The 67703-nt window shown below is 55.6% G+C and overlaps 6 protein-coding genes across 7 annotated transcripts in view; 2 read left to right on the top strand and 4 right to left on the bottom strand.

The window, feature by feature from the left end:
* Positions 1–3898, bottom strand: part of FDXR (ferredoxin reductase) — a 10853-nt gene extending 6955 nt beyond the window's left edge. The window contains exons 1-2 of the mRNA XM_004374165.1: positions 3798–3898; positions 2727–2824 (exon numbers count right to left, since the gene is read on the bottom strand). Coding sequence (XP_004374222.1) covers positions 2727–2824; positions 3798–3870 — 171 coding nt within the window. The 5' untranslated portion in view covers positions 3871–3898. The remainder of the gene's footprint in view (positions 1–2726; positions 2825–3797) is intronic.
* A 4470-nt stretch (positions 3899–8368) lies between these two features.
* On the bottom strand, positions 8369–34411 carry FADS6 (fatty acid desaturase 6). Its single transcript, XM_004374164.2, has 9 exons — positions 34285–34411; positions 31397–31539; positions 30524–30564; positions 20394–20752; positions 19534–19700; positions 11221–11401; positions 10235–10422; positions 9022–9201; positions 8369–8518 (listed from the first exon to the last, which is right to left on the bottom strand). The coding sequence occupies exons 1-9, from the start codon at positions 34409–34411 to the stop codon at positions 8369–8371; spliced, it is 1536 nt and encodes a 511-aa protein (XP_004374221.2).
* Positions 34412–38092: 3681 nt separating this feature from the next.
* USH1G (USH1 protein network component sans) lies at positions 38093–41815 on the bottom strand. 2 transcript variants are annotated; one of them, XM_012554968.1, is made up of 2 exons: positions 41486–41815; positions 38093–39261 (listed from the first exon to the last, which is right to left on the bottom strand). In XM_012554968.1, the coding sequence occupies exon 2, from the start codon at positions 39167–39169 to the stop codon at positions 38093–38095; it is 1077 nt and encodes a 358-aa protein (XP_012410422.1). In that variant the 5' UTR covers positions 39170–39261; positions 41486–41815. The 2 variants fall into 2 exon arrangements, with proteins under 2 accessions (XP_012410422.1, XP_004374220.1); XM_004374163.1 differs by having other exon boundaries at positions 38093–39314; positions 41486–41809.
* A 1371-nt stretch (positions 41816–43186) lies between these two features.
* On the top strand, positions 43187–50622 carry OTOP2 (otopetrin 2). Its single transcript, XM_004374162.2, has 6 exons — positions 43187–43499; positions 44121–44257; positions 45383–45441; positions 45889–46022; positions 47677–48572; positions 50452–50622. The coding sequence occupies exons 1-6, from the start codon at positions 43187–43189 to the stop codon at positions 50620–50622; spliced, it is 1710 nt and encodes a 569-aa protein (XP_004374219.1).
* Positions 50623–52581: 1959 nt separating this feature from the next.
* Positions 52582–62736, top strand: OTOP3 (otopetrin 3). Its single transcript, XM_004374161.1, has 7 exons — positions 52582–52624; positions 56881–57282; positions 57371–57507; positions 58109–58167; positions 58440–58558; positions 60549–61354; positions 62522–62736. The coding sequence occupies exons 1-7, from the start codon at positions 52606–52608 to the stop codon at positions 62690–62692; spliced, it is 1713 nt and encodes a 570-aa protein (XP_004374218.1). The 5' UTR covers positions 52582–52605; the 3' UTR covers positions 62693–62736.
* A 1889-nt stretch (positions 62737–64625) lies between these two features.
* The window catches only part of HID1 (HID1 domain containing), an 18266-nt gene continuing 15188 nt past the window's right edge, over positions 64626–67703 (bottom strand). Inside the window, exons 14-19 of the mRNA XM_004374160.2 lie at positions 67046–67273; positions 66567–66673; positions 66001–66081; positions 65313–65404; positions 64986–65144; positions 64626–64759 (exon numbers count right to left, since the gene is read on the bottom strand). Coding sequence (XP_004374217.1) covers positions 64696–64759; positions 64986–65144; positions 65313–65404; positions 66001–66081; positions 66567–66673; positions 67046–67273 — 731 coding nt within the window. The 3' untranslated portion in view covers positions 64626–64695. The remainder of the gene's footprint in view (positions 64760–64985; positions 65145–65312; positions 65405–66000; positions 66082–66566; positions 66674–67045; positions 67274–67703) is intronic.

Here is a 67703-nt window from a genome sequence, read left to right as displayed (position 1 = left end):
TCCCCTCCCCCTAAACTTCTCTGATGCTTCTAGGTTCCCTTCCACCTGAGTATCCACCAGGAGCCCAAGCCAGAACCCGGGGCTCCTTCCTGACTCCCCTCGACCTCATCCCATCAATCCCACATCCTTCCCTTCCTCCTCCCCCACTGCCACCCCAGCAGCTCTCCCGGACACTAGCCCCACCCTGCCAAACCAAAACCCCATTGCCGTCAAGTCAATTCCAACTCACAGTGACCCTACAGGACAGAGTAGAACTGCCCCGTAGGGTTTCCAAGGAGGGCTGGTGGATTCCCATCCCGCCAGTGTCCAGGACTGAATGAATGGCCCAGCGGGGTACTCAGGTGACGGCTCTGCAGTCAGACCACCTGCGCTGAGATCCTAGCGCCCTCCCTGCTCAGCGGTGGGACCGCGGACAACCTCGCTCAGCCTAAGTGTCCTTATCCGTGAAACGGGAGCCACACACCTGCTTCACAGGCTGTGGCGAGGGCATAATGGGAGACTGTGGACAGTGTCTGACTCACAGTTAAGTGCCACTGTCCCAAACCTGCCTCGCACATTCCCACCTCGGAAGGGCGGACAGTAGCTCGGGTGCTCCCAGTGGCAAGGACCAGCTCGTATCTGACCGCTGTGGCCACCCCCAGGACCACCCCCCTCCGAGGAAAGAACACGCAGGTGTCTGCCAGCCGAGGGCAGGCCGGCGCCTCTGCTCACACGGGGCCACTGCGAACCCTGCCTGGAGGGCCGAGTCTCCCCGCTCCCGGAACGTGAGGCTCAGCTAACACAGTGCCCCTTACATGAAGCCCTCCTGGGTATCCCAGCCCGAGTCAGTTGCTGGTCTTGGTTCGGGCCCAGGCTCTCCTCCCATGTGGCAGTGTGCCCGTGGCCTTGCATTCCCAGGATGCCTCCCCACACGTGGGAGGCCGTCTCACGGCCTTCTCCTGTGCAGCACAAATGCGTCTTCTCCAGGAAGCAGTTTCTGACTGGCCCCCTGGACCTGGCTCGCTCGGCAGACATCACATAATTAGCTCTCTCATCTGTTGCTTAAAGAGCCCTTGTGGTGCAACAGTTAAGCGCTCCACTGTTAACCGAAAGGTTGGCGGTTTGAGCCCACGCAGCGGCTCTGTGGGAGAAACACCTGGCGGTGGTATAGCTTCCAGCATCACAGCAACACTCAAGCCCTCACAGTACCACAAACTGACAGACACATCGGGGCTGTAAAGATTAGAGCCTAGGAAACCCTATGGGGCAGTTCTACTCTGTCACATGGGGTCACTATATGAGTTGAAATCCACTCGACAGCACCCAACAACAACATCTGTTGCTTAGAGTGTGCTTAGGTCACTTTTCAGCACAGTGACCAACCCATCCTATTCTCCCGGGACTCTCTTGTGTTAGCACGGAAAGTCTCGTGTCCTGGGAAACCCCAGGGTCCTGGGCAAACCGAGCCGATTGGTCACTCTACCTTTTTTTTTTTTTTTTTTAACATTTTATTTGTATTGTTGTGCTTTAAGTGAAAGTTTACAATTCAAGTTAGTCTCTCCTAGAAAAATTTATACATACATTGTTATGTGACCCTAGTTGCTCTCCCTATACTGTGACAGCACACTCTTCCTTTCCACCTCTGATTTCCCATGTCCATTCAGCCAGCTCCTGACCCTCTCTGCCTTCTCATCTCGCCTCTGGACAGGAGCTGCCCATTTAGTCTCATGTATCTACTTGAGCTAAGAAGCACACTCTTCACAAGTATCATTTTATGTCCCATAGTCCAGTCTACTCTTTGTCTGAAGAGTTGGCCTCAGGAATGGTTTTAGTGCTGGGTTGAGAGAGAGTCCGGGGGCTGTGCTTTCTGGGGTTCCTCCAGTCTCAGTCAGACCATTAAGTCTGGTCTTTTTACTACAGTTTGAGTCCTGCACCCCACTTTTCTCCAGCTCCATCTGGGACTCTCTGTTGTGTTCCCTGTCAGGGCAGTCACTGGCGGTCACCCTACCTTTCCAGTGTCTGTGTGTACATGAACCATCCTTTCTCCTGTCTCTCTACAGACACTCTGAGTCCCTCCAAAGCAGGGCCACTTTCTCCCATCTCGGTCAGCCTGGGTCTCCCCTGCCTCCGCCCACCAACCCTGAGGCCTGACGTGGAGTCTCAAGGGCAACCAGTAGCCTTGGGCCCTGCCTGCCAAGGCCAATACTGCAAGCCTTGAAGCCTTGGCCTTCATGTTATGTGTGGTGTGTGGGGGCAGGGTGAGGAGAGCAGGCTGAAAGAAAAAAATGGTGCAGTGAGGGCTGGGGCTATTGGTGAGGGGACCACAGAGAGGTGGCTAAAATGACAGAAAGCCCTGGGAAGAGGGGGCAGCCCGAGATGCAGGATGTTGGGGACAGATAGAGACAGATGAGGAAGAAGGGAAGATGAGGGGCAGAACAAAGTCACTCTGCAGGTCTGCATTAGCTCCCTGGAGCGCTTGCCGAAGAAGCCGACCATCCACTACCAGCCACTGACCACTGGCCCCCACCCATGAGGAAGACACACTCTCCCACAGTGGAGAATCTAGGGTGGGGAGCCCCAGATGTAGACAAGGAAGCGGGTAAGATGAGTCGAGCCTAGATCGGCTGGGAGCCCCTTCCCCATCTGGGATTCAGGAGTGCTCTGAAAACCCAGAGGGGGTGGGGCTTACCCTGAGGTTTGGAGCAGCAGGTGAACCATGGGGGAGGGACCAGGAGGAAGCAGATTACCTTTAGCAGGTGTTGGGCCGTGTAGAAGCCAGCTGGGCCACTGCCTACCACACAGATCTGGGGGATGTGCTCTTGTGTGAAGAACTGCCTGCGAGAGCCTGCGGAGGGGGGCAAAGGTCAGACCAACACTCCCTCCCCAATCCCAAACCGACTTCCATGTCCACCAGAAGTTGGAGCTTCCCAAGCTTCACCCTCACCAGCACCCTCCTCCTCCTGCCCCTCCAGGCGTTGGCCTCTGCAAGGTCCCTTACTTCATCAGAGCCCCCAAAGGCTATGTCTTTATTCAGGGCCCCACACCTCACCCATGAGTTTACTATGCCACTGACTATGGCCTACCCGACAACCCCCGCCACCCCTGAAGCTGCCCTGGACAATGCTTCATCACTTATCTTATGGGGTTCCCGACCTACTCAGCGAACGTGCCTTGGTGGCACAGTGGTTAAAGTGCTCAGCTGCTAACCAAAAGGTCTGTTGTTCAAACCCACCAGCAACTCCATGGGAGAAAGAGGTGGCAGTCTGCTCCCGTAAAGATTACAGCCTAGGAAACCCTATGGGGCAGTTCTACTCTGTCCTGTAGGGTCACTGTGAGTTGGAATCGACTCGACGGCACAATGCCACCTGCTCAGCTAGAATCCCACGTTCTCCCAATGGACTCCAAATCACCCCAACCTCACCCTCATGGATCTCCCCACACTGCCCCATCTTACCTCTCCTAACCCATCTCCCCACAAAACTCTATCTTGCCAATATAGACACGTGTCTTATTCCTATTAACCCCTGCCTCCCCTCAGACTTCCCTCTCGTCTCTCAGACCTCCATGTCGCCCCCCTTCGTCCCCGTCTTCCACCTGTGGGCCTCATGGTCCCCTTCTTATCTAAAGGCCTCACATCTCACTGCACAGATCCCATTGCCCCCGCACGCCTCCCCCAACTCGCCCTCATGAGCAGACCCCTCCAGTCTCTCCCCTGGTCCCCTTTCTCCAGCCCTGCCCCTGCTCTGCTTTGATCCCCACATTTAGCGGTCGCAGGCCACCCCGCGCTCCCATTCACCCCAGAGGTGCCCTGGTCCTACTCAGGGGGCTCCTGGCGAGAGGCGGTCGGGTCCGAAGCCACGCGGGCCAGTGCCACCAGCAGCGCGTAGCCATGGCTAGTAACAGACCCGGCAAGAGGATCTGATCCCGGGGACCTCCCCGCGCTTCTCGCCGGCTTGGACTCCAGCCCCGCCCCTGTCCTGCCTCTGGTCCCGCCCACCAGCGCGGCCCCGCCCCAATTCCCGCCTCCCAAGCTCTGCGAAAGCGCGGCGTTTCGGCTCCACCCCCATCCCCGAAAGAATCCCGCCCCCAAAGAGAAACCCGCCCTCGGAAGCTCCGCCTCTCAAGACTTCCGGGCGGTACAGGACTTAATAAATTTCTCCCCGGAATCTTCGTCCTCCCTCCAATTACCGGGAGAGTTGAAGGAAAGCGAATCCCCATCGCTGTTTCAGTCTCCCCCCGACAGAGCGAACCAATTAGAAAGGAGCTTATTTTACTTAGTCTCTCCCTTTTGGGGAAGCTCTCGTCGCTCGCTGATGACGCAAGCGCCCTTCTGTTTTGATAGCGTATCCTGACGCTGGGGCCGGATTTCGTCCTAGCCAATCAAGAGTCCGGTTCCGGTAGTAACCAGTGTCAGGTAGTCTGGGAAAATTGGGCTCCCCGCGCCTCACTCGTCGCCCCTTACCGGGCAGGAATCCGCCCAGACCGGGCTAGGGAGAATATTAACCTTTGGAGATTGTCTTATCCTCCCCCCCGCATTGTATAGGTGAGGGAACAGAGGGGGGAGATGGCTTGCCCAAGGTACTGACGACAGAGCCAGACCCCTCGACCTGGAGCCAGCAGGGCCAGCACTAGGATGACACTAGACACTCGCCTTGGGTTTGAAACGTTAGGGGACCCCAAAAAAGTAATCAAGATAAATAATATTTTAGTGCAATGTTTCGAAAAATAAAGTTAATGCAAAAAATCCACAATGAATAAAATAGCAATTTTTTAATAAAAACAGATCCGTGGTTACGTCTGACCCAATAAGCCTAGTGCCTCTTCCTTTTCCCCAAGCGCCTTCTTGTCAGACATTACTGCCTTGGAGAAGCCTTCTCGGTCCCCTCCCCACTCAAGCTGGGCTAGGGGCTCTTCTTGTCCCCACAGCACCCCTGTCTTACCCCATCATTACTTATTACACTGTCTTGTCTTTTTTTTTTATGATCGTTTTTATTGAAGTGTTACATACATACAGAAAAGTGCACAAATCGTAAGTGTACAGCTTGATGAATTATCACAAGTTATAACCTCGTAACCACCACCCGGATCAAGAAATAGAACATGGCCAGCATCCCAGGACCCTTTGCGCCCCCTTCTTGTCACTTCCCCTCCCTCCTTCTGAGAAGTAAGTACTATTCTGATTTCTAACAAGTCATTGTGTTTTATGCCTGTCCCACTAGGCAAACTATAGCCTGCATTTCAAATGCTGCCCGTCTCCTGCTTTTGTACAGCCTGTGACCTAAGAATGGTTTTTATATTTTTAAACGGTTAAACAAAATTTTAATATTTTGTGACACACGAAACATACATGAAATTCAAATTTCAGTGTCTATAAATAAAGTTTTATTGGAACACAGCCATGCTCTTTTTTTATACATTGTCACGGCTGCTTTCACACTATGATGGTGGAGTTGAGTAGTTATAACAGAGACCATATGGTTCACAACAGCCAAAATATTCACTGTCTGGCTCTTCACAGAAAAGGTCTGCCCACCCCTGCACTAGACTGTAAGCTCCACGAGGGTGGGGGCCTAATCTTATTCACTCTTGTATCCCCAGAGCTTCGCACAGTGCCTGGCATGTAATGGATGCTCAAAAAGAGTGTTTTAATGATCAAGTGATTGATTATCCTTTCACATGGGAGGAAGACATGGAGATTCAGGATCAGATACCCCAGAAAACCCTGCAGGGCTCCCCATTTAGAGGCAGTATGTCTGGTGGTTAAGAGCGTGGATTTTGGAGACAGACACACTGGGTTGGAATCCCTTTTCTGTCATTTTCTACCTATATGACACTGAGAAATTGAATCTCTCCAAGCCTTATCTTCACTATCTGTAACTTGGGAGAAAAAAATACTACCAAGCTGTAAAGATTCAAATGAGATGATGTAGGTAAAAAACATCTGCCCTAAGTGCTGAACACATGTTAGCTGTCATCATCCTCGTCATTATTTTCACCTCCCATATGCCTCTATAACTTAGACCTTAGGTCTCCCCAGAATCCTAGAAGGGCCTCATGAACTCTTGTCTCCTCCCCTTACCTCTCAAGCCCTGTGCCTTCCCAGCCCCCATTCTCAGAGTAACAGAAAAATCAAGCCTCAAAACAATCAAGTGACCTGTTCCCAGTGCCTGTGGGATAGCCAAGTCTGGTACCGGGGCCTCCAGCTGCTGCCCACTCCCCATCAGGCCCGATCAATAACAATGAGTCATTGGTTATATATTAGGATGGTTTTAATCACAGCCAGCACTGTGCAACTAGGGCCTTTTTCTGACAGTGCGTTTTTCATATCGAGAACTAGCAGTTTGATGAATTGCTCTCCCAGACCTAAGGGCCATTTCTGAGCTGCTAATGCATTTCAAAAGAGCAGCGCTAACATATAGCAAAGCAAGAGGCTGGGGAGGCTGCCAGGCCCTCCTGTTCCAACAGGGCTGCTTGGATCCCAAACTCTGCTCCAGGAAACAGATGGCGCACCCAAAGGGGGCAACTGAAGAGAGTTTAATGAGGGGATTTTTTACAGAAGTGTGAGCAGGGTCAAGGGAAACCAGTAACGGATGGTGAAGCACCCTTGGACTAGCAGCAGCTGAAAGCCCTGACCACTCCAGGCCCTGAAGGAGCAAAAGGAGGGAGCAGATCAGGAACATGTGAGAGCTGGAGCTGTAGGAGAGGAAGGCAGGGTGGAGTGGGTGGGGAGTGGGTGTGGGGGCAGCAGATGGCGAGTTCCCAGCAGAGCCACCCAAGACCACCCTGGAGATTGGCTCTCCAACAGGACTGGGCTTAGAGAGTCCCTTCACCTCCCATCTGACTTCTCTGCCCATCCCAAGGGCTCCCATTTGCTGGCGTTCAGCCTCTCCATCCTCATGGTCAGCCCATCCAAGGACTTCACTGAAAAACAAGGCAATTAGACGCGGAACGTGAATTGTATGTTTTAAACCAATGGTTCTCCACTGGGGGCGATTTTGCCCCTCGGGACATTTGGCAATGTCTGAAGACATTTTTGATGATCACGACTTCGGCTCCTGGCATCTAGTGGGTAGAGACCAGGGATGCTACTAAACATCCTATAATGCACAAGATAGTTCCCCAACAACAAAGACTTGTCCAGTCCAGGATGTTACTAGTGCCGAGGCAAGAAACCCTGCATTAAGGGAACTGCTCTGCCTCCTGTCTTAGCCCTGGCCTCCGTCTCGGCCCCTCCCTCAGCTTCCAGCTGGACGCTTCCTTGCACCCCCCTCATCCCAGCCTCCCAGCCTGCTCTTGGGTCTGCCCGCTCTGGGCTGAATCTTAATGGCGTCCCTCAGTTTCTTGGCCTCTCCTCTGGGCAGCATCAGTCGTTCTGGTCATATTCCTGCCTCACTCCCAGGCTTATCACTTTCTGTTGCAGACCACCCCTTCACAGCCAAGCCAGCCCTGGGCTTCAAGCCCTTCTCTTTGCACCTCACCCTCCTCTGCCTTCCTCTCTTCTCTAAGGCCATCTCTCCTCCAGACCCTGTCCCCACAGCCCTTTTCCAGCCTCAGCTATGCTCCCAGTAATTCTCTCTCCCAATTGATAGTTCTTCTAAACATAATGGAACAAAGCAGAGTTTTTTCTAGAGCTAGCCAAGGTTATACTCAAAGATATTTACACTCTTTTCCCAGCTCTGTCCCTGAGAGAATCTTTCCCCTTACTTCCCCTGGATGCTTTCCCACAAAACCCCCACACTTGTGTCTCATTGATAGTGTTGGCCTTGAGAACGGCTGAGCCAGTGTCTTGCCCCGGCTTCTCTGACTGAGAAGCTAGGATGGTCTGCCAAAAAGGTAACCTTTCCCGGGAGACTCCTTGGGGGACAGAGCCACAAAGGGTACAGGAAGAGGCAGGGGCCAACCACACCTGGGGCTCTCCTGGCCCTGGGGAGCCCTAGCCAAGGGGGCTGACCCTCTTCTCTCGGTACCCCCTCCCTCCTCCTAGCTAGCCCCGTGCACAAGGCCTCTCCTCACCCCATCACCCCCCCACCCCCATAACCCTACCAAGCTCAGATAGAGCACTGGGCATGGATTCAGCTGTTTAGTCCTGAGATGAAGCTGGCTGAGGTCCAGGCTGACCAGAACGCCCAGCTCCCTTTATTCATTCCCCCAGGCACCCCTTGAAACCCAGAAAAGCAAGCAGGGCAGGTGACCCCCAGGGCCCCGGGTATGAGCTTCCCTGTCTCATTGCCCACTCAATGCCTCCACGCTCCAGATCCACCACCAGCAGCCAGGCCACCCCCATGGGGAAAGAGCCCAGCCCTCCCGGCCCTAGGGACGTCCAGCAAAAGAAAGAGAGCTATGGTCAGGCCAGGGACGGGGCACAGGGGTGACCGTGCCCGGCCCACCCTCATTGCAGCCCCACAAGCTCAGTGATTGGAGGGGCCTGCACCATCAACTCCTCGTAGCAACTCAGAAACAGCCGGAAGCGAGCCAAGTAAGAGTCCTCGTTGTATGGCAGCTGCTTCTCCTGGAGGAACTGGGATACCACAGGTTTCACCTGGCCAAAGACAGACCCGAGGAGAGGTGCTGAGCCGGGCCTGCGGGCGGACCCTTGCCCATACGGCCCCTCCTCCTCCCGGCCCCAGCTCCTATTTTCCTGGTTCCATGATGCTCTGCAGGAGCCCAGGTGCTAAGTGTTGGAGGATTCCAGCCTCCACCTTCCCGAGGGCAAGAGAAGAAGAAGCCTCTCCTCAACATTCTCTCAGGGCTCGCAGACTGCCAGCCTCCTTAGCACAGGATATACGCCACAGCTCCCTTTTACCAAGCACCAGCTGTGTGCCTGACGCTCCAGATACATTTCTTCAGCTCACCCCCAAAACTGTCAAAAGAAGCACTGCTTACTCCCATTTTACAGATGAGAAAGCTTTCTGATTGGAGACTCGCACTGCTGCTTGACCATGCCAGTGGGGGGCCTTGGAGTTCAGGTGAGCCCTGGAGGTTACCCCCACCACCCTTGGACAGTCCCTTCATCCCAGCCCCTCCGGCCCGTCTGCCCTCTACCTTCAGGCACATGTTGTCGGAGAGCCTGGGGAAGAAGTGGTGCTCCACATGGCAGCTGATGAGTGAGTGGCCGAACGCCCAGTCCAGCAACGGCGACCGGGGCAGGTTTAGCACGCCGAGGCTCATCATGTGAATCCGTCGGGGCTTCTTGTCCAGGGAGAACATGGGCAGTCCGATGTGCTGTGAGACACACGGGGCACATCCTGGGGTTGGGCCGGGCAGCCCTGCCCCCCAACAGGCACTGACCCTGCCCTAGGCATCCTCACCTAGCACTCAGGGACCCTCTGGAGCAGGGTCAAGAACCCAGCCTCCACACACCTCCGCCACGTCCCACTGCGTGTGGGGCGATGGAGCTGCCCCTGTCTGTGCCCAGCACTGAGCCTCGCCCATCTCTGGGCCTTGCTCACCCCATCTCTACAATGAGGGCCTTGGCCCCGACACCCCTCTGATCCCGGGGTACCCTAGTGCCCAGGACTTCCCATCGCCTACTCTCAGGTCACTACAGTGTTGCTATGAATCAGGATCAACTCCAGGGCAACCGGTTTGGTTTATTGGTTTCCACATAGTAAGCAGGGGGCAGTGGTGGTTCAGTGGTAGACGTCTCGCCTTCCATGTGGGAGACCTGGGTTCAATTCCCGGCCAATGCATCTCATGCTCAGCCACCACCCATCTGTCAGTGGAGGCTTGCATGTTGCTATGATGCTGAACAGGTTGCAGTGGAGCTTCTAGACTAAGACAGACTAGGAAGAAAGGCCCGGCTATCTACTTCTGTAAATCAGCCAGTGGAACCCTATGGATCACAATGGTCTGATCTGTAAACTGATCATGGAAATGTTCAGAATCGGGCAGTGTTTGTTCCCTTGTGCATGGGGTTGCCGTGAGTCAGGGGCAGACCTGACAGCAGGTAACAACACATAGCGAGTGGGTCCTTAACAGATTTTTACTCCACGCATGAATGGTGGCCAGTGTAGAAGAGAAGTAAATTCCTTACCTGAGACCAAAGGTCTCTGTGATGGCCCACAGAGGGAAGAGTGAGTGAGTCAGTGTGTGTGTGTGTGTGTGCGCGCGCGCGCGCGCGCGCGCGCGCATGCAATGATTCCTCACGTGACCTCTTTCCCCCAACCTTGAGTCCAGTTTGCAGTTCGGCACCCTGGAGAGTGCTCCCCCTTGTCCTCCCCCATCCCCACCCCAGTGCAGGTAGGGGAGGCCTCACCTGGAAGATATTGACATGGAGGTAAGGGTGGGCCAGTAGGGATCTGGTGGCAAACATGCAGGCCAGGGCCGAGCTGGGGCTCTTAAACCCTGACACGTTCAGGAGCAGCCAGTAGTGAGAATAAAGGCCCAGGGAGATCAGGCCCAGCGTCCGCAGAGCGGTCCAGAGCTCCACCTCCCTCAGCCGCTCTGCAGAGGGGTCAGAAAGAGAGTGAGGACACCAAAGGTTATCAGTGGTTCCCAGGGGCTGGGGCGGGGGCAACGGGAGTCACTGCAGAAGGGGTACTGGGTTTCTGTTTGGGGTGATGAAAAGTTTGGAAAAGAGATAGTGGCGACTGTTGTACAACATGGTGAGCGTAACGAGTGCCATTGAATCATACACTGAAGAATGGTTAAAATAGCAATTTTTTTGTTATATATATTTTACCACAATAAAAATTAAAAAAAGAAAAAAAGTAAGCGTGAGGGGGCAGGCTGAGTTTGAGTCCATGGTAAGCTGGCTCCCTGGTGATCTAGTGTTCTAGGGGAGCCCAGTTAACCTACAGGACAACCGGAAAGCAGATTAGCCCATTTTACACATGAGGGAACACTGAGCTATGTAATGCTGTTAGCACATGGGGGCCTGGGATTTGAGCCCAGGTCTGGCTGCCCCATAGCCCTGCTGCTTCCACACTGTGATTCTGTCCCTGTGATATAGGGCGAGGTGTTTACAAAGCGCTTTTACGTCTCTGACCTCATTTCTGCTTTTGCACCGCCTTGAAGAGCAGTATGTAAGAACCTGAGGTTAAGGTACCTGCTCGTGGCCACCAGCCAGTTAAGTGGCCAAGCCAGACTTGGCCCTGGCTCTGGGGTTCTTTCCACCCTCTCTGGCTGCCTTGGAAAGTCCTTGTCCAGTCTTAGCTCGGGGCTCCAGCCTCCTCCACAGAGGGCTCCAGGAAGCCAGGAGGGGAGGGAAGGAGAGGGGGAGCCGGCTCTGGAAGTACTCACGGAGAGCCACCAGCGGGGTAATGACGGGGATTGAGAAAGGAGCGAGAAACATATAGACGTAGCGGTTGAGCCCAGGCAGCTTCCAGGTGCTGGAGTCACCCATGCCGATCACGTTGGTGTAGCCGTGGTGCATCTTGACATGGCCGTAGCTGGCATACTCTGCGGTGAAGCCTGTGCAGACCTAGAGGACAGGGCCAGAAAGGGGGCCAGGAGCCAGGGCAGGCCCAGCCAAGCAAAGCAGGACCTGGGGAGTCTCGAGAACACCCTTACCCTCCTTAGACCCTGCATTTCCAAGGCCTCCCAGCCTTATACCCCAGCTAATCAGCCTTGGCCATAGTCTCTCAGGGACCCGTGACCAGAGTGGCGGGCAGTAAAAACTCCCGCGTCTACTTGACAAAGCTTTGCAAAGCCTTTGGGGGCAGAAGGCCACGCCCCAGGTTAGCACTGTGTCCCTGACCACCCAGGCCTCTCTGTTGAGCCGGAGAGGGCTGTCACGAGGTTAGACGCACTGCAGGTACGGCTGCTGGCATTTGGCTACAATTATTTTGTGTGTTTAACTTGGAAACATCTGCACCTTCACAACTCCACTTTGCGTTCTGAGCCCACAGCAGTGAGGGAGCGTCATGGGAGGAGTCTGGGGACTAAGGAAGGCCGGCTCCTGGACAGTTGGCAAGGGCGGCACACGGGTGAGGGTACCACACGTGGGGGCTGAGAGCTAACTTCTCCCTGGGGGTGGGTGACTCTTCTCGGGCAGGGCAACTCACAAGCAGCAGCTGAGCTCTCTGACTCCAGGAGAGCAGTCATTGGGAATGCAAAAGAGGCGCTAAGGTGTTCCTTATGCAGATATATGCAAATGAAATGCAGATGTAAACGTCTTGCAATATTTTATCCAGGCCAGTTGATTTTTTTAATTGTATTGAAGATACTTCTGCCTGTTCCCAGGGGGCCGTGAAGGGCTTCCCAATGCCAGGCACTATGAACTTCTTAAGGACCGCAGAGCTACCCTTCCCCGAGTGCTTACTACCCACCAGGCTCAGTGCTCTGCACTTTACATAGGTTTCCCAAACCTAGGGGGCCATTGAAGAACCCTGGGTGGTGCAAACAGTTTGCACTTATCTACTAACTTAAAGGCTGGCAGTTTGAACCCACTCAGCAGTGCTGTGGAAGAAAGGCCTGGCAATCTGCTTCCAGAAAGATTACAGCCAAGAAAACCTTATGGAGCAGTTCTACTCTGTAACACATGTGGTTGCCATGAGTCGGAATCAACTCAATGGCAATGGGGCTTTTTTAGGGGGTCAGTGGTCTTATTCAAAATTTACAGAAGAGGAAATTGAGCGAAAGCAAGACCATGTGATCTCCCCAGGCCACACAGCTAGTAAGTGGTAGAGTAAGGATTTGAACCTAAGGCCCAGATTCCATCCAGAAGGCACGGAGTTGAGCCACTTACTACAATGAAGCACAAACCCAGGCTCTGGGTCCAGGCAGCAGGGTCAAAACCAGAAGAAGAAGAAAGATAAGGAAGACATTGTTTTCATCATCCATCTGAGGAGATATTCTCTCTTGGAACCCAATTCAAACAGAAGTGTAGCCAGAAGCGCCATCTAAAGGATGTGTAGAGCCCCATTGGGATCATCTACACTGCAGCTGTAAAATGGACACAGGAAGATATGTGTGACGGATTGAACTGTGTCCCCCAAAAATGTCTGTCAACTTGGCTAGGTCATGATTCCCAGTATTGTATGATTGTCTACCATTTTGTCACCTGTGATTTCCCTATGCACTGTAAATCCTATCGCTATGATGTAATAAGATGGACTAGCGGCAGTAATATGGATGAGGTCTACAAGATTAGACAGCGTCTTAAGCCAATCTCTTTTGAGATATAAGACAGAGAAGCAAGCAGAGAGACATGGGGACCTCATACCACCAAGAAAGCAGCATCGGGAGCAGAGCACATCCTTTGGACCTGAGGTTCCTGTGCTGAGATGCTCCCAGACCAAGGGAAGATTGATGACAAGGACCTTCCTCCAGAGCCGACAGAGAGAGAAAGCCTTCCCTGGAGCCAGCGCCCTGAATTCGGACTTCTAGCCTACTGGACTGTAAGAGAATAAACTTCTCTTTGTTAAAACCATCCACTTGTGGTATTTCTGTTATAGCAGCACTAGATAACCAAGACAATATGTCAAACAAGCAATAGTGTCCCGGCCCCTCTGGAGGTAGGGGATGTGCAGGCAAATTCTAATCTAACAGCAGCCTTTCTGTCGAGTTGGAGAAAACAGAGACAGGCCCTGTGCTCTCTGATGGGGTCATGCTGTCTACCTCTGTAACCTGGAAGGGGGACAGAATGTGGGGCAGGTTACAGAGGGTAGGTAGCTAATATGATATTGCTTCCAGCCCTGCCCGATCTGTGGGGGACTTTCCACTCGTGAGCAAGAGCCCACTGGGCCCAGGCTGCGGAGGACACGAGGTTGGTTCACATCAGCACCAGCAGCTTTGGCGACAGGCACAGGGGGACTGTAGCTGGGGTCTGTTGGGACTGTTCTCAGAGCTCAGCTGGTGTCCTCACTCACCTCCTGTTCTGTACCCATCTCAGGAGTGACCCCACCATGCCTCAGCCCCGAGCTAGAGACCTGGCGGTTGTCCTTGACTCTCCCTACTCCTCATCCTGCCCGCAGACCCTGCCCAGGTAGCCCCCAGCTGTCTCCTCTCCGGCCTCCATCCATGCAGGTCCCTACCCTCACCATCTCCCAGCTGGTCTAAACCAGCCGCCTCCTGGCCCCGAGGTCCCTGCCTAGTCTTGCCCCTCCTCCTCCAACCCAGTAGAGTGACCACTTTAAAACTCAGTTTTGACTCTGTCCCTCCCTGGCTTATAATCCTGCAAATCACTGTTTAAAAACCAAAATAAAAGAGGAAAATATTATAGGACATGTAAGAGACTAATAACTTCCATCACCTGCCAGAAGGAAAACAGGGCAGCTGTGGATGGGGGTAGGGAGACTTGTCACTGCATACACTTTGAATTTTAAATCATGTAAAGGCATTGCCTATTCAAAAAATAAATTACATTATTTCTAAACTACTGATTTTGGCCACATGACAAAGTCTTCGCTCCTCTGCTTGACTCCCGGGCCTGCCTTGCCTCTCCTTCTCCAGGGTCCCCGTTAGATGGCAGAAGTCTCGGGGTTCTGGTGGCTTCTTCGTGCACTCTGCTGTTCCCCATCTGCAGGCCTTTGTCCAGACGTCGGCTCTGTCGGAAACTGCCTTCCTGTGTCTTGGCCTGGCCAACCCTGGGCTGGCAGCAGCCCCGGAACCTCTCCCTCGAGTTTCTCAGCCTCAGCACTATTGACGTTTTGGTCTAGATCGTTCTCTGTGGTAGGGGCATCCTGTGCGTTGCAGGATGCTGAGCAGCATCCCTGGCCTCGACTCACTAGATGCCAGTAGCACCCCCTCCCCAGCTGTGGTGGCCAAATATGTCTCCAGACATTGCCAAAAGGTCTGCAGTTCAAATCCACCAGCCACTCCTTGGAAAGCCTATGGGGCAGTTCTACTCTGCCCTACAGGGTCGCTATGAGTTGGAATTGACTCGACCGCAATGGGTTGAGTTTGTTTTTTAAAATATATATACAATTATTCCAAAAGTAAAACTTTTTTAAAAAGTATATTTTGTACTGCAAATCTGAGTTTGCCCTCTACATAAATTTTAAACATAAAAAATACTACTACTATTCATAGTAGAAGTTACTCAGACCAACACCGTGCGGGGTTTGGGTGGGGACAAGAAGAAAGGAGGTTTAGACAGATGGCTCCAAGGCTTATGGCTGCACTGAACCCATCCGGGAGGAGAACAGCAGAGGGCCCTGACTAGGCTGGAGGTTCTCCACTCTCTACCACCACCACACGGGACCTGAATGAAGGCGACAACATTCCCTTGTGTGACACCCACCTCCCCAGGGCAGAGCCAGGTGGGTGCCAGTTCCTCATGGACCAGCTGTGGCTCCACGCTTCACAGCACAAACTTGACTGCAGAAGGAAGGTCTGAGCTGAGACACAATACAGAGCTGAGTAACCGGCATGGATGTTCCCTCCCACTCCGGAAGTACCCTGGTTGAGAATGACAAGGAGGATCCCAAACCCCTCTGTTCTCAGGATTAAATCCTTCCCAAGTTCAATACTTAAGCCATGCTGGCCCTGCCCACCCCACCCTGACCCCTGCCCCTGACTTACAGGGAGGTCCTCTGAATGTGGGGCCAGTAGTCCCAGTGACTGGGGGTGGGGGTGGAGGGAAAGGTGCTCTCGAAGCGTGAGGCCAGGGTTATCAGTGGGCTGGAGGAAGGTCAGGGTTATGCTACTAGGAAGAATGGAACTTTCTCCTGCAGATCAGAAATGAGTCTTCACAAATTGACAACAGCAACTCGAAAGGTTAGATAGGAAGCTTAGGGGGCAGTGAGATTATGTTAACGGCAGAGGAATAATTTGGAAGAGGAGGATGAGAATGGTTGCACAACTTGAAAAATGTAGTCAATGTCACGAATTTTACACGTAGAAATTATTGAATTGGTGTATGTTTTGCTGCGTATATTGTCAACAACAACAACAAAATAAAATAAATTATTAAAAAAAAGAAATGGTCTTCAGAGTAATATTAATCCTCGGGTATGGAGGTGTGTATGATTTTGGATACTTTAGGAAAGAAATATATTGACAAAGAATATTGAATATTCCATGGACGGCCAGAAGAGCAAACAAGTCTGTCTTGGAAGAAATACAGCCAGAGTGCTCCTTGGAAGCAAGCGAGGATGGAGAGACTTCATCTCACGTACTTAGGACATCCTATCAGGAGGGACCAGTCTCAGGAAAAGAACATCATGTTTGATAAGGTAGAAGATCAGCAAAAAAAGAGGAAGGCCATCAATGAGATGGACTGACACAGTGGCTGCAACAATGGGCTCAAACATAGCAACGATCGTGAGGATGGCACAGGACCAGGCAGTGTTTCATTCTGTTGTACACAGGGTCACTATGAGTAGGAACCGACTGGACGGCACCTCACAACAACAGGAGAGAAACAACAGCAACCTGGAATGGAAGCCTCCCCCTCCATCTCCCTACCTCCCCCAAGATCCAATGGCCAGAGAGGTGAAATTCCCTCCCCCCGGCCAGTAGACCCGGAGACAAACCTGGCAAAAGTAGGTGCCCATGAAAGCTAAAGGCGCTCAGCTGTTGCCTGAGGCTACAGAATTTGCCAAACACCAAAGGGAACCTAGGGGCTAAGACTAGACTATTTTGTAGTGAGGGTGGTGTCTCCTGAGGCTCAAGGTTTGGGGAAGAGCAGGGACAACCAATAAGAGAAGGATTAAAGTGACTCGAGGAGAAGTGGTGAGTCAAGAGTCTGGGAAGGGCCCCAGGGCACCCTCTGAGGTCCCAGGCAGCAGCTTGACCTCTGTGCAATGCAGGGAACAAGGTGGATGGGTCAGGGCCGTAGCATTCCCCCAACTACTCACCACACACACCGACTCAGTAGAGCTCTGCATAACTATGCCAACCTTTCAGTTAACAAAAACAATAACAAACCAGTAACGACAACAAATCCTACAACTGCTAACCATTTTCTTGGAGCCAATAGCATGTTCCATCCAGAGAGAAAAACGGAGCAAACACTCGTGCAGTGCCAAAGAGTCAGGACCAGCCTTCGGTTAAGGGCACTTTATCTCATTTAACCCTCACAATGGCTTCTTGGGAGTCCCTGGGTGGCGCAAACGGTTAAGCGCTCAGCTACCAGCCAAAAAAGATTGGGGGTTCAAGCCCACCCAGAGACACCTCAGAAGACATGCCTGGCGATCTGCTTCCAAAAGGTCACAGCCTCATAACATTTATCGAGCAGTTCTACTCTGCACACGTGGGGTCGCCATGAGTTGGAACTGACTCCACCGCAGCTAACAATAATAACAACGATGGCTTCACGAGGGAGGTGATACTATTGCTCCCATTTCTGAGACGAGGAAACTAACACTTAGATGTTAAGTCCTTGTCCAAGGTCAGGCAGCCAAGGGGTTGGGCTGTGCCCTTCATCACGCCCCCATCTTGCGTGCAGATGAGACAGGCACCTCCCCAGGACTCCACGTGCCCCGCCATCGCCCGCTGGGCGGGAGAGACAATCCATCTCCTCCCCCACACCGGGACCCGGACCCTCCCCAGACGGTAGCCAGAGCCACACCCCATGGGACAAAAACGAGGCCTCCCACACAGGTTGTGTAAGCGTGTGAGTGACAAACTTGTGACCCACCTCCCGGTGACTGCAGCACACCAGCTGGGTGTCACCACACGGAGGCTGAGAACCAGACCTGCCCTCCCCAGGCCCTGCGCCCCAATCCAGGCACACAGAAGGCTCACAGGCCTCTAGGATGTGACCCTTCATCAGCCAGCTTTTCTCTGGACTTTTTGTCCCCAAGTCACATGCGGGATCATCATCAACAAATATTGATGCAAGGCCGACCAAGCACTCTGCCCTGCGGCAGGAGTGGAAGGGACAAGAGGCCAGGCTGAGCTCCCGCTGGGGGCTCACTGGGACAAGGCGGTGTGCAGCAGGCAGGAGCCAGCCACGAGGCTGCCTGGGACCCACGGGGCTTGTTGCTGTGGTTCTGGCAGAGCCTCCCGTTGGCGAGCCTGGGAGAGCTTCTCAGAGGAGGTGGCTTTGGCTCCCTGCCTCTGCACAGCACATGATAGCTACTGGATTCCTCAAGCAGTCTAGGCCACGGGTTCACAAACTTCGGTGGTATCAGATTCACCTGGGGAACTTGGTAAAAAGACAATGGCCTGGGCCCTCTCCTACTTCAACAAGCCTGGAGCTCCAGGTCAATCGGCTGTACACCTAAGTTTGAGAACCACAATCAAATCATTGCATCAGTTAGTCCAAACGGCTGAAAATCCCACACACCTGCTCATCCTCAGCTGCCTCCAAGCTCCTGGCTGTCAGCTCTCAGCTCTGAATAATCCGAACAGAGCTAATCCTACTTGTGGCGGCCCAGGGACACCATGTGGCACCGCCCATGCAGATAACATAGTCCAGCCTCCTCCCTGCCTCTGCCTGGTGGGGCATCTGATCCTGACTCCAGGAGGCCTGGAGTCTGACTGGGACCAACGCCCAGGGAAGGGAAGTTTCTTGGAACTGCTCCTGAGGATTGTCACCTCTTGGTCCCTCTTGCCTTTAGCACTTTAGAAATGTGAGCTGGTGGGAGGCGAGGAGGAAGGAGGAAAAGGAGAGGCTAGAGTTCAAGGTGAGAAACACTTCTTCCTGGCCAACCGATGTGGTTTAATCTTTATAAAAAGACTTCTGCTCTATGAGGAGCGGAGTCCCTGGGCAGTGCAAATGGTTAACGTGCTCGGTGGCTGACCCAAGTTTGATGTTTGAATCCACCCAGAGGCACCTCAGAAGAAAGGCCTGGAGACCTACGTCTGAAAAAATCAGCCGGTGAAAACCCTGTGGAGCACAGTTCTACTCTAACACACATGGGGTCGCCATCAGTTGGAATCAACTTTCTGGCAACTGGTTTTATATGAGGAGTTCGCTGGTCACTAGTCCTTGCCGGAAAGGGCTGTTTCTGGTACCAGCTTTCATATCTGTGCACAAGGAACCGGGGTGGCCAGGTGAGGGTCCACTGCTGGGAGAGGAACGGAGGAGCCTGGAGACCGGTCCAGAGAGGGCAGCGTTCCTGGGCTTGCACACAGTAAGAGGGCTGAGGCAGGAAGGGTGAAGGGGCAGAACTAGGGATGGTTGAGTAGCAGGGGTCAGGAGAGGGAGGGGCCTTCAAGGGGCAGACCTGGGGAGCAGGAGCTGCTCAAGATATCTCAGCCATCGCCAGGTATCAGAGGACACATCCAGACCTAGGACTCTGTGTCACTGGGCCCACGCCCTCCCACCTGTCTGAGGTTCACATTTTGAACCCTGATTCCAAAACCAGGAGGCCCCAGTGGTTTCAGCTGTGGGCCAGGACAGCTGCAGGCCACAACCTGCCAGCCACAGATATCCCAAAAAGAAAAGGTCTAGTCGCTACATGGTCCAGTGCTGCAGAGAGGCAAGTGGGCATCTCCAGGGGAGACGTGGGTGCCCAGGCCCAACTCCCTGCCCATCATGCAGTTTGGTAGCCACGGGGTGCAACATCTCTCTCCACGCTTGGGGAGGTACACACACTCAGAGACACACCTGGTAGTCCTTACTGCACATGTGGGTACACATACCAAGTGCTGCAGCTGGGCACAGCACAGTGAGTTTGCCACACAGCACCAGCAAATGTTTTCCCCTGCTCCCGGGCTCACCTCCACGAAGAAAAGCTCCCAGATCTTGCTCCAGCGCTTGGACTCGGTGAGGGCCCTGTGCGTGGCCAGGTGGCTGCCCTTGACAGTGAGAGTGTAGTGGCAGACACCCAGGATGGTGATTCCCAGGGCAAAGAGCAGGATGTTCTCAAAGCGCAGGAACAGGAACCCTGTAGAGGGGCAGCGTCTTTCTCCAGCTTTGGGCGACCTGGGTCCCAACATCTCAGCCCCTACCTCTTCGAGCGCTCAAGTGGGCCCAGCCCTGGGGACCGCCCCAGGGAGACGGGGCCAGTCCCATATGGCTTGAGGAGGATGGGCTGGCTTTCTCCACAGGATGTGGGACCAAACAGAGCCCATTGGTTCAGCAAGGAAGCTGCACTCTGCGGGGTCTGGACTCCCTTGGGGTTTCCTTCTTGTGCCCCAGCCGAAGCAGGGATGGGGTGGAATACGGTGGGGTGCAGACCAGGAGAGGTCCGGCAGAAACCCCACCTTCCCTCCTCCTCCCATGCCCCATCCCTGGCCTTCCCCATGGAACCATCCCCCCCAGGCCACCTCCCAGGCCCAGCCTCCGGATCCCTCTCAACTTTCCCCCTCACCTCCCTCCTTTCATCAGCCCTTCTCCCTCCTTCAGTGTCGGCTCCTCTGGGAACATAGGGCAGGGCACCCCAAATCCAGACTTTCAGGTTTGGGATGTGACCTTCTTCCCTCCCTGTTGCCCGCCCCCCCGCTCTGGGCGCCACTGGCCGCAGAGCCGGTACCGCCAACGTCCCCGCCCCGCAGCCCCGCAGCCCCGCAGCCCCGCAGCCCCGCAGCCCCGCAGCCCCGCAGCCCAACCCCTTGTCGCCCTGTCCCCGCGCCCTCACCGGCCGGCACGGCGAGGAGGCTGAGCGCAAGGATGGCGCAGTCCACGCCGTGGCGCTCCCACCAAGAGCTGGCCCTCACCACGTCCTGGACCAGCGCCTCCAGCTCGCCCTGCAGCGACTCGTCCCCGCGGCGGCCCCGGAGCCCGCGCCCGGCCCGCTCCATGGGCTCCGATAAGGACTCGAGCGCGCTGTGTGTCTGCGGCGCGGCGCGCGGGGCCGGCGGGGAGCGCGGGCGGACGGGCCGGGGCGGAGTCAGCGCTCGCCTGGGGACACCCGCCCCCGCCCTGGGGTCTTGGTGCGGGCGCCCGAGCGCCTCCAGCCGCTTGCAGGGTGACCTGGGCCCCGACCTGGCGCACCGCCTGGGGGAGAGGGGCAGATGCGCCGGGTAGGGTGGGTGGGGAGACCACCCTGGGGCAAGAACCTGCCCGGGAGAGAGGGGAACCCAGTGGACACGCCTGAGAGCTTTCCCTGACCCCTCCCTGATTTCAAATAACTCCCTGGCGTTCTCTGTCCCTGCACCTCGCTTGGGTTTGTTGTAGCATTTTAAATCCCCATCCCTGAGTATTCGTTTTGTTAGCACTTAGCAGCCTCCCCTACAGATGACATAATAGTCCTTCCTTGACTGTGTCCACCCACACAGACTGGATACCAGGTGCTGACAGGGCCTGACTTTGTTAGTTTTGCTCAAGTTATCTCTTGAATACCCAGAATGGTGCTTGGCACAGAATTCACCGGAAAGTTCAAGGACTCACTCCCCCCAGGTAGGTCACCGAGGACCTCACTGACTCCAGCGTGAGCAGAGGTGACCTGTGGGGAGATGACTTCCCAGCCCCACGTTGCTGCGGTGACTTTGGGCGTGGGAAGATGTCCATGGAGAAAACACATCCAAAAGTCACCATGTCACTATTCCAGGTGGGCAGACATACTGGCTGGGATTTGCAACTCCACCCAGAGGTGGCCAGGTGTAAACTCAGGGCCTGCACCACCTGGCACTTGCCCTTGGAGACTGGGGGGCAGTGTCTGTCATAGCCCCCTCCCATCAGCCCTGCTAAAGCCTGATCTTGGTCCTCTGAGGACAAGCCACTGTCCTCTGCAAACTCCACCTTCTCTGCTTCAGAGGGTCCTTTCTCCTTTTTGTTTGTTTGACATTTTCCCCGGTTCCATATTGAGGTCCCCTTGGGAAGGAGGAGAGAGAGGGAGAAGGAGGGAGAGTCAGGGACAGTAGTGACTTCTATTCCTTCCTACCTTCCCTGGAGTTACCTTCATGAATTTTTATGAGCATTTCCCTCCTATTCCTTATACAGTAAAACCTGTGAAAGCCAGAACCTGTGGAAGGCAGAAACCTGTCAGAGAAGAAAAACTCAAATGTTTCCCACTAATAGAGAGCAACAAAAAAGTGGTAAGGGACTGCACGCTGTTAAAGGTGGAAAACTTGCGTGGCCCGGGAAAACACGGCAGTCTAGCCCAGTTCCTGCTCTCACAGGTCTCACTGTAAAAGATTTCTTCACTAGGCCTGGGTTTATAATCCAATAGCCCATTTCTGTCTCTCTCTCTCTCTCACGCACACACACACGCACACACACACGCACACACACTCTTGTCTGGCTCCTTAGTTTGCCGTTGACTTTCACACACTGACTAATTTTCATATATTCTCCACATCCTGTGAGGATGGCATCACCCCATTTTATCAGTGGAGGCCCAGAGAGGTGAACTGCTCTGCCAAGTGCCCCACATGGCAGAACTGGAACTCAAACCCAGAATATCTCCTCCAAATCTAATGATCTTTTGTCTATATCGCCTTGCCGTCGAGTAGATTCTGAGTCATAGCGACCCTGTAGGACAGAGTAGAACTGCCCCATAGGGTTTCCAAGGGGCAGCTGGTGGATTTGAACTGCCCACCTTTTGGTTAGCAGCCAAGCTCTTCACTACTGCACCACCAGGGTGGTCTACGTCAGAGAGTCTTAAAACAGAGAAGGGAGGCTTGCCCTCCCTCTCCCACCCCACCCACCAATCACTCCCTCTTAGGCGTACTAGAATTTTCAGGTAAGGGATATGTACAATTTTTAATAGTGTATTTGATGCTAATATGCAATATTATAAGTTTATAAGGAGGGAATTCCATTGCTTTTATTAGAAGAACCACAGGAGGTTGGTGGGAATCTTTCTGGGACCAAGAAGCCCCTCCCTAGGCCCTAGATGCTCCTGGCACCTAAGTGGCACTGTAAGGAGGCATATGCTGAGGTCCAAACAGGAACAGAGAGGCAACACATATTAGGGGAGCTCAGAGGAGCCAGGAATCCCTGTTGGGTGGGGCAAGCTGGCAGCTTCCCTGGAGGGAGGCAGATGTGATTTGGAATAGACTTACACTTGGGGGAGAAGAAGGGGAGCGAGGTGTTCTGAGACCTGGAGGCACAGGGCAGGAAGAGAGTTTGGGGGATTGTGGAAGGGAAGACAGGAGAGAAGGTGCCACAAATAGCAAAGTGAGAAGTTAGGGCTTGACTCTGCAGGCTTGGGGAGCCGTAGCAGGCTTTAGAGCAGGGGAGTGACTTACGTAGTCTGTCTGGTGTTCAGGAAGGTTGTCTGGCACGATGGAGGAGCCACTGAAGTGAGGGAGACCTGTCTGGAGACTGGTTCAGTACCCCCAAATAAGAGAGTACTGAGGGTATAGACAACAGGGAGAGGGGAGATGGGGGATGATGGAATAAGGAAGACTCGAACAGACAGTTCACCAAAGAAAACATACAAATGGCCAATGAACACATGGAAAGATGTCCAACGTCATTAATCTTTGCTGTTGTTAGTTGCATACCAGTCTGCTGGCTATAACTAACGGCTACCTTAAGTGTAACAGAACGAAACATTGCCCAGTCCTGCGCCATCTTCATGATCTTTGGCATGTTTGAGTCCATTTAGGGAAATTCGAATTAAAACCTCAATGAGATATCACTTCAGACCTACTAGAATGGCTACAATTAAATAGGTTGGCAATACTAAGCGTTGGCAAGGATGTGGAGCAACTTTCATCCATTGCCGGTGAGAGTGTAAAATGGTGCAACACCTTTGGAAAACACGTTGGCAGTTTCTCGTCAGGTTAGCTATGCTCTGACTCTATGACCCAGCAAGTCCACTTCCAGGTATTTACCAAAGAAGAATGAAAACACAGGTCCACGTGAAGACTTGCACTGAATGTTCATAGGAGCCTTGCTCATAACAGCCAAACTGGAAACAGCATAAAGGTCCATCAGGATAAACAAGCGGTGATACATCCATCCAATGTATACAATAAAAAGGAACATCTGTCAGAGGCAACAATACAGATGAACTGATAGTTGCCACCATAAGGGTGAATCTCACAGAAAGAAGCCAGATAGAAACACGTACTTAATGTATGATTCCATTTACATGAAGTTCAAGAACAGGCCAAACCAACACAGAGTGATGGAAATCGAATCAGGAGTTGCCTGTGGTTGAGTGAGTGGGGACATTAATTGCAAAGGGGCATCAGGAAGCTTTCTGGGGAGATGGAAATGTTCTGTATCTTGGTGGTGGTAGTGTTTGCAGGGGTGCATACGTGTGTCAAAAGCCATCAACCTGCACGCTTAAATCGGGTGGATTTTATTTAATTATGTTGCTGTTGTTGTTAGTTGCAATTGAGTTGATTTCAACTTATGGCGACCCCATCTGTAACAGAGTAGAGTGCTCCCTAGGGTTTTCTTGGCAGTAATCTTTACAGCAGCAGATGGACAGGCCTTTCTCCTGTGGTGCCTACTGGGTGAGTTTGAACCACCAATCTTTAGGTTAGCAGTCGAGCCCAAACTGCACCACCTAATCAGTCAGGTTGATTAAAGCAAAACCAAAAATGGGAAGAGTTTTGTCAAAGCTGAACCCATGCACATCCCAGGTATAGACCAACAGACATGCAAAGAAACATGCAAAAACATTCATAGCAGCAATACTCAAAACAGGCAAAAACTGGGAACAACTCAAAAGGGTCAGCAACAGTAGACTAGATGTCATGGATTGAACTGTGTCCTCCAGAAATGTCTGTCAATTTGGCTAATCCATGATTCCCAGTGTTGTATGATCGTCCACCATTTTGTCATCTGAGGTGGTTTTTCTCTGTGTTGTAAATCCTACCTCTATGATGTTAATCAGGTGGGATTAAAGGCAGTTACATTAACAAGGCAGGACTCAATCGACAGGATTAGGTTGTGTCCTAAACCAATCTCTTTTGAGATATGAAAGAGAGAAGCGAGCAGAAAGACAGGGGGACTTCATACCACCAAGAAAGTAGTGCCAGAAGAAAAGTGCCTCCTTTGGACCCAGGGTCCCTGCACTGAGAAGCTCCTAGTCCAGAGGCAGATTGATGCTAAGGACCTTCCTCCAGAGCAAAAACCTTCCCCTGGAGCTGACGCCCTGAATTTGGACTTCTAGCCTAGACTGTGAGAGAACAAATTTCTCTTTGTTAAAGCCATCCACTTGAGGTATTTTTGTTATAGCAGCATTAGATAACTAAGACACTAAATAAATAAAATGGGTATATGGATATTATGGAATACTGTAACAACAACAGCATACAATTCAAACCTAATGTTGAACAAAATAAGCAGACACAAAAGCTGACATACTTGGGATTCCATTTTTATAAATTCAAAAGCAGGCAAAAATCGTTTATGGTGCTAGAAGTTAGATGGTGGTTACCAGTCAGGGGTAAAGACTGGAAGGGGCGCAGGGGGCCTCGGGGGGCTGGTAAATGTGTCACTGCTTGATCTAGGTGCTGGTTCTGCTTAGTGTGTAGTTTGTACAATTTCATTATGCAACACTGTTATGATGTGTGTACTTTTCTGTTTGTATGTTGTTAGTCGGAATCAAGTTGATTCCAACCCACGGTAGCCCGTTTGTATCAGAGTAGGACTGCACTCCATGGAGTTTTCAAGGCTGTGAACTTTCAGAAGCAGATCACCAGGCCTGTCTACCGAGGCACCTCTGGGTCCTAAACTCCTAAGCTTTTGGCTAGTAGGCCAGTGCTTCTCCGTTTGTGCCAGCCGGGGACTCCGTATGTGTATTTTAATTGAAACATTTATTTTTGAAGTTGGTAATCCTTTTTTTAAAGGTGAACATCACCCATAAATCCCACGCAGTGAAGTGTTGGGAAGCAGGGTGGGGCTGGCCTCTAGGTTCCTTTGGCTTTGAAGGTTGGCAGCTGAGTAGGTGAGGGTAGCAGAGCATCTAACTTACCCTGCCAGCTGCCACCAGAGCCTGGGTGATCGCCCCATCCCTGTCTGTCATCCCATCCTGACCTCCCAGCCCCTGGTCCTACCACTTTCTGCTCCCAGGATTCTGCTCACAAAAGTGGGAATTAATTATCCAAGCCCGGGATGAAAGGCTCCGGTGTTTCATCGCCAGGCCAGCACCCATCACAGCTCTCTGCTTGGCTTCTCCCAGCAGGCCCTGGAGGGACCAGTGGACAGGCCCGGGCAGGTTCCTTGATCTCTGTCCACAGTGAGTTTTGGCCTGCTGCTACAACAGAGATAGCCACCCTCCGCTAGACCTGCCTCTGCCCACATCCAGCCCCTCACCTATCTGCACAACACTCAGCATATGTGAAGAGCACAGCTGGACTTCGGAGTCAGGCCAACTTACCAGCTGTGTGGCCTTGGGGGAGTTACGCAACCTCTCTGAGCTTCAGTGGCTTCATACACACTCAAAAACAGACATTTAACTGGGTGAGCAAAATATAAATAATAGTGTTACTGTTTTCTTTCTGAACCACAATAGATTGTTATGTCCCTGCCACTTCGGAGATCCCTGGCCCACAGCCTAAGGTCTAAAATGTTCAGCCTGGCCTTTGAAAGCCTCTAAGTTCCAAAACCTTCTCTGACTACTCTCCTGCTTGGGCTAGGTGACTTCTGACCTCTGGACAGGTGTTGCTCTTTCTCACCTTTATGTCTTTATTTCTCAGGTAACTCTTTCCATTCCCACCTCCTATCCAAACCCCACCCATCCTTGGGGTTCTGGTAACTTCAGCCACTCCTGCAAAGCTGTTTTCATGTATTTCATTCATTCAACCAACTTTATTGACCACCTACTATATGCCAGGACTCCAGCTGTCAGCATGCTCCCCATCCTCAGACCTCAAGATCATCCCCCAGCTAGCGTGAGACACCAGTTGTCATGCACTGCCTGGCAATGATCCCTCTCAGGCACTGATCTAGCCATAGTATTTAATGTGATCCGCTTGTCTGTGTTGTCTGCCTGTATTAGTCAGGATAAGTAACACTAGCTGTTATAACAAACACCCCCAACATCTCAGTGGCTAAACACAATGCAGGTTTATTTCTTGCTCATATCACAGTCTGATGTGGGTCCAGTGACCCTTCTCCAAGTGGTGCTTGGGGATTCAGGCTCCTTCCATCTTGGGATACCTCCATCTCCGACACAAAGCCACCACGGTTGCGGTGGGAGTGGAAGAGAGCGTGGGAAGGCGCTTTTATCTTCAGGTTTGGAAACGGCGCATGTCACTTCCATCTACACTCCATGGGCCGGCACCTACGCGCACAGCCCAACCTGACCGGAAGACACACTTGGAATCCCAGCCTTCCTGTGTGCCCAGGAAGAGGGAATAGCATAGATGACCGTCTACCCACGGCCAGCTGCACCGTGAGCTTCCTGAGGGCAAGGACCCTGTATTACCTTTCTTACATTGACCTGAACTTCCCCGCAACTTCCAGCCTGCTCTGCCCAACGCATCCTCCCAGACCTGCACACCCGGCACTGTGCCTGTGCCCCGTCGGTGCTCAGTGTTCACTAGCTAGTGGACAGCCTGGTGCAAGTTAGACGGGGGAAGAAGATGGGACTTGGCGGAGAGACAGGCCGTTACTCTTCTTCGGACAGCACTGATTCCTGGGGCCTCTCATGGAGCTTGGCACAGGTTCAAGAGGATGCAAGGGGGAGATAAAAGCAAAAAAAAAAATTAGAACACTTCACCCTCTCACTAGCATGACTATCATCAAAAAAACGGAAAATAACAAGTGTTGGCAAGGATGTGGAGAAATTGGAACCCTAGTGCATTGCTGGTGGGAATGTAAAATGGTGCAGCTGCTGTGGAAAACAGTTTGGAGGTTCGTAAGAAAGTTAAACATAGAATTGCCATATGACCTAGCAATTCCACGCAACAGACTTGAAAGCAGGGACTCAAACAGATACATGTACACCAATGTTCACTGCAGCACTGTTCACAATAGCCACAAGGTGGAAACAATCCAAGTGTCCATCAACAAGTGCGTGGATAAAAAAATGTGGCCCATCCATACACTGGAATATTATTCAGTCGTAAAGAGAAGATCTAATATGTGCTATGGCGTGGACGAACCTTGAAAAGATTATGCTGAGTCAAAGAAGCCAGATATAAAAGGACAAATAGTCTGTGATTCCATTTATATGAGAAATCTAGAATAGGCAAATTCATAGAGACTGAAAGCAGGATAGAAGTTATAAGGGCTGGAGGTGGGGGAAAAGGGAGTTATTGCTTAACGGATACAGAGTTTCTGTTTAGGGTGATGAAAAAGTTCTAGAAATAATATTGATGATTATGTATGTTGTGAATGTACTTAATGGCACTGAATTGTAGGCTTAAAAATGCTTAAAATGGTAAATTTTATTTTATGTATATTTTATCACACACAAAAAATTAGATGGTGGTGACAGCTCGGGTCCCAAACCCAAACCTTACCTGAACCTGGAGGTGGTGCCCTCCTCCCAGGCTTCAGCGGACTGAGGGGCACCCACTCAGGTAACCATGGTAGAGATGATCCAGGCTAGGCTTTCCTGGGCTCCTGGGGTTCCCCACCGTGGGGCGGCGATGATTCCACCCTTCTGCGATTCAGATCTTTATTTGTTGGGGTTCACGGGGGGTTAATTATTGTTGTGGTTGGGGTGGGGTGGGAAGGAGCCCCGCCCTGGCCCCAGGGCCTGGAGGGGGATTCTGAGAGCCAGGATGGGTAGGACCTGCAAGCTCTGGAAGCCTGGGGGATGGCCCTGAGCGGTCCAGAAAGGCACTTCCTGTGACAATTTAACCGTTTCTATGCCCCAAGCTTGGCTGGCTGGGTCTTTAACTCTTCCTTATCTCCCGCTATTCATGACAAACCCCCGCCAAATCATCAAAGCCCCAGTGAGGCCCAGCTCAGTGAGGCAATTGGCATTATTCACAGGGGTGGGGCTGGGTGAGCTGGGGGAGAAGAGGCTGACCTGTAGCTCAGATCCTGGCTGGCTGAGGGTGGACTGGCACCCCAAGATTCTACGGGGCGTCTCAGCATCCACCTCACCTCTGAGGACCCTACCCCTGGCCTCCAGTGGCTCAGGCTGCCAGCCACCAGCTCTACAAGGATGGAGTGAGGTTAGTGATGGACAGAGAGGCAGGCCTGGGAGTGAGAGGAGTGAGGGAAAGGGGGCCGGCTGGAGACTGGAGGTGCTCTGTCAGCCTGTCTCCCCCTTGCAAGCCAGGAAACTGAGACCTAGGGTACCTCTCCAAGTGGCATAGCAAGTTAGGTCCTTGAAAGCCCAAGGTAGGAGCTGTTAGCAAGCCCAGCTCCCTACTGGGGAGGTTTTCCAGGGGTCCCCTAGTCCGTCAATGGGTCTGGTCAGCACCACAGACCAGGCATGTGGATTAGCCTAGAGGGTGCGTGTCGGGCCTGGGGAGGTCAGGGCCGGGACTGGAGGGAGAGCGAGAGCCATGGTTCTTACACAGTGGGTAGTGTCTACAGCGGGGGCTCTGGACTCTGACACACCTGGTCCCAGTCCTTACTGTGTGACCATAGGAAGGTTGCTTAACCTCTCTGAGCCTCAGTTTCCTGAGGGGGTGATTTGGAGTGGATGAGGGGGATGCCACCTACCTTACAGGGTTGCTGGAGAGAGTGGGTGAGGTAGGTCCTGTACCGTAAACACCAGTGGGCCGCCACAGGGAAGGGCTCGCAGTAGACACTGTCATTGCTGATTCCATCCTTTGTGCTATTGTAATGATGGCATTGCTGCTATGCTGAATCGTTTATATTATCTCATACTAGCATAGAATGGTATTGATAATAAATGGCTTCCGTTTCCAGCGAGAGAGGTCTGGAATGCTCAGTCCAGTTCCCTCCCCTCCTTGCCCATGTTGTCCCCTGTGTGTGTGTGTGTGTGTGTGTGTGTGTGTGTGTGTGTGTGTTTAGAAGGCTGGGGGCCCAGTGTTCCCCCTCCCAGTTCTGCTCTGCAGTACTGAACAGGCCCTGCAGAAGGTGCGGTGAGAACGGAGAGGGGGAGTTTGGGGACAAGCCAGAATGTCAGTTCGGCCACCGGTTCCCACGTGCTCAGGCCTGGCTGATGCCCAGAGAGCCCTCCTCCATCCCCAGCTTCCTGTCTACAGGTTCCTTGAGCTGTTCCTCCACCTAATGGGTGTCAGGCCTGAGCTAAGCCCTTTACTTGAACCCTCACAACTGCCTTGCAGTGGAGGGTATAATTATCCCCATTTACAGATGGAAACACTGAGGCTTGGAGAGGCAAATTAGCCTCCTCAGTAAATGGCAGATCTGTGTCTCCAAAGTGAACACCCTAGCCCGGGGGAAGCCCCACCCAGGCTCCTTGGTATACTGGGTGCCCAAAGATTGAGATTTGCCTCTACCCTACCCCTGCCTTCTGGGGCACTAGGCCTTCTCTGCCCCCCACTGCCCTCCCTCTCCCCTAGGCTCAAGCCCTCAACAACGCAGTTATCCAGAGAAAGGGTAGGGAAAACCCTGTGGAAATCCTCAGTTCAGGGTGAGGGATGGGGCTAGGGGAGGTAGGGTGGCTGGGAGCTTTGTCCTTCCAGGCTGAAGGAGCTGGGGCCCTAAAATAGATAGTAAGCAAGAGAGGGAATCTAAAATTAGACTCCAGACAGACTCTGGGGCACTCGGGAGCACTAAAAAGACAGATGAGCAAAACCACGGAGACCCACACGCACTCAGCTCACACGTGGACATCACCTCCCAGGAAAGTTCTGGGCCCCACTAAGCCTCCTCCCAAGTTCACACAGATACACGTCAGCGTCCTCTCCCAGGCACTCGGAGTCCACATCTCATACACACACACACACACACACATGCACGCACGCACACCTGTACACGGGCTCGCAGGTACACACGCTGGCACAGGAAGGCTGCAAGGGAGGAACAGCTGTGTAGGAAGAGGAGTCCCACTTATCCCACCCCCCCAAATCCTGCCAGCTGAGCCCCTGCTTCTGGCCTGGACAGCCCCAGGCTCAGGGGATGAGGCTGAGAGGCCCCTGCGCCAGGTGAGAGCCTGGGGAGGTAGCTCACTGAAGGGGGTGAAGGGAGGCGGGGACGGCCAGAAGTTTGAAACCTGGCTTTAAATCCCACGACCCCGGCATTTCTGTGGTCAGGGGTTTGGAGAAATTACTTAACCTTCCTGAGGCCTGTTTCATGATCTGTGGGATGGGGCAGTGCCGCTCTTCTCCAGGGTTTGCTGTAGTGGGTATTTAGAAGGTGCTCGATGCAGGTCCTGAGAAGGCAGCTGGCAGCAAACAGCCGTAAGAATGGGCAGACTAGACATCCTGGCAGATCATCTGGCCCCCCTGAACCTTGGCTGCAGCACCTATAAAATGGGACTAGTAAATAATGACTTCCTGCCCTTGGTGGCAAAGTGGTTAAGAGCTACTGCTGCTAACCAAAAAGTCGGCAGTTCGAATCCACCAGGTGCTCATTGGAAACCCTAAGGGCAGTTCTACTCCGTCCTATAGAGTTGCTATGAGTTGGAATCAACTCGACAGCAATGGGTTTGCTTTTTTTTTTTTTTGGCCGTTGCCCACCTCAGACGACGCTGTGAAGCTCAGAGAGATAATGGTGTGAGGGATGGTTTGGATTCTGTGGGATTGAGAGAGCCTCGTGGGGCAGTGAGGGTGGGGTCAGGGCCCAACTCGGCCAGCAGCTGCTATTGTCCCCACAGCCTCACCATCTCCAAGAACACCCTACCCCCGCCAGGGCGCCCAACAACTGCTGTTCAGAATCCCGTGGAGAAATTTCCCCGGAGTATGCATTTCCAGAGTTGGGGGTGGTCCCCACTGCCCGCAGCCTCACAGCACTGGACTGTGGGGTCCCCTCAGGGCCCAGGCGGACTAGAGAAGCCAGAGCGAGTGAGGGCGTACAGCTTCACAGGCCTTTCTGGGGCTCATCATGTTGGCTCTCCCCGGCCTTTCTCTACAGACCAGGAGTTGGGGGCTCTGAATGGGCTTGCCAGAAGTTTCCCCACCTCAGGCTCCAAATCCCATCAGGCTTAGTCATTCAGCAATAACAACTTGGGGAGGACTCACAGTGGTGAAAGGCAGCCTGACCTGGCGCAGCTATGGACAGTCAGATAGAGCAGAGGCAAGCCCTGTTTGTTCTCTTACCTGCTGTGTGAGCCTGAGAATGACCAAGTGCTCTTGGGCCTCAGTTTCCTCCTCTGTCAGATGGGTTTAACAATTCCCAGGTACTGGGCTATCATAACGATTAACTGAAATCACACATGTAAAGTCCCGACGTACACAGTAGGTGCTTGATAAATGCTCAGTCAGGATGAGACACGGCACAGTTGGGAGCCAGCCTGTCTGGGCTTGAGTTCTGGCTCCACCAAATCCCAGCCGTTTGACCCTGGGTATGTTTTATAGACAGCTCTGTGCCTCAGTTTCCTCATTTGACAAACAGAAATCAGCAAAGTGCCTGTCTCCCCGAGTTGTGCCAGGGCTGACTGATGCAGATGGAGTGCCTGGGCCATGGTCAGTGTTGCTCCTACTATTGACAGGAGATGAGGCTTGGCTTGGAGACCTGTGCTGCACACCTACTATGTACCGGGCAAAGTTACATTATTAAGTCCCCCAGTAGCCCCATAAGGAAGGCATCTTTAGCTCCAATTTATGGAAAAGGAAATGCAGAGAGGCTACTGACTTGACCAAGGTCATGGCTATGCAGCAGCAGATGTGGGATTTGAACCCAGGTCTTCAGACTCCGTGTTCCCTGCAGAGTCCAGGTATTCCTTTAGTGGTTTTCAAACTGTGTTCCTGGGAACCCAAGAGTCCCCTGGAGGTGCAACAGAAAGAGGGGGAGGGAAAGAGAGGCTGACTGGGAGACCCTGTGTAACAGGGAGAATGGGACAGAGAAAGACCAAGAGACTGGAAGACAGAGAGGGAGGCAGGGAGAAGTGGACTCTCTGGTTGGGATGAAATGCTTCTGCATACTTCAGACCCCACTTCGGCAGCCTCCCAAACCACCCCTCCAGTATCCTGCCCAGTGGTCCCTTGACCCATCCTGCCTCTCCCAGCCCAGCCCCCCAGAGCAGGTGGGTACTGTAGGTCAGACTGTGCTTGGACTGCTGAAGCTGCCAGCAGGCCCCCACCTGCCTCAGACTGACCCTGGCACATGCCCGGGTCAAGGGAACCCAAGATCAAAGACAGCATCCACCAAGGGTCACAGATGCTTGGTGGGGAGTGGGGCAATACATCACTGTGGTTTGGCATATGAGTTTCCGTACCAGGGAAATCTGGTTTTCAGGCCTGGTTCATCCACCTACCAGCTCTGTGATCTTGGGCAAGTCACATCACTGCTCTGAGCCTCCATTTTCCCCTGTGAAATGAAGATGATGATGATAATGTAGGACTTCCTTTATAGGGTTGTGGTTCTATTCTGTGTTCTATTATTAACAGAAGAGCCTGCCACCTTGTAAGCTCTCAATAAATTGAGAGTAAAAACTTGAAAGCTTGCCCCTGGGGAGAAGGGTGGTCCAAGGGACCCAGGTCAGGGAGCCAGAAAGCCCAAATTTTCCTTCACTTACTGGTTGTGGGACCTTAGGAGTGTCATGTAAGCTCTCTGATTCTCAGTCTCTTCACCTACGGAGTAGGACTCAAAATCCCTCGCTTCCTTACCTCACAGGAGGTGGGGAAAGCTTTCGATAAACTCCAACATTCAGGTAGTGGTGTAATGGGGCCCCAGAGGGCAGTGGTCTGCTACTCCCTCTCCAGAAAAGTTGCTCAGCTCTTTGGATACCCCAGGAACCCCAGGACCTCCTGGGGGGGTGCTCCCACTGGACAGTGGTCCACCTTTGGTTAGCTGACCCCATGCTCCATTCCTTGGCCACTGGCTGGATTGTCAATGCCCCCTGCTGGTCAGAAGGGAATGTCTCCAGTGATGTCTGCATGAGTGAGGCGGTGGTTCTCCCTCACATGGGGATCCCAAGACCTGACTGGCCAGGACTCATCTACTGGGCCAGGCCAACTGCAAATGCAAGGAGTGCCCCATGGGCCAATGATAACCATGATCATTGTTAACTGATGTGTATGAAATATCAGGCAGTGTGCCAAGAGTTTTCTGTACATCATTTCCTGTTCCTAGTAATCTATGGGGTTGATGCTTTTGTTAAAATACCCATTTTACAGCTGAGGAAATAGACTGAGAGGCTGGATAACTTACCCCAGGCCACACAGCTGGAAAAGGGTGGAACGAGTTTTACTACCTAGGTCTGGCTGCCCCCTGGCCCTGCCACCTCCCATACAACCCTGACTTTTCTCGGAGGAGGTGACACAGATGTGCGCTGCAGGAGGACAAGGATGCAGTCTGCTCCGTAAAGATCACAGCCTTGGAAACTCTATGGGACAGTTCTACTCTGTCCTGCAGGGGTCACTACCAACTCAACAGCAATGGGTCCGTATTATCACCAGATGCTAATACTCAAAAGGTGAAGAACTATCGATTATTCTAAACTTTTAAGACTTCCCTAGCCTCGATCTAAATTTTTAGGGGGATGAGTGGAGGAAGTTGAGTCCCCACCGTGTAAAATCTTCTTCCCTTCGCTTGTGTTTAACATCCGCTCTCGCTTCCTGGAGTCACACCTGTTATTCCTGATGCCCCAGGCTTCCACCCTCGAGTTACGTTGATCCATCGGAGATCCTGCCCCTGCTGTTTCCAGTTAGTCTCTGCGTCCACGCTGAAGCTCCAGTCTACTCGCTGTCTCGTCATTGCGGGTCCTCACCCCTATGTCCTTCCCTGGACCGGCGCGGAGACCGGCGGGTCTTTAGTGAGGTAGGTGCAATAACCATGATGGCCAGCAGGGGTCGCAGGACCGAAGAACCCCGTGGAGCGGCGGAGGGCTCCTGTCTTGTCGACCCTTGGCAGCCTGGGGGCGAGGAAAACGTGGCAGCAGTCGGGAAGCCTGTGTTCTGCGTCTAGACCTGCTTGGACAAGTCCCTTTCTGTCTGTGGGCCTCGGTTTTCCCATCTGTAAAGTGGAGGGAGGTGAGCCAAGAGTTCTTAGATGGTTGCTAGGCACCCTTCCTGAACTGACAGATGGGAAGCTTTCTGATGGATGCTTCCAGGAGGGGGCTGTCTTGAACACCCCGTGGCAGACTGCCACATCTTTCTCCCACAGACCCACTGGTGGATTTGAACCACCAACCTTCCTGTTAGCAGCTGAGTGCTTAACCACTACAACACCAGGGCTCTTCCCCTGGGAGAGAGGGGATTCTAAATCGGGCTGCCCCAAAGAGCTCTCTGGGAATAGGGCACTGGTGAAGACCACGGGGAAATAGAAACCACCTGAAGGCTTCCCAAGGCCAAGTCAGAGCCTTGAGAACAGGACTCATGGGCCCAGGGCCTGCGTGACAGGGTGGCAGCCTCCGGGGTGTGGCAGGTCCGGGGCTTCTGCCCAGCCCTGGGGAAGCCCAGGCCGACAGGCCCTGGGTAGGAAGGGAGAAGGCGCCACCCTGCCCTCAGCACTGCAGGCCCAGGAACAAGGCTGGAGCCTGGACCACCCTCCTGGCTCAGCTGTTGGGGATGCACCTGTCCCGGTTCTTAATGCTCCCCTCCATCAGCTCCGAGTTCCGGGCTAGCCTACCTGGGCTGAAGGCCCAGGGATGAGAGGAGGCCCTGCAGAGATGCACGTGGGGGAGGAGGGTCCTGCCCAAGAGCCCATCCCAGGCTCCAGGACCCCCTCCAAGGAGCAGGCCACGTCCTCAGAGGCCCAGAGAAGACTGCCCCCACCCCCGCCCTCTTGCTCTCTTCCCCCTCCCCCTCCTACCCCCAAGCGATTAAAGAACAAGACGCAGGCACGACAATGATGTAGAATGTTCTCTGCAAACATTATAATGAGGCTGAGGGAGGCATTGGTTGTACAGTGGCAGGGATGGCAGAGCCTCCCACCGCAGTGGGAAGAGCTGGGAGGGGCTGAGCAGGAGGGAAAGGGCAGCACCTGGGGCACCGAGAAAGACGATCGGCACTTGGGGTGGCCCCAGGCCCAGGGAGCAGGAAGAAGGACTGGGTAGGCTCTGGGTGGCAGTGGCGGGCAGCCAAGCCCTCTGGGAGTGTGTATAAGGAGGGCAAATCCCCAAAACAGGCATGTCCCGGAGGGCCCCCCAGACAGGCCAGAGGGAGGTCTGTGGTGTTCCTTGGGGGTTCTCTCTTACCTGCCCCCGCCAAGGGGGCCCAGGAGGGGCAGGGCTGAGATGGCGCTCCCAGTGGAGGCTCCCCCCCAGGCTGCTGGACGAGGAGGAAGGGTACGTCTGCGTGGGGGTGTGACATGCACACGCGTGTGTGCAGAGCCCTGAGTGATTCTCCCACCTCAGTCTGACTGGACACATCCGTCCCCCTGCTGTCACCGCCATCACAGAGCAGGATGCGGAGTGAGCTCATGCTTAACCACTATCCACACAGATCCAGCCCCTTCCCCACCATGAGGGAAACTTGCCAGCCGCTCCCAGCACAGACACTCACACACCCTGCCTCGGGGCCTGGGGACAACCAGCGGCCACGGTGACCCTCATCCTCAGGCCCCTCCATGTCCACCTCACAGGATTTGCCAGACACCCAGCCATGCCCAGCTTCTGCCTGTCTGGGGCATGGGTGACACTGAGGCACTTGGTAGGGACCTTTCTCTAACCCAGACTGCCCGCCAGGCCCCGGGGCCATAATACTGCAGACTTGCTGCTCCAGCACCTGGCGTCTGTCGCCGTGGCCCCTGGAGTACCTGGGGGGCCGGGCTGTACAACCGAGGAGGGGGCTGGAGGAAGACAGGGTGGGGAGAGCCGGGCAGGGCACCTGTCACCACCTCCCCGCCGCCCCCATCTGGCACTCCAGCTCCGGCCATGGTCCACGGGTAAAGGAGAAGAGGCCGCCAACCTCAGGGACTGCAGGCGGCATTTGGCTGAAGAGTCTGGCCAACCGCCTCTCTAGGGGTGTATGCGTGCGGGGAGGGGGTGGGAGACAGTCCAAACGCTTCCCTTCACGAAGCATAGTAAGAGAGCAAGCCCCCAGCCTAAGCACAGGAGAGAGCGGCCTGCCTGGGACGGTGGTGGGAAGAGATGGTGGCGCTGGACAAGCAGTGCCCTTCTGGCTCCCCTGGCCATGGCCCCACCCTCTGGGGCTGGCCTTCCACAGAGCCAGATGTCTCTTTTGGCTGCTCAGATGGGGGCGCCTCAAGCCTCTGTCAGAGGGGACCAGCCCCTTCAGGGCCTCCTGGACTCCTCAGAACTGATGTTCTGACTCTCGGGGTGCCTGCAGGCCTCGCCTCTGCTGCAGGGTGTGACAGGCTTTCAAGGGTGGTGACGCAGCAGCCCTTGCTCCCGGGGAAGGGGTCTGTGGGGCTGCAGGGCTGGCGATGGGGGGGACCTGGCAGCCCCACCATGGGATGTGGCAACTCACAATTCATTTGGTCTGGGGGAGGAGCCCCCGGTTATCTGTGGAGACAAAGACAGAAACAGAGAGCTCAGATGAGGGCCTTCGAAGACGTCCTTTCAGACCAGGGCCAGGCATTTTGCTGACTTAGCCTCACCTCCCTGGGCAGGTGAGGAGGGTCTCCTGTGCCCAAACTCTAACCCAGACTGCCCCCCTACACCCACCCCTGCCCCAGCCCCCCAAGGGCAGAAGCTGCAGACATCAAAGGGGGAAGCAGTGCTTGCTGGGCTTTGTGGGGTGCCATGAGGGACAAGGGGCAGGGACCGGCCAACAGCACAGCCAGTGACCGGCCTTGGTTCACCTTCGATAGCTTTGCAATGTGACAGCTCTGCCCTCAAGACTTCCATTGGCCCTGTTGGGGGCACTTGGTCATGTCTCTCATTGTAGAGTTCAGGGCTAGCAGGTTAAACATGTGCCTTGAAGGCTTGGGCCGTTGGGGTGACCTGCTGGCTGTCACCCTCACATCTCATGATAGGCACCCTGTCCCAGGCCTTAGAGCTACAGCAGCCCAGGGATCAGTCCTGGCTCTGCTCTGAGCAGTGGCAGGAGGTTGGGGTGAGTTGTTCTAACCCTCGGAGCCTCTGCTTCCTCATCTGTAGAATGGGGATGGTACAGTCCACCTCACTGGGGAGTTGGGGAGCATTAAATGAGACAACACACCCAAAGGCCTAGCCTAGCACCCGGGAGGTGGGAGGACTCAAAACCATCCTGGGAATCATGACCATGACGACCGTATCTCGTGGAAACCAAGGTGCCCATTTTTCCACGTTTTGATATCTCCAAAGTTGAGGCGCGTTTTGCAGTCGCTGTGATAAGAAAGCCCCGTGTCATGATTAAACTGGCAGCTTCTTTTCTGCCTTGGTAGTACGTCAAATAGTGGGGCGTCTTGAAACTGATGGCAACTTAGATTTTATGAAATACGGTCTTACGGTCCCTCCGCGTTCTCCCCTACCCCAGCGGAAGTCTCCAGCACTCACAGCTCGGTGTCCTCCAGGGCAGGCGGACGCTCCAGCGCCTGCAGCCGCCGCCGCACGGCCCCCATGATCTTCTTGCGCGGCCCCAGCGGGATGCTGACGCTGCGCAGGTCGAGGTCTGAGCACAGCATCAGCGCCTCCAAGTCGATCTTCTCCTGCCGCAGGAGAGCTGCGAAGTCCTCCATGTGCAGCGAGGCCAGGAAGGTCTCCAGCGGGCTGGTCTCGGGCTCCAGGTCCTCATCCAGGCCCAAGTCCACCTCGTCCCAGGGCAGCTCCTCCGCGCAGCTGCGATCCTGCAGGCTGTTGGCACTGCCCAGGCTGTCGCCGTCCAGGCTGGGGGGGCTCTGCAGCCGAGCCCGCGGCGGCCCCACCCCGTCCAGGCCACCGTCCTCGCGGCCCAGGCCCGGCAGCCCGCTGCTCAGGTAGTTCCTGCGGAACACCATAGTGCCCAGGCCCGGCCGGGTAAACAGGGAGTCGTGGCCCGAGTCGGTGCTGACTTCCGAGTGGGCTGGCTCAGCCGCCAGCGTGGCACGGGAGACGCTGTCGTCGTCCGAGAGGAACATGTCCCGGAGCGGGGAGCGGCCCCACTCCTTGGGGTTGGCGTAGGTGCCCTGGCGCACGAACATCACGTCGCTGCCCAGCTGCAGGCCCGAGAGCGAGCGCACGCTCTTGCGGCCGTCCTCGGAGATCTTGAAGGTGCCCTCGCCGCCCTGCTTGCGCCGCTCCAGCTTGCGCTGGATCTTGGTCTTGCCCCGGGCGGTGCTGTGCAGCGTGGCCTGCGAGTAGGGCAGGTGGCTGCTCAGCGCCAGGTGCTGCAGCCGACGGCTCAAGGTGCTGGAGGTGAGGCTGGAGAAGCTGAGCGTGTCGGAGCGCTCGGCCAGCTCGCGCCGGTAGCGTCGCTCCATGCGCTCGTGGTGCTTGCGCTGCATCTTGGCGCACTCGCGAATGCGCCGCTCCGCCTCCCGGAAAGCCTTGTCCTTGAGCTTGCCCACCAGCTTGGGGTTGAGGCTGCTCTGCTTGGCCGCGATGGAGTCCAGGTAGCGCACACACTCCATGTGGCCCTTCATGGCGGCCATGTCCAGTGGTGTGTGGTAGTCGTTGTCCAGGCACCAGATGTTGGCCCCAAAGGACACCAGGAAGGACAGGCAGTGCAGGTGGCCATTGGAGGCTGCCAGGTGCAGGGGCGTGTTGCCCCAGATGTCACGCTTGTCAGGGTCGCCCCTGCCGGGAGCATACGTGGGGAGGGAGGGGTGATGAGCCACTAAGCGGACGGGCAGGCAGCTGCCAAGTGCCGAGGGGGTGCGAGGGGCGCCCAGCCTCGTTGAGTCTCTGCACAGCCCTGCCAGGTCCCAAAGGGCCCGTGGGGGGCTGAGACCTCTCCTCTGACTCCAGGGGACATGCAGGCTGGCGCCACCAAAAGGAGCAAGTGAGTGCAGGGGAAAAATGGCCCCAGGCACCCGAGGGGCGGGGCTCTGGAGAAGGCGGGGCTAGGGCGGGGCCTTCCCCACGAGAACTGAGGGCTGGGAATCTGAGGGGATAAATATTTGATGCCCAGAAAGAAAGGAGTGAATTATTCATGGGGCCCAGTGGGGAGCTGGCCCAGAGAGGTGGGCCAGGGCCGAGTTTGGGCCTCAGGCAGGTGTGGTGGTGAGTGTGGCTGTGTGTGCGGGCTTAGTGTACCAGCTGAGGAGAGGTGGTGTGTGCTGGGCCTGAGCTCCAGCTGAGTGTGTCCGGGTGTGTGCTTGCACGTCTCGGCCCAGCCACGTCGGCAGGGAGCGGGGCCAGGCCTGGCAAGCCCGAGTGTGAGAGCAGGTGTCGGGTCTTGGCCTGGGCCAGGAGGGGAGTGTGGGGGCAGCCAGGACTGGAGGGGAGGAGGTGGAAGTCGGGTGCCCAGGCCGGCTGCTCTCCTCTCCCAGGGCTGCCCCATCTGTGGGAGCTCTGTGAGGCTGGCTGGGATGGGCTGTCCGGAGGTCCCCACCCAGCCCCCTCCAGCCCCCTCCACACCAGACCGTCCCCCTGGGGCAGACTCCAGCTGGTGGGAACCAGGGAGCTGGGTATCCTCCTCAGCTCTCGCCTCCCTCAGGGGCCTAGCTCAGCACTCCCCCTGCCCACACTAATGAGGCCACAAGGCCAACCCCTAGGGCCGGGAAGAATCACTCCCTTGTCTCAGCAGCTCCCCCACACCTCCCCTCTGCTTCCCCTCCTTGGCCCCGAATTCTGCCGGATGATATGGGGAGGGGCTGCTGGCATCAGTCCCACACCCCATCAAACACCAGTCCTTGCCCTCTGTAGGGGTTGGGGGGATTGGTGCACCAAGGGGGAACCCTCTTCCCCTCCTCCTGTGGGTCTCTCTGAGGGGAGTCAGAGTGTCAGGGGTCACTGTGGGTCCTCCTGGGGTGGAGGGGGCCAGCCTTGGCCGTTTCGAACATGCTCGGCCACCTGTCTTAGGTGGGCAGGGCCCAGGAGCAGCCATGGAGGAAAATGAGTAGGGCCAGAAGGGTTTCTCACCCACCACAGCCTCAGGCCTCAGGCCAAGACCCGCCACCAGGACCAGCCCTGCACTCCACATTCACCTTCCATCCCTTCCACTCCTTTTCCCTTTCCAGGCCGCCTCTCGTGTCCAGTTCAACCTGACTTCTCTTGACAAAGCTGCTGGGGTGGGGGAGTTGTTCACAGTGCGATTTAGCCCAGGGGAGCCCTCTTCCTGAGCCCTGGACCCTGCATTCCTCAGCTGCGACCTCTGAACCCCTTCCTTGGCCCTGACCCACCCTCCCCCCCAGGACAACTCCAAAGGGAGAGTGAGGAGAGCGAAGCCCCTTCAAGGGCCACAGGCACCCCAGTGCTGGGCTCTGGCCTGCAGTGGGGGAGGGGCACAGAGGGAGTTAATGGGGTGGTGGAACCTGTGACATTTGGTGTTGTGGACAGAGCCCATAAATCCCAGGAATGAGCAGGGTGAGGGAGAGAACTGCGGGAGTCCCAGCCTGGGGAGGTGTGGGTGCTGGATGCTGGGGATGATGGGTACAGCAGCCCCTCCTTTCCTAGCCCCCACCTCCGCCTTCTGCCAGGGTTTCCCACAGCCCTTCACTCTTGCTTACAGTGGCCCCACCCAGGAGACCTCTCCCACCTTCCCCTCTCTCTGCAGCCCCCAATCATGGCACCCCCAAATCTGACTCTCCCCTTCTAGCCCCACTTTCCAGTCACAAGTGTCACTCTCTCAGCTTCTCTCTCCCTCCCCCCACACCTGCCAGGCCCCAAAGTCCCCTTTTTAGGGACTTTTTGGGGAGAGGGGGGCCCACAGGAAGAGGGAAGGTGCCCTGGGGCCTGGGGGCGTCTCAGTGGCCTGGAGCATAGGGAGACTCGTTCCCCTTCCACGCGGGCTGGCGGCGACTCACCCTCGGCTCACGATGAGGCGCAGCGACTCCAGGTTGCCATGGTAGGCAGCCCAGAGGGTGGGGGTCATGCCATCCTCATCGGGGGCGTTCAGCTCCTTCCGGGTGGCTTCCTTGAGGAGCTCCAGGTAGCCGTCGCGGGCCGCCCGGTGGTACTGGTCATTCATGGTGCCCGGCCTGGACGGGGCGGGCAGGGGGCACGGGGCAAGGCCCCCAGCGGGGGAGGGCAGCGGGGTCAGGGCTGGGACATGGGGCTGGGGGAGGGGGCCGGGCAGGGGCCGGGGCGGCCAGCCCCCGCTGCCGCAGACAGAGGGTGCGGAGCGCCAGAGCCGCTGCTGTGGGACACCTGAGCCGCTCACCCGGCTCGGGGGTGGGGGGAGCTCCGCCGCCCAGGGCGCCGCCCCCGGCTTCCCCTGGGTCCTAAACCTCCGGGTCCTGGAGTGCAGGGTGACCACGAGAGGCCCTGTCCTCTCTCCAAAAGTACCTGCCCCTGTACCCCCTGGTGACAGTCAGGGGCATTCTAGGGACAGTCCGGGTTCGTCCTCTCTGGAGCTCCGGCACTGAGACTCCCGACTTCTCCACCAGTCACAGGAGCCACCAAGGGCTGGGGAGGGGTGCCTCAGAACAGGGTGGAGGGGCAGTCCTGAACCCCGGACAGTGGATGTAAGAGGGGCATGAGGACAGGCCTCGAGACATCGAGTAGAACGCGGCTGGCTGGCCGCCACGCCCTCGCGCGGGGTAGGTTTGCCGCATTCCAGCAGGGGGCGCCAGAGGGCCAGGTGCCGACTCTGCAAGCAGCGTGGGAATCTTGTACCCTAGCCGCGACCTCGCAGCATCCCGCGGAGCAGGGAGCCGGGTTAGAGGGAGAAGGAACTTCGGTCGCTGAGAGGGCCGTCGGGGAAAGAGGGACTGGGGTCCCGATCTCAGGGCAGCGGCGGAGAAGAGGTCTAGGGCGCGCCGGGGCTGGGAGGGTGTCTTGGGTCGCCTGCGAGCCCTCAGGGCGTCTCCGGGGCATCAGCCATCGTGGCTCCGGGGGCCGGGACTGCGGAGGGCGCCGGGGCGCGGTGCCCTCTCGGGGGCGCGGTGCCCTCCGGGTGCTGCAGTGCGGGCCTCGCCCCAGCCTGGCCGCGCCGGGGTGCCGGGCGGCGGGGGAGGGGGCGCCCCTTGACAGATAAATATAAATCTTGCCTTATCTGGCTCCCGCGCGCTTCCCTAAATTCAGCTCGCAGAGATGGATCATGTGAGCGGGACTGAGAGGTTTATGGAGCCGAGCTGCCCGTCCGCCCGCCGCTGTAAATCACCCTGCCCTCCCGAATATAAAGCGCCCCGCCAGCCCCCCGTGGGGAAGAGGACAGGCTCGCCATCCCCCGGCCCCCAGCTCAGTCCGGGTTCCCGGGCCAGCCAGGTGGGTGCCCTGGGCCAGAAGGCGGCAGACTTGGGGATGGGGACCTGGGAAATGAGAGGGACTCCGAGAAGCCACCACTCCTTTCCTCCCGTCGAGGAGGTCGGCCTGCTCCGGCTTTTTCCTTCCCCTTCCCCGGGGCCTCCATCACCAAGACCCTCAGCCCCCACCCTCGGGCTCGGAACTCTCTGGTCCCCAAATCTGAGGACTAGATGGGGGAAGGAGAGCCGTCGGGTTGACCTGGGATCCTGTCCATTCCTCCCCCATAGTGACCCCTCCAACCTTCTCCAGTCGCCCCCACCATGTCCGAGGAGCTGGCTCCAGGCCCCAAGGAGAGCCCGCCAGCCCCGCGGCCCGGCCCCCGCGAGGTGTGGAAGAAGGGCGGCCGCCTGCTGTCGGTGCTGCTGGCGGTGAACGTGCTGCTCCTCGCCTGCACGCTGATCAGCGGCGGTGCCTTCAACAAAGTGGCCGTGTACGACACCGACGTGTTCGCGCTGCTCACCACCATGATGCTGCTCGCCGCGCTCTGGATCCTTTTCTACCTGCTGCGCACTGGGCGCTGTCCCGACGCCGTCCCCTACCGCGACCCACACGCCGGCCCCATCTGGCTCCGAGGTGCCAGGGGAAGTGAGGGTGGCGGTGGGGTGGGCCAGGCCGGGAGCTGGAGACTGGGGCTCTTGGAGGAACTGCACGTCCAGGTAGAGGGGTGAGAAGTTCCTTTAGGAGGATTGGATGTGGCAAGGGTGAGGTGGGCTGCAGTTGGAGAAGAGAAAGAGAAAGCTCCTGGAGGAGGGATGAATAGAGGGATGGAGGGGAACTTCTTTGCCCGACTAAAGATTAGAGAAATGTGGTCATGGGAGAGCTTTGGATGGAGAGCAGAGAACAACAGGCAGTAGCAACTGGAAGAGTCCAGCCAGGGCCCTTCCCCTTATCTATGCAGCCCCAAAGCAGAGAGATGGGAGCTCAATAGGACATCCATCCATCCATCCATCCATCCATCTATCCATCCACCCATTCCATCATACACCCACCCATCCATCTACCCAACCACCAGTCCACCCACCCACCCATCCATCTATCCTTCCACCCACCTCATTCATCCATCCATCCACCCAACCAGCCAACCACTCACTTGTCTACCCATCTATCTAGGCATCCATCCTCAGGGCCACCAGGAAGGGCGAGCTGTCGATAAGCCTTTTCTCCTGCCTCTCTGATTTCCTCATTGATTCCCAGGTGGGTTGGTGCTGTTTGGTATCTGCACTCTTGTCATGGATGTCTTCAAGACTGGCTACTACTCCAGTTCCTTTGGGTGCCAATCTGCCATCAAGATCCTGCACCCCCTCATCCAGGCTGTGTTTGTCATTGTCCAGGTGGGTGGAAGGAGTGTCCTTGGGTGTGGTAGAAGGGAGACAGCACTTGGCAAGGGGTCAGGAGAACTGAGCTCCACTCCCCCTTCTACCCTGAGCAATTAGGTACAGTGGGAATAGGACTGAAGTGAGGATCATATGAGTCTATACATCCGGAAGCACTTGGAAATGAAGTAATGTCCAAATGTGAGCACCTACTTAGGGGCCCTGCAATTTCATTTCAACCTAAGCAGTGCCAATAGTTAATACCTACCAAGTGCAAGGTGTGACAGCCACCTCTGTCTCTTAGAACCTGGCCTGCCTCCCTTGGGTGCCCATGGAAGGCAACCATCTCAGGGAGGAGGGTATCCTGTGGCTGGGATTTTCCAAACAAGTTCAAGTATATATATTTTTTATTTTCTACATAAGCAATGCTTTGAAATATGGTCAGATGGAGCTGAGGCAGGATTGGTCTTACATGTGGCCAGAAAAGACCACAGCCCAGTATGATGACCAGAATGACCACAAGTATGGTGCCCTCCGCTAAAACATCCCTCCAGCTGCCCAACCACTGTTCAACACCCTATGACAATGGCATTTACAGAGTTTTAGTCTTTTACACGTTAAGTGTTTGAAAATGCTCAGGTACAATGAAAACACAGACACCTCACATCAGCCAGTACCATAGCAGGGATTCACTGGCAGCCAGAGGGGAGTCAGGCCTTGCAGGGGACAGAGAACGAGGATGGGGACAGGGGATGTTGTGGAAGGGAGGTGAGAAGCCACCAGACTCTTTCTACCTTAAGCAGGACGTAGCATCAGGCTGGCCTTGCTCCCAGGAAGAGATAATTCCATAGTCAAAGCTCTACTTGACCCCCACCCCCACCCCAAATCAAAATAAAACAGCGCATGACTACAGAGTTGCAGGTGACATTTTGCAAAGCCTTCAAGAACAGAGAACCATCATTTTATACTAACTGTTCCATAGAATAGGGAGAGTACTCCCCATCTCATGTCATAAAGCAAAATAAACTTGGTAACTTAGAGTAAGGCTCTTGGGTAGAGAGACCTCAGTGCTCGGCATGGCCATGGACTATCCAGAGTTTAGTCCTTGTACAGAGTAAATGGTACCATTTTCTCTCAATACAGACTTACTTTCTCTGGGTCTCTGCTAAAGACTGTATTCATGTCCACCTGGATCTGACCCGGTGAGTGCCCACCCACAGCTCAATGCCAGGGCCAGAGAGCCAGGCTCACCTTGAAGGAGAGGAGGGCTTTCCAGCCTGGGCCGTGGATCACCTTTCTGCACCCTGGGTGGGACGCCAGCTAGGCTCTCTTGCTTTGTCAGCCAGACTTCACCCCTGTGTGCAGTGTGTGTGTGTGTGTGTGTGTGTGTGTATGCACATGTTGGGAGGGTGGTTGTGCCCTTTCCCCTAGGGGAACGAGCAGCAGTGGCCTGAGACCATGAGCATCCCCTGGCCCTCCCTTGGGCGGCATCCTGGCCAGGCTAAGTGTACATTCCAAACCCAGCTGCCCTGTCACAACAGGGGCCTGGCTGCCTTCTCGACTCTCCACACCACCTGTCGGTATAGCTCCCCAACCCTCCACCTTGCCAGGGACCCACCATGAGTCAAAGACTCTCCCTCCCCAAACAGCTGTGGTCTCATGTTTACGCTCACCACCAACCTAGCCATATGGATGGCGGCCGTGGTGGATGAATCGGTGCACCAGGCCCACTCCTACAGCAGCGCTCAGAGCAACACCAGCCACACCCGCCTCGCCCCTGACCGTGAGTCCCACCCCTGACTAACCCTGACCAGTGGCTGCTTTGAGGGTTTGTAGAGTCAATTTCCATGCCACACAAGGGCATGGAGGCACAAGTGGGCATCAGGACCTCCTCCTGCTCAAGGCTCCATCTCTGAAGACATATAGGAGTAGGTGACCCAGAAAGTGGAGTATCAGGGGACATTGTCATCATCCTTGAGTGTACAGCGTTGATCCCACTATCCAGGTCTCCAGCCCACGAAGGAAGGGACTCAGGTTACAGGGTGAAAGGGCAAGGGTGATCAAGCTGGGGGAAAAGCAGAGTGGTTCAATAGCGGAAGCGTGGATCAGATGGGGAGAGCCTGGGGGAGGAGAAGGAGAGAAATAATGATGGTGACAGCAGCAATTCACTGAGCCTGAATCGACTTGACGGCGACGGGTTTGATTTGTTTTTTGTTTTTTGTTTTTGTTTTTTTTTTTTTTTTGTATATGCCAGGCAGGAGTCCTGGTGGTGCAGTGGTTAAGCACTCAGCTGGTAACCGAAAGGTCAGCAGTTCAAACCCACCAACCGCTCTGCAGGAGAAAGATGTGGCAGTCTGCTTCCGTAAAGATTATAGCCTTGGAAACCCTGTGGGGCAGTTCTGCTCTGTCCTGTAGGGTTGCTATGAGTCAGAATCAATAGCAATGGGTTTGGTGTTTTTTATATTGAGGGAGAATTAGGTCCAGAGTCCCCTTGGTCCTGGTCCTCTGGACTCCTTCTAAGACTTCTCACTTAGCCAGGACCAGGCTAAATGATGAAGTCCATCTGGACCTTGACTGAAAACACACTCGCCCCCAGTAGGCAGGATCCAGGAACTGAAAACAGGGCTCAGCCCTCAGGGAGACCCCAGTCCAGCAGGGGAAAGAAAGGACCAGTGCCTTGTACCTACAGAGGATTCCAGAAGATGGTTAAACCAGCTGGGAGGCGGTCAGCTTAGCATGGTGGGGCCGAGGGGGTGAGGGGAAAAGGCATGTGGAGAGGTGCCAGCCCCAGGGCTGGGAGAAGGTTGTTTGCAGTAGCTCTACTGCTCAAGTCACCTTACCTCACTGAGCCTCAGTTTCTCCATCTGCAAAACCAGCTGGGATAGTCCTGGGAATCCAAAGAGATGGTTGTCAAAGCCAGAGGTATTTGATAAGGCACTCTCTGGATATAAGATAAGATGCCTATCGGTGTGGGCAAACCAAAGTGACGGGAGGCCACAGGAGGGACCTGGTCACAGCAGCTCACTTTCTGGGCAGAGCAGATGTTGCGGGGAGCTGCAAGAAAGCTTGAACTTGAAGGGTTCCCAAGAGGGCCACCAGAACCTCATCTATCTTAGGGAGCTGGAGGTTGTGGCTGATGGGGAAGGATGGAGGGTGTTTTTGTGATGGAATGGAGTGGGATGGAGTGGGGTGGTTCTATGGTTCAGCTTTTTTTTTTTTAACTGGGCACTGGCTAGTGTCTACTGACGTGCTTCTCAGTCTCTGGCACATAGTAGGTGCTCAATAAATATTTGTGGAGTAAATGAGTGTGCCAGACCTCGTGCAAGGTGTTTGGGGGACAGTGGTGAATATGACAGATGGGACCTGCCCTTAGGAAGGTTGCAGTCTAGAGGGTGAGGTTCTTCAGGTGGGGTGTCTACAGGAAGGTGGGAGGACAGCTCAGTCTGTGTCCCTCTGTTCCCATGCAGGCAGCTCGGTTGGAGGAGACTCCTGCCCCTGTGATGCAACCATCTGCCAGATCTTCCAGCAGGGCTACTTCTACCTGTATCCCTTCAACATCGAGTACAGCCTCTTCGCCTCCACCATGCTGTACGTCATGTGGAAGAACGTGGGCCGGCTGCTGGCCTCCTCCCACAGCCACGGCCACACGCCATCCCGGGTCAGCCTCTTCCGGGAGACCTTTTTCACAGGCCCGGTCCTGGGCCTGATGCTGTTTGTGGTGGGGCTAGCCGTCTTCATCATCTATGAGGTACGAGTGAGTGGGGAGAGTGGCCAGACCCAGCAGGCCCTGGTCATCTACTACAGCTTTAACATCGTCTGCCTGGGGCTCATGACCCTAGTCAGCCTGGGCGGCTCGGTCATCTACCGCTTTGACCGCCGGGCCATGGACCACCACAAGAACCCCACACGCACCCTGGATGTGGCCCTGCTGGTGGGGGCCACCCTGGGCCAGTACACCATCTCCTACTTCTCCATTGTGGCCGTGGTGGTGGGCATGCCCAGGGACCTGCTGGGGGGCCTCAACCTCACCCACGCCCTGCTCATGATCGCCCAGCATACCTTCCAGAATTTGTTCATCATCGAGAGCCTCCACCGGGGCCCGCCAGGGGCCGAGCCTCAGGATACCCCACCCAAGGAGCCCTGCCATGGCCTGACTTTTGCCAACTCGGATGCCCTGCACAGCTTACCCGCCTGCCCACCCACTCCCAGGCTGGTGGACCCCAGCCCCGCAGGCCCTCAGGAAGCAGTGGACATCACCTTGGTCCCCAGGGACCACTGGAGACGCCGGTGCCTGAAGGACATTTCTTTGTTTCTCCTGCTCTGCAATGTCATCGTGAGTAGCTGGGGGGAGAGGAGGGTGGGCTGGGGCAGCGAGAGGCGGAGGCAGGGTCTCATCAGGCTCTTTCAGGTCTGATCACGCAGGCTTCTCTGCCTTGCCGCCAGCCCCCTGGAGAATCTTCCAGCTTTCTAGGAGAGGAGCAGGTTTAGAGAGGGCCGGGTGCAGCCCCGAGGCACCCAGCATCTCAGGGCACACACAGAGAATGAAACTCGAGCATCTGGTATCTAGGCAGCGGACACAGCTATAGGAGTCCCAGGGAATGCTGTCGTGGGGGCTGGGCGGGGGTGAGGGGGAGCTGGGAGAGCTGATGCGGAGGGTGGGGGCCCCTGGGAGGTGTGACTGCTGCTGGGAACTTGTGACCTGCTGCTTCTCAGAATAATTGGAGCAACCTCAGGAAGTAGCAGAGACCAGCGTAAGTGTGAGTGTCTATGAGCAGAGGTGGGCTGATGGGGAAGGGAAGCGTCTACACAGCTGCCTCCTGCCCCGTGATTCAGCAAAGCCTCTTACTAGGAGCAACTCCTCTGTATAGCTTCAGACTTCACCCATATGGAAACACCCCAAGGCAGAAATGCTCTTAGTGAAAGTACACCCCAACAGAGAAGCATGCCTAGTGTAGCTACAACCCAATATAGAAATGCCCCAGTGTAGATATAAACCCCCGGAAGAAAATCTCTAATATAGGAACACGTATTAAGTGGGTACGTGTCCAATCGAGAAAACACGTCTCATGATGATCCAACTCTATGAAAATAACCCCTTTAGCTATAACCTGCCATTAAAAATACCCCCAATATAGAAGCATCCTTAGGGTGAGTATATCCCAATACAGGACATCCCTAGAGTTGATACATCCCCCATGTGGTCTGCATGTGAGGCACCAGCAGCCCTAACTGATGTGCCTTGTCAGTGAAGTCCCCACTCTGACTATTAAAAGCAACCTCTCCTGCAGTCCTGGTCCCCATAGATGGGGTACGACCCCAGGAAGGAGCCTCCCAACCAAGTCAGCTTTGCTATTAAAAAAAAAAAGGATAGTCACCAATCTCTGACCTTATCAGTAAGCAGCAAGGTTCGAAACCTCATAGGTCTTGAGACAGCTTCGGTGCCCCACCCCCAGCCCCACCCTTACCTTCCACCAGGCCCCTCCTACAGGCCAGGTGTCACCTTCCAGGAGGCTGTTTTGCTCCAGGTTATCTGGGATCACCTCCGAGAGCGTCCACTCCAAAGCTTTCCGTTTTGTAGGACACAGGCTGAGGCTCAGAGAGGGTAGTGATGTGCCCAAGGACACACAGTTAAGTGGAGAGGCCAGGGAGCACTACCTTAGAAGCCTTTGGTCTTTGCCTCATGCCCCAGAGATGAAGCAGGATTCCAGTTTCCACCCCCTTCTCTCAGCCCTGGCATGATGGGAGGGGCAGAGCTCATGGAAGGTTGGGGGGGCGGTGAGTAGCCATCTGGCTGGACCCTGAACTGGCTACCCTGGGCCTGTCTGATACTACCACCACATCTGCACACGCCTCTCTCCAGGAAAGAGCTGCTGATTCAGCCATTTATACCAAATTCTCACATCATCTGTTGAGAGCCTCTCCTCCCCTCCTCTGTCCCATGAGTGGGCCTTGCTAAGAGGGCGGGAGATGCGGCCATGGCAGAGCCCTAGTCTGAGGTGGGCAAGCTCAGTGACCAAAATTTCCTGAGCTCCTTAGCGAGTGCCAGGCCCTGTCCAAGACGCTGGAGGTCCCCCTCAGTAACACCCAGCCCTTGCTACCCACCGAACTAGAGCACTGGGGTCCACACCTCGTCTCGGCCCAGCAAAGCCCACAGAAGTGACCCGGTGAATGCCAGTCCAGCCGGGTCCTGACGCACCCCTCTCTCCGCACAGCTGTGGATCATTCCTGCCTTTGGCGCCCGGCCTCACTTCAGCAACACGTTGGAGGTGGAGTTCTACAGCTACACCCTCTGGGCCGCCATCGTCAATATTTGCCTTCCCTTCGGCATCTTCTACCGCATGCACGCCGTCTCCAGCCTGCTGGAGGTCTACGTGCTGTCCTGACGCCAACAGGGACACGACTGGGTGAGGGGCAGCTCAGGCATCCACCCAGAGCCCCTCCTGGTGATGGAACCCAGGCTGCAGAGTCTGCACCACATTACTACGCATTCCCTGCTTGCTCCAGCGCGGAACTTACAAGTTATTTTTCCAGGATGAGTTTTTAAATCACAATCAGGACATGCCCACCCACTCCAGAAGGGCCCTGGGACATGGGGCAACTGGGGAGGGGACCCTGGCTCAGGGTCTCTCCCTGCAGCGTGGCTAGGACCAGGCAAGATCTGGAAGCCCTGGCTCTGGCTCCACCCCCAATCCTGGCCCTGTGGTCTGGCCAGTGTCCTGCTTGGAGCTGGGAACCAATAAACCAGTGATTCATCCACCTGTCCCCACTTCTTATCTCAACTTCCCCTGCTGAGGTGATCACAGGAGAGGATCTTGGGGGACAGAGCTGGAAGGGAAGCTTTCCAGTGAATGAGCCAAGTCTGATTACAGACTAGCTAAGCAGTGGTAACTGGGTGAGGCTGGGAGGGGTCGGGCCAGGCTTCCACCTTCCTCTTCCCTTTATCCCCAGAGTGACATATGCATATTAGCTTCTTTTTCTTTTCTTTTCTTTTCTTTTTTTTATGTGTTCCATGACACAAAAAAAAGGTGAGGAAGCACTGACCCAGTCCAACCACCACGTTTTAAAAGAGGGAAACTGAGGCCCAGAGAAGGGAAGTGACTTTTCCAAGGTCACACAACTAAACAGTGGCAGAGCCTTTCCGCTATAAATAATAATTTTCAAACTTTTTTTTCAAGCAGCAGAACATTTTCCCCCTCAAATAAACTATTTCAGGACCCAAGGTTATAGCATAGAGATAAACAGGACTATTCTAGTTTAAGAGGAACTGGGGCATTCAGACCCTGACCCACCACCCCACTCCCCCGAGGCCCTGAGGCTCCTCTCCAGAACCCTAATCTACACTGCAGAAAGTACTGAGCGGTCAGAGGGTCAGGAGAGGTTGACAAGAGGGTGCCTCAGCTAGAAAAGGAGGAAGACAGAGGCCAGCCAGAGACAGGTAAAGGGGGACAGGCTGTGGGGGAGGCGGCATTTGGGGCGGGAGTGGAAGACAATAGGGTGGGGGCAGCCCCTCCTGGAGCATAGGAGACTTTCCAGGAGAGTATGGCTTGGCCCCTCAGCAGGTTGAGGTGGGCTGGGTCTCAGAGGCCACAGGTGGGTGTTGGGGAGAGCCCCAGGGCGTGGCCTTCCACCCTATTCAGCCTCTTGCGTGTCAGAATGGGGTTCTGCCTGGGTCCTTCCGCCCCAAGTTCCCGTTTGACTTCAGGCAGAAAGGCGGAGGCGCCCTGCAAGGCCAGGTTTGTTGTTAGCGGCCATGGAGTAGATTCTGACTCCTGGCGACCCCATGTGTGCAGAGCAGAACTTCGCTCCATAGCGTTTTCAAGAATGTAAACTTTTGGAAGCATATCGCCAGGCCTATCTTCCGAGGCGTGTCTGAGTGGGTCTGAACTGCCAACCTTTCCGCTAATAGTCCCACCCAGGTGCTAGGTGGGGTGCGGGAAAAGGTGACCCCAGACCTCGGAGGCTGTCCAGTCCCAGCCTGACAGCCAGAGGAAAGTGTGGCCTGAACCCCACGAGCCCTTTACTGTGGGCCTCAGGACAGTGTCTCACACCCCACCGGGGAGGCTGGGCTCCAGCACAAGGCCCGCCCCGGGGCCTCCAGGCCCCGCGCCATCACCGCCTCCTGCCCCGCCTGCCCGTCCAGCCGCCGCGCTATTGGCTGCGGGATACGGGCCGGCGTCCCCGGCGGGGTAATTAACGAGGAGTTAATGAGATTCTCAAAGTCAACAGGAAAATCGATGGGCCACAAAGGCCGAGCGGCGGCTGCGCAATCACGCCGCGCGGAGAGGCCGTCGGGGCATTGTTCGGGGCGCGGGGCCTCACCTGGACCGACGCGCGGCTGCTCTGCAGTCGGTGGGTAGCCGGTGGCGATGCCCTCCCAGGCCTCAGGTAAGGCTGCCCAGCCCGCAGCTGGGGCCAGGAGCGCCTTGGACCACAGGGGTAACATTCCAGGCAAGCCTCCTCCCTCCACTGCCCACACACATTCACCCCAAAGCCAAGTTCAGAGACCAGGCGCTGCAGGGATTGGGGCGAGACGGAGGATTGAGGCATGACTGGGAGGGAGGCCAACCCCGAGATCCCAGCTCTGGCCCCTGCCCCCAGCCCTCTTTTCCGCAGACCCAGGCCCCCGGAGGTCAGCAGAACGCGCGACCGCACAAGGCCGAAAGGGAGTGCTTAGGCTGGGGAGCAGCAACCCAGATAGCTGGGAGGAGGGGCGCGGGGTTGGGGCTGCCTGGCTCCGGGCTGGGGCTGTCCGGGGCCCTGAAGACCCTCGGTAACTCCGAAGAAACCCCGAATCTCCCCGACCCGCGCTCAGCAGCCTCCTCTGGAACTAGCCCTGCGCGCCTGGCCCGGCGCCGCGCTCCGACGGCTCCGCGGCTTTCATCACCCGCCTCAAACCGCGACCCATAAACCAGTTTGGCGTCCGGCCCTCCCTTGGCCTGGCGTCGCGCCGAGGGGCGTGCCAGGGGCACAGACTGCTCCTTGTCAGCCCCAGGTGCCCTCGACCCTACGTGCCCCCTCTTCCCACCGCGGACAGAATTACCAGTTTGCTCCCCTAGCTGCCCTGAAGCGCTGGCCCTCGGGAGTGGAGGGTGGGGATACTGCCTGGTCCAGGACCCTGGAAGGAGAGGATACGGAACCCTGCTCCCCAGTGTCCCCTCTGGGCCTGCAAAAACCGCCTCTGGAATTCATCAATAACCCCACCCCTTCCAGATCTTGAAAGAACTGGAAGATAATAAACAAACAGTAACACTGAGCGCTTTTTGCGTGCCAGGCCCTGTTCTACATGTATTTCCTTGAATTAAATCATTTAATTCTGACAAAATCCCTATGAGTTAGGTGTTACGCATTAATTCATTCAAGAAATGTTTATTGAACATCTACTATGGACCAGGTATTAGTCCATAGTTCTAGGTATACTTACTAAACCTATTTTACAGGAAGTTTAAGTGGCTAGTCCAAGACCAAAAAAGTAGTAAGTGACAGAATCTGGACTAACCCGAAGGTCCGTGGTTAGAACCCACCCAGCGGCTCCAGCGAGAGAAAGATTTGACAAACTGCTTCCGTTAGAGACTACAGCCTTGGAAACCATATGGGGCGGTTCTACTCTGTCCTATAGGGTCGCTGTGAGTTGCAGTCCACTCAAAGTCAAGGGGTTAATTATTAGGCCATCCTGCCTAGGGGCGGGGGAGGGGGAAGATTTGGGGGAAGGCAAGGTGGAGCAGTTGGCGCTGCGGGGAGGCACCCAGTGAGCCTAGCACTTGCTCAACCTGGGCTGGAAAGCCTCCAAGGAAAAGATAAAGATCGTCCGGAACTTCTCCACTGCGAATCCGGATGGAAAGTTTCAATGGCAGGGTCTCTGTCCACGGGTCCAGTGCTGAAAGTTCCCCAGAAACTGCTAGAGTCGGTCAGCAGATACCAGTTGAGTGTCATGCTTGTGCTAGCCTCTGCAGGACCTGGTCTCTGCCCCCAAGGAGCTGTATGAACCCCTGAAACTATTGCCCTGAGATAATCTTTAAACCTTAAACCAAAAATATTCCCTAAAGTCTTCTCAAAACCAAACAATCGTTCAGCTTAACTAGTAAAGAATGTCTGCCCTGAGCACTGTGCTCTTTTAAGATCTATCTATATGGGATCAAATTGACAACAGCCACTCAAAAGATTAGAAAGGAACCTTAGGGGGCAGTGAGTTTATGTTAATGGGGGAGGAACAACTCAGAAAAGAAGGGTGAGAATGGGTGTACAATTTGAAGAATGTAATCAATGTCACTAAATTGTACATGCAGAAATTGTTGACTTGGTGTATGTTCTGCTGTGTATATTCTCAACAACAACAAAAAATAAAATAAATTATTTTAAAAAATAGAGGGAGATAGCATGCCATGGGGGCCCCAGGATGGGGCACCTCACCCAGCCTTGGTGCAGTGGGTCTGGGAAAGCCGCCTAGAGGAGAGGAGGTGTCTGCTGAGCCTAGAAGGACGAGGGGCAAGGGGGGTAGGTGTTTTAGGCAGGAGGGGTGTGGGCAGAGACAGGGAGGGGAGTGAAAGCAGGGGGCATTGTGGTTTCTGCAGCAGAACGGCTTGGCCTGTGGACAGGCAATGGGGTCAGAAGACAGTGCGGGAGAGGTAAGTCAAGGCCAACCAGAAAGCAACAGCAGCTCCCCCTGCCTTGAGCACTTCCTGTGGGTGGGCCCTGTGCTTAGCCCTGTACATACACTGTCTTGTTTCACTTGGAAGGCTGCGGGGGGCCATGCTGGAGAGTTTGGACTTTATACTGAGGGCAGTTGGTTGTCTTTGTAGGGCTCCAAGTAGGGAAGAGGCACAAAGGGCAGGGAAACCAGTCGGATCCTCTAGCAGAAGTCTAGGCAAGAGAGGAGGGTGCCCTGGACTAGGGTAGTCATTGGGGTCGAGTAAAATCTAACAGGGATTTATAAACTGGAGTGGACAGGCATGGGGCCTGCAGGGGGCCGGGGGGTGAGGGGAGAGGCAAGGAGGAAGCCGTGTTCCCAGCTAGGAGATGTAGCGGTGGAGGTGCCACTCTCTGAGGGTGTGGACATTAGGAAGCAGGCCTCCTCCAGCCTGGAGAATGGGGACAGTGAGCCCAGGGATCTGGGAATGAGGGCAGGGCAGGGGCAGGGCCAAGGAAGAGTGTCTGAGGAGGAGCAAGGGGTGTGGAGGGAGGCTTCAGCTCAGCTCAGGAGAAGCCTCCCAGCCAGGAGGGCACCCAGAACCACCGGGCTGTCCCTGCCCTCTAGGGCTGAGGGCTCAGTCCCTCCAGCAATGAGCACCTCCTATAGGTCAGGCCAAAGGGGAGGGTGTGTTGGACTCGGAGCCAGGGGGCCTGGCCCGCAGGTATTCGGTGGCCCATGATCTGGGTCCAGTTGAGGGGTGACAAAGTGGCTGGCCTGCGTGAAAGCTCGGGGAAGCTGAGGAAGCAGCAGGAGACATTTAGGGAGAGGGAAGGGTCAAGAATCATTTCCCCATGATTTGCTGGCCACTCATGGATATGGAGGGGTGCAGGTGGAAGTCAGTTCTGTGAAAGTCAAGGGTGCAGCATTCCAGCTGATTCCATCCCCTCCATGCTCATGGCGGACATTGCAAATCAATCCCAGAACTTTTTCCCTTTGTTATGTTTTAAAGCTAATTTTAATTACATACGGAATGTGTTAATGTTTTAAAAACCTATGACATAAAAGCTAAAGAAAAGTTCACCATCGCCAATCCTGTACCTTTATCCTTCCCCAGCAGAGATCCTATTGTGAATCTGGTAGGTCTCCTTCTAGAACTTCTTTTTTTTTTTTAAATAATATTTTATTGTGTTTTTGGTGGAGGTTTACACAGCAGTTTAGGTTCCCATTCAATAATTTCTACACTAGTTGTTCAGTGACATTGGTTACGTTCTCTACTATACATAAACGTTCTCATTATTTCGTTCTGGTTGTTCTGTTCCCATTAATCTAGTTTCCCTGCCCCCTTACATTCTCATCTTTGTTTTAAAGTAATTGTTGACCATTTGGTCTTACACAGGTGATTTTTTTAAACGTTTTAAAAGCACTGTTATGTACACTCATGTGTACTCATAAACAGAGTATTATTTCAGATCACAGCCTTCTTCCCCACTCTGCGCAGACTCAGCCTTAAGATCCTTCTCAACACAACACTCTAGGCAAGGAAAACACAACTAATCAGAGTCAAATCAAGGAAGGACACCTACTTGCCTTGCCTGGTCCCAGGAGTGAAATTCCTCCCGGGAGACAGTGGGGCACAAGCTGCCTTTTGGTCCTGAAAAGTCCTGGTGTCCTGGCGCTGTGCAGATGCCCCCAGTTCCTTAACTGACATTATTATCCCACCTTAGGATCAGGCAGAATGACTGAGGTGAGAAGTGGGGTGGCCCAGCTCAAAGGAGGGTGTGGTCCTCAAGCCGGCTGCAATGTTTATTTGCAGCACAAAGGGGTTCCATGTCCCCTGGTCTGTTTGACCCTCCTTGGGTCCTGTAAGGTAGATGGGGCAGCTGCCATTATTTCCGATGTCCCAACCAGAGAGGTTGCATAGCTCACCCTAGGACACAGAGCCAGCGGGTGGTAGGGGTGGAATTGAACCCAGGACAGCTTAGCAGGCAACACTGGACCCTCTCTCCTTCCCCAGGCCCCGCTGAGGCTCCACCCGAGTCCTCTGCAGAAGCACAGGAGACAGCAGCAGCCCCGGCCAAGGAGAACGGGGTGGACACAGGGGTCCAAGCCCCTCCCAAGCAGAAGTCCTGGCTAGTGCGACATTTCTCACTGCTGCTGCGGCGGGACCGACAGGCCCAGAAGGCGGGGCAGCTCTTCTCTGGGCTCCTGGCCCTCAACGTGGTGTTCCTGGGCAGCGCCTTCATCTGCAGCATGATCTTCAACAACGTGGCTGTCACGTTGGGTGACGTGTGGCTCCTGCTGGTCGTGCTCAAGGTCCTCTCCCTCCTCTGGCTCCTCTACTACGTGGCCTTCACTACCCGCCGGCCACACGCCGTGCTCTACCAGGACCCTCACGCCGGACCTGTTTGGGTGCGGGGTGAGTGTCGGGGCTCTGGGTGGGTGGAGACGGGTGGGACGGGAGACCCGGTTCCCGGGGAGGTGCCAACGCCCGCCTGGCCTGGCAGGCTCCCTGGTGCTGTTCAGCAGCTGCACCGTCTTCCTCAATGTCTTCCATGTGGGTTACAACGTGAGCCACCTCCACTGCAAGTCCCAGATTGAGCTTGTCTTCCCTGTCATCGAGATCGTCTTCATCAGCATCCAGGTAACAGGCCTCTCTCATCCCCATGCAGCAGGACACACACCCTATCTACCCATGAGCGCATGCACACACGCACCCCACCTGTAGCTAGAAGCAGCCACACAGGTATATACCTACAGGCCCCAGTGGATACACACACACCGCACGCCCGCACAAATGCCTGCCTCCATGTACCCACGTGCACACACACCTACATATACCCGCATCTGCACGCAGACACCTTGTAACTGAAATGCAGACACCCGTAACTACATCTACCTAACCGTACTTGCATATAATCTACATAAATACACATCTACTTTTAATAATGATGTCTAACTCTCTCCCAAGTTCTGGTTGTGTTCTTTTTTATTTCCCCAACAAGTAGGCATTCCCGTGATCGGTAGGTATTTTTGGCTCCTTTTAGAAGCTGAGGAGACTGAGGCTGAGAGATGTTTGGTCACTGGCCCAAGACCACACAGCAAGGAAAGGGTGGAGCCAAGATTCCAGCCCAAGCCTTCTCACTGTCTTATCCATTGTAAATACACACACGCAATAGGAGCACACACTCACACCCTGGTCCTACCACCCCCAGCCCCTGGGCTCAAGGCTTTCTCTCTTTCAGACCTGGGTGCTCTGGAAACACTGTAAGGACTGTGTTCAGGTCCAGACCAACCTCACTAGGTAAGATGGGGCTGCTTCTCTCCCTCTAGAACCTCCTGGGGCTCCCTATTCTCCCTACTGCCTGTCCTCTACAGTCTCCCTGGACAAAGTGGCCCAGGGGTGGGGGTCAGTCTGAGAATGGGTCCCAGGGGCCATGTATCCTGAAGTCATAATGCCCTAGTAATGGGATCTGGCTTTGGGAGGAGTGAGTGGTCCCCCAATAGCACTTGGTGGTGGGATTGGGCACCAGACAGCCAGCCAGGCTGTGTGGCTGAGTGTGTCACCTCGTCCAGGTGTGGCCTGATGCTGACCCTGGCCACAAACTTGCTGCTGTGGGTTCTGGCCGTCACCAATGACTCCATGCATCACGAGATCGAGGCTGAGCTCAGCGCCCTCATGGAGAAGTTCTCAGGTACAGAGAGGAGGCCAGAACTATCCCCACCTGACCCTCCACCATCCACCGCCCCCACACACACACATACACACACACACACACACACACACACACACACACACTAACCAAAAAAAAAAAACTGTCGAGTAGATTCCGACTCATAACAACCCTATAGGACAGAGTAGAACTGCCCCATCGGGTTTCCAAGGAGTGACTGGTGGATTCAAACTGCTGACCTTTTGGTTAGCAGCTGAACTCTTAACCACTGCACCACCAGGGCTACACTCCCTCAAACGCGCACGTGAGTGTACAGAGTTGGGACAAACTACGGAGGCTGGGTCATAGATAACCAGAAAACTGGATGCAGTTTTCCGATGGCACCTGTCCCCCTGCCCCTATTCTGTGCCTCCCCCATCAGGCGCTGACACCCTGCAACCCACCGCAGGTGTCGCTCTAGCTGTCAGTGAGCTAGCCACTAATCTCAGTTGAGCTATTCGCTGATAAGTGCTTTAGGTATGCACCCCACCCGTGGTATTTGCACTTTCTTTGCAGGAACAAAAGCCTTGAGGACTGTAAAGAATGTCTTCTTAATACAATTTGAGATGCCTAGACATATCAGGAGGGATTTCCAGGCAGATAACTCCCCAGATTATTCCATGTGCTCAGTCCCTCTCCTACATCTACAGTCCACCCCTTAGATGTCATATCCCGTAAATGCACGTGGGAACATTGCCATCTGTAGGGTTGGTTGCCACCACACCTGTGTATACAACCCCCCAGGTGGCATCACCATTGTGACCTGTCTGCAGCCAAGCCCTTCCGGCACACTCACGCATTTGCACGCCCATTGTATAAAGCAAGGCACACCTGTTGACTGTGTGTATTCCGAATACCCTGGATATATTTTCCAGAAAAACTGTGCAGAGAGAATGTTTGACAAGTGACACCATTTTTTATTAACAAAAAAATCAAACTATAAAATTCTATATTAATAAAAAAGTATAAAGGTTATATTAATAAAAATTGATTTTGTATCTCTAAAATAAATATTTTCCCACAGGACCACAATGCTATTATAATTTTTAACAACATCCCTTAACATTATCCACATCATCTGTATCAATCTAGATTTGAATTTCTCCAATTAGCTTATGAAATTTTCTTTATAGATGGTTCGTTCAAGCCAGGATCCAATCAAAGGCATACAATGCGTTTGGTAACTAGGTCTTTTAAATCTCTTTTGTTCTAAGAGTACTTAAAAAAAAAGACTCCTGCTGTCAAGTCAATTCTGACTCACAGCAACCCTACAGGACAGAGTAGAACTGCCCCACAGGGTTTCCAAAGCTGTAAGTCTTTACGGAAGCGGATTGCCACATCTTTCTCCCGCGGAGCAGCTGGTGGGTTCAAACCACCGACCTTTCGGTTAGCAGCTAAGCGCTTAACCACTGCACCACCAGGGCTCCTTATCTAAAAGAGTGACCCCCCCCCTTTTTTTTCCCTCATGACATTGCATCCTCGTGGTGCTGTTGGACTTGTTCCTGTCCCCGCTTTCCTATAAATGGGGAGTTCAGCCAAGAGCTTTGATTAGATTCAAGTTAAGCAGTTTTGGCGACAGTGTTTCTCAGGTGGTGCTGGGTGCTTTGATGCCGCCCCATCAGAAGACATGTGACATCCCATTGCCCCGCGGTGAGCGCCGTTGTGATTGAGCGCTGGGTTCAGGTGAAGCAGCCAGATCTCCCCATTGTGAAGTTATAGGTTTGCCTTTGTGCCCAATGCATGGTTTGTGGAGGTGACATTTGGCACCAAGGACATCAAGTTTTAAATGCTTCACTCAAGCCTGGCACCTGAATCCTCTTGTACTCCTGTGATTTATATCCCTGGGCCTCAGTCTCCACATCTGTAAAATGAGGGGCTGGGTCCCTTCCGCGTCTGGCATGTGCCGGGGGGGGATCATTTGCGCCGCTGGCCCACCTGAACGTCTGTCCTCTCCCGCCCGGACCTCTCCCAGGCAATGAGACCAACACCTGCCTCTGCCTCAACGTCACGGTGTGTGAGGTTTTCCGGAAGGGCTACCTCTTGCTCTACCCCTTTGGCACCGAGTACTGCCTCGTCTGCTGTGCTGTGCTCTTCGTCATGTGGAAGAACGTGGGCCGCCGCGTGGCATCCCACGCAGGGCCCCACCCCAGCACCCCGCCCTTCCGCCTGCATGGGGCTATCTTCGGGCCACTGCTGGGCGTGCTGGCGCTGGTGGCCGGCGTGTGCATCTTTGTGGTCTTCCAGATCCAGGCAAGTGGTCCGGCCATCGCGCGCCAGTACTTCACCGTCTACTATGCCTTCTATGCTGCGGTGCTCCCTGCCATGAGCTTGGCATGCCTGGCGGGCACGGCCATCCACGGGCTGGAGGAGCGAGAGCTGGACACGCTCAAGAACCCCACACGCAGCCTGGATGTGGTGCTGCTGATGGGCGCGGCACTGGGCCAGGTGGGCGTCGCCTACTTCTCCATTGTGGCTATCGTGGCCACTCACCCGCAGGAGCTGCTCAACCGCCTCATCCTGGCCTACTCGCTGCTGCTCATCCTGCAGCACATCACCCAGAACCTCTTCATCATTGAGGGCCTGCACCGGCGCCCGCTCTGGGAGGCAGCTCTGGAGAGTAAGCCCGAGGCTGAGCTGCCCCGCAGGGGCTCGCTGCTGGAGCTGGGCCAGGACCTGCGGCGGGTCTCGCTGGCCTACATCCATTCCTACAGCCACCTCAACTGGAAGCGGCGGGCGCTCAAGGAGATCTCACTCTTCCTCATCCTCTGCAATATCACAGTGAGTGGCCAGGCCGGGAGGCATAGAGGGCAGAACTGGCCACATGGCCCCAGAAATCCTCACTCAGGAAGGGACGGATCAAGGTACGTGCATTGAGCATTGACTGCCCAAAGGGCAATCGGCTTATCATTTTGATTGTCAAGGACACGTGCTTCTCTCCAACGAACCTGATACCGCATAAGAGCAGTGAGTGTACCCCAGCTCTTTGCAGGTATCTGGCATGAATGAATGTGCCAAGCACATAGCTTAGTGCTCCTTACAAACATGCGAGATTCCTACCTTCATGGAGCTTATTGTCTAGTTGGGGAGACACATGGAGACCAGTTAGAGAATTACCAAATTGTCCACTGAATTCAGTCAAAGGAAGAGATCAGAAAGTGCCTGATGTTCTACAGAATTGCTAGTAGAAGATATGGGCAATAATTGCTCAGTATTTGGTGGCTGCTAAGTCCCAGGTCCCCCTGAACCTTCTCCATGCGTGCCCTCAGCACCTCACTGAATTGTCACAGTAATCCCATGTGATAGTATTATGCCTATTTTACAGGTAGGGAAACAGGTTGAGGTTGTTTGGCCTGCCCAAGGCCCCGTGGCCTGTAAGTGGCAGTGCTGGGTCTAGAACTCAGAGTCGCCTGCCCCTGCAGCCCAAGTTGGTAATGACTGCCCTGGAGCACACCCCAGATGGTGCAAGTCCTGGTCTAGGCAACGAATAGGTAGTAAATTGGTCTTAAGTGCAATAGGCTTCCAAAGAAGGAAGCGAGGGCCAGAGCGGCTGAGGAAAGCTTCCTGCAGGCGGTGAGGTTTGATCTGGGCCTTGAGGAGAGGGGAGAATTTGGACAGGAAGGGGAGGGGGGTGTAACTAGCAGGAGGATGAAGCCCAGCAGAGAGCAGAGCACAGAGGAGCCTGGCTTGACAGAGCAGCCTGCACGCCGGGAATTCTTGCTGGACCCCAGGCTTGGTGGCATCTGGGGCCTCGGGGTCCATCTGGAGGTCAGGCTGGCCCCAGGGGAGAGCTGAAACCTTCTTTGCGCTGGGATGAAGGGGAGGTGGGGGGAGAGGAGCGCACCCTGAAAACCCATGGGTTAGGGGTGGTAGATAGGGGTGTGCTGGAGTAGCTGCAAGTTGTGGGGCTTGCATCCCCCAAGCTGACACCCTCCTCTCCTCCCACAGCTGTGGATGATGCCGGCATTTGGCATGCACCCCGAGTTTGAGAACGGGCTGGAAAAGGATTTCTATGGCTACCGGACTTGGTTCACCATCGTCAACTTCGGCCTGCCTCTGGGCGTCTTCTACCGCATGCACTCGGTCGGGGGGCTGGTGGAGGTCTACCTGGGGGCCTGAGACTGTCCGAGGAACCCACACTGGCAGAACCTGAGGTGTCCAGGCAGGTGACGCATTCCAGGAGGGCAGAGACCAGCCCGAGTTCCCCAGAGCCTCCCTGAGGGGAGAAGGCACTGTCTGTGGCTCCGAGATCAAGGGCAGGGCCTAAACCCTGACGCCCAGGCCCAGGACTGGCAAGGGCTTGCCACCTGCTTCACCACCATAATCAGTACAGCCATAATCAGCACCCGAGGAATCTGGCGAGGGTGCCCCACAGCTGCTCTCTGGGAGGGTCAGACCTAAAGTGCCAAGTCTAGGGAGTTTGCAGAGGGGCGCCCCTCCCCCCGCCGGGCCTCAGGGTCTGCCTCCTGCCGTGGGAAGGACTGGCGGCCCAGGATGCCCTGGACGCTCCCCCTGCACCCTGTCCCCTAACAAGCTCATTAATTAGCTGCCAGGCAGGGTTCAACAGCTCTCTCCCGCTGCCATAAACTCTGTTTGTTTGATCGATTGCACTTGGGCTTCGTGGCATTTATTCCCAGGGTCGGAGCTGCCGGTCCTAGTACCGTGGGAAGGGCCAGGCTTCTGGGCGGGGCAGTGGGGCTGGGACAGTCCCGTTTCCAGGCCTCCTCTTGCTTTGTCTGATCCATGGGTATGGGGGCTGGGGAGGGACAGCCCTGTAGGGGGTCTCGTGTCCCCTCACCCCACGCCAGCAGGGCCTCTTCCTGGGACAGACCCCAGGTGGCAGCTCTGCAGCTGGCTCACAAGGGCGCTGTGGCCTCTGCTGCTCAGTCCCCAGGCCTGCCTGGTCCCCTGAGCCATGGGAGGGGCAGGAAGGGAAGGGAAGACAGCAGCCCTGACAACCCATCCATCTCCCTGAGCCCAGAGCAAACAGGGCCGAGCCCAGGTGAGGCTGGCGTGGCAGCCCCGGCCCTGGAGGCCAGGCTCCCCTCCCCTTAGCCTCCCCTCCCCTTAGCCTCCCCTCCCCCGGGAGGCTGGGCACTGCAAGCACAGGACGCTGCCCGGGCCCCCAAAGCTCTCGGTGGGTGCTGGGGCCACAGAGCCACTGGGGGCCGTGCAGGGGGCTGGGAGCCAGGCCCCTCCTCTCCCAGTTGAGGTCTTCTCTGGGTGGCCCCAGCCCAGCGTCCAGTCCTCTGCTTCCCCACCCAGAAAACTGGCAAGTGCCTGTCCTAGGCCTTCGACAAGAGCCGTGTCTGCCCCTCCCCTCTAGGCACAGAGACAGATGGTGGAGAGGGGGATTTTATTGTGTAAAGAGGCCGATTGTACACAGCAAAGATTGTACTGATACAGGTCGGGTGGGAGACCCGGAGACCAGAGCCGGGGCCGGCTGAGAAGGATGGGGGTGGCCTCCTGAGCCCCCTTCCTCCCAGTCAGCCAGGCAGTGGGACAGGGCAGGAGGACTGGCTGGCTGCACCCCACCTTGACCCCTCACCCCCGTGACTGAGTAAGAGGAAATCAGGCTACATCCACTGGCCCCGGAGAATATAGCAGGAGGCCCTCAGTACCCTCCTCCAAACCCCTAAGATCCATGGGGTCCCCGGGTCTGGCTTTGACAGCCTCCTGGCAGCCTGGAACATTCCTTTCTCCCACAGCCTGGCAGTGAGCCAGGCCCGGAACAGCGTCAGGTTAGGAGGCTCGGGGGGTCCCCTTACCCCACTAAGGTGCCTCAAGGGACAGCCCGCAGCCCCTTCTTGGGCAACCCCACCAGGGCACAGTGACCCTGTGGCCTCTGGGACAGGCAGCACAGGAGCCGGGTGGCACTGAGGGGTCTGGAGAAGGAGCCGGAGTGGGGTGGTCCCTGCAGTTCTGGAGACACGGGCTCCTGGGAGACCAGCCTGGAGGATCAGGGCCAGTCTCCACCTTCCCCAGCCACGGAGGCCACCCCTGGGGCCTTCCACCCCAGACTCGGCCCCTCGGCCTGCCCCCAGCCCTGATCGTGGTCATTTAAAGCTAAGAACAGTGAGGGAGGGGAAGCGTGGGGGGACAGCGCCCTGACCCCCCCATCTTCACACCCGCTGGATCTCAAACAGCTTCACGTTGGTGTCATACCAGACAGGCGGGTCCACGTTCCTGGGGAAGGAGGGGCTGTCACCAAGGGAGCTGGGCACTGGTACAGCCCAAACCCATTTCCATCCTCTGTGTCCCCCACCCTCAACCAGGCAAGACCACGAGTCCTTGTCTTGACATTAGCCCCCCCATGGATGGGGGACACAGAGCCAAGGTCCCTGTGGGGCAGGCCCCTCAGGTAGACCCCAGACCCCCCCCAGTGGTGACTGCCCCGCCCCCCATGGCCAACCTCAGATAGATGACGCCCCACATGTAGGTGCGGAACCACATGGCAGTGCCTGAGTTGGCCTGGTACTTGCGGATGAGGATGGGGTGGGGCACGGGCAGCAGCCCCACCAGGGTACCATGTTGCAGGAACCGCAGGATCTCTGACTCATCCGTCAGGCCTCTGCAGGGAGGGGACAGGCGTGCAGGTGGGGCGGGGTCCAATCTGCTCCAGCCTCGCAGGGGAGGTCTAAAGGAACATGGGGCTCACCCTGGACCCGGAGGCCCCGCTCGCCATCACACCCTCCCAAGCCTGGCCAGCCGCCTGGCCCCACCTCCACCCCAGCCTCACTTGTCGATGCAGATCTTCTCCACCTGGGGCACCAGCACCTGGAGCAGCCTCATGATGGTCTGCAGGGGCAGCTTGGACTTCCAGGAGAGCACCTGGGGGAGGGACAGGGTTCCTGGGCTGGGAAAGGAGCCCCCGGAGCTATAGGACAGTCCTGACTCCTGGCCCGGGACCACAGCCCCCTGGCAGAAAGCATCCTACTCACGGCTGCATGGGCCTGGCCCAGGGTGCTGCCAGGAGCAGTGATTGTTAATAACGATAAGAGCCAGGCCAAAGGCGTGCCACGCGCCTTACACATGGGCATGGTTGGTAGGGACTTTTACCATTTCCATTCATTGCAATTAGTGGTGATCTCCGGAAACGGGAGTGGGGAAGTGATCTGGGGGAGGATGTCAGGACGGGTGAGCTATTAACAAATTGCTCCGTGTGCAACTAGAGCTTAACCCTGCTGGGGAGCCCTAGGAAACCATCTGGGCGGTGAAGCAGAGAGAGGCCAAGGTCACCCGGCCGGAAGGACTGACCACAGAGCCCCACTCCCACGCCAGGTACTGTGAATTGGACACACCCCCACGCGAGTCTTTACTGAGCGCCCGAGCCAGCCCCTCCAAGGGCCAGGGTCCCCAGAGGCAGCCCCCACCTCGATGTCATCAGCCCAACCCCAACCCCAGCTGCGCCAGCACGGGCCCCTCACCCACTCCGATGTTGGGCCCCACTGGCCGCTGGCAGACGCACTGGACGGTCGTCGTTGCTCCCGCCACACCTGGCCAGTCTCCTGGACCGGGGAAGGAAACGGGACATGAGAGGTGGAGGGCGGGGTGCAGAGTGGCGGGGGGCAGGAAGGCATTCCTCTTTCAGTCCCTCCCACATCCGGAACCCTCAGGGGGCAATGAGGATTCTCCACTGGACCATGGAGTGGGAGGGCGAGCCAGGGACTCACTCCCAACAGAGGCACAGGCCCAGCCCAGCACCCTTTGCCCTGGACTCCAGGCCTGGCGGGGCCAGCACAGCCCGTGACAGGTTTAGGGCCAGGTGCTGACAGGGCAGGCCGGGTAAAGGGTAGTTGCAGATAAGGCTGATGGATGAGGAGTCTGAAGGCCAAGGGCTTGAGCCCAGGAAACAAGGGAGGGGGCTGTGAAAGTTCCCCACCCCCAGCAAGAGTGGCAACTCTGGGACCCTGGGTGCTGGGTGCTGGCCCCTTCGGCCCAGGGAGGAAGGGGACACCCAGCTCACCCCGCTCCAGGACTCTCCATTGCCCACCCCTGAGGCAGGGCCACGGTCCGCTGAGCCTTGCTGGGGCTCCGGCTCCAGGGACCGCAATGTGCCATCCTCTGACACCTGGGACTTCTCCGTCAGCTTGTCAATGCCTGGGGGGCAGAGGTGGAAGTGAGGTGGCCTCCCCAGAGCCCCCCTAAGGAGCCTTCCTCCACTGGCCTTGCCCTCTCCAATGCTCACCCCTTCTACCAGCCACCGAGGAGGCACTGTGCCCAATACCCCCCACACTCCCACCTCTGCCCACCCCTCCCAGAGCCCACAGACAGCCCCAAGCTCCAATCTCCCCAACCAAGCTACCCCTCCTGGGCCCCCTCATATCTGGGTCCCCCAATACTTCACCCCCACCCATTCCACATCCCCATCCCTTCAGCATCCCAACCCAGGCCATTCCCTCTGCAGAGATGCGGTTTACGCCCTGAGACCATGTGGCACCCACGCTCCCCTCCCTCCCGCCAGCACCAGACCTGGGGTGGCCACCAGGCTGGTCTTGAGGGTGCCCGGCTCAGCGGGGGCGGCAGGGCGGGAGCCCTCCATGGAGGCGCCCTCCTGCGAGCCAGTGCGAGACAAGGGCTCGGGCACCCGCCGGCGCCGCTGCAGGGCCTTGTGGATGGTGGGCGGGTCAGTGGGCAGATTGGCCAGCTGGTGGAAGACGCTGCGCTTTCGGATGATGGCGTAGACCAGGTTGGAGTTGCCTGTGGGGAGACAGCACACCTCGACTCAGGGAGGCCTCCTTGTCCCCCCACAACATCTGGGCAGGCTGTGCAAGGGGGGGTCTGGAGGACAGGAGGGCGTCTACCTGGGGGTAGGAGGGGGTACGGGAGCCTAAGGGAGAGGGAGCCGGGGCAGGGCTGGTGCCTGGCTGTGTGCCCAGCTCTGGCCATGCCAGGCTGCCACGTTGTCAGGAAAGCCTCTGGCCTGAGCTCCCCCAATGCCTCTCTCCTGGTACCTCCTGGACCACCTCACAACTCAGCACTAAAGAAGCGGCATTGTTAACCGCCATCAAGTTGGCCCCCAACTCATGGTGACCTCATGCAAAAACAGAATAAAAGGTTGCCTGGTCCTGCACCACCCCATGATAGGTTACAGATCTGACCCCGGTGCTCCACAGGGTTTTCATTGGCT

This window comes from Trichechus manatus, unplaced genomic scaffold (genome assembly GCF_000243295.1).
Source record: "Trichechus manatus latirostris isolate Lorelei unplaced genomic scaffold, TriManLat1.0 scaffold00028, whole genome shotgun sequence".
NCBI lineage: Eukaryota > Metazoa > Chordata > Mammalia > Sirenia > Trichechidae > Trichechus > Trichechus manatus.
Note: the sequence above shows the minus strand (reverse complement) of the source record. Positions and strands in the feature narration are given on the sequence as shown.

What these genes read in the sequence shown, in the direction of transcription:
- OTOP3 (XM_004374161.1), top strand. An exon ending in CGGACCTGTTTGGGTGCGGG is followed by an intron (nt 57,283 to 57,370) that starts GTGAGTGTCGGG and finishes CTGGCCTGGCAG; the next exon opens with GCTCCCTGGTGCTGTTCAGC. An exon ending in TCATCCTCTGCAATATCACA is followed by an intron (nt 61,355 to 62,521) that starts GTGAGTGGCCAG and finishes CTCCTCCCACAG; the next exon opens with CTGTGGATGATGCCGGCATT.
- USH1G (XM_004374163.1), bottom strand. Translation starts at nt 41,649, where the DNA reads ATGAATGACCAGTACCACCGGGCGGCCCGCGACGGCTACCTGGAGCTC. An exon ending in CGCCTCATCGTGAGCCGAGG is followed by an intron (nt 39,315 to 41,485) that starts GTGAGTCGCCGC and finishes TGCTCCCGGCAG; the next exon opens with GGGCGACCCTGACAAGCGTG.
- OTOP2 (XM_004374162.2), top strand. Translation starts at nt 43,187, where the DNA reads ATGTCCGAGGAGCTGGCTCCAGGCCCCAAGGAGAGCCCGCCAGCCCCG. An exon ending in GTCCACCTGGATCTGACCCG is followed by an intron (nt 45,442 to 45,888) that starts GTGAGTGCCCAC and finishes CTCCCCAAACAG; the next exon opens with CTGTGGTCTCATGTTTACGC. An exon ending in TCCTGCTCTGCAATGTCATC is followed by an intron (nt 48,573 to 50,451) that starts GTGAGTAGCTGG and finishes CTCTCCGCACAG; the next exon opens with CTGTGGATCATTCCTGCCTT.
- FADS6 (XM_004374164.2), bottom strand. Translation starts at nt 34,411, where the DNA reads ATGACGAGACAGCGAGTAGACTGGAGCTTCAGCGTGGACGCAGAGACT. An exon ending in CCTCCTCGCCGTGCCGGCCG is followed by an intron (nt 19,701 to 20,393) that starts GTGAGGGCGCGG and finishes GCCCCTCTACAG; the next exon opens with GGTTCCTGTTCCTGCGCTTT. An exon ending in GGGAGCTTTTCTTCGTGGAG is followed by an intron (nt 11,402 to 19,533) that starts GTGAGCCCGGGA and finishes CCTGTCCTCTAG; the next exon opens with GTCTGCACAGGCTTCACCGC.